Source organism: Prosopis cineraria, unplaced genomic scaffold (genome assembly GCF_029017545.1).
Source record: "Prosopis cineraria cultivar Desert tree isolate PC_DT_omini unplaced genomic scaffold, ASM2901754v1 PC13, whole genome shotgun sequence".
Taxonomy (NCBI): domain Eukaryota; kingdom Viridiplantae; phylum Streptophyta; class Magnoliopsida; order Fabales; family Fabaceae; genus Prosopis; species Prosopis cineraria.
The window spans coordinates 7,016,234-7,088,322 of NW_026555344.1; the positions used below are offsets into that span (position 1 = coordinate 7,016,234).

The 72,089-nt window shown below is 32.1% G+C and overlaps 5 protein-coding genes across 6 annotated transcripts; 2 read left to right on the forward strand and 3 right to left on the reverse strand.

The window, feature by feature from the left end:
- The first annotated feature begins 589 nt into the window (after positions 1 to 589).
- LOC129290721 (mediator of RNA polymerase II transcription subunit 7a-like) lies at positions 590 to 6,665 on the forward strand. 2 transcript variants are annotated; one of them, XM_054927616.1, is made up of 6 exons: positions 590 to 714; positions 2,306 to 2,462; positions 4,319 to 4,388; positions 5,022 to 5,188; positions 5,306 to 5,379; positions 6,384 to 6,665. In XM_054927616.1, exons 2-6 carry the CDS (start codon positions 2,328 to 2,330, stop codon positions 6,442 to 6,444), a joined length of 507 nt encoding a protein of 168 aa, XP_054783591.1. In that variant the 5' UTR covers positions 590 to 714; positions 2,306 to 2,327; the 3' UTR covers positions 6,445 to 6,665. The 2 variants fall into 2 exon arrangements, with proteins under 2 accessions (XP_054783591.1, XP_054783592.1); XM_054927617.1 differs by having other exon boundaries at positions 2,313 to 2,462.
- A 1,431-nt stretch (positions 6,666 to 8,096) lies between these two features.
- LOC129290720 (NADP-dependent malic enzyme-like) lies at positions 8,097 to 13,981 on the reverse strand. The gene is made up of 20 exons (XM_054927615.1): positions 13,703 to 13,981; positions 13,123 to 13,397; positions 12,458 to 12,578; positions 12,278 to 12,352; positions 11,807 to 11,958; positions 11,558 to 11,663; positions 11,413 to 11,478; positions 11,102 to 11,197; positions 10,938 to 11,009; positions 10,756 to 10,839; positions 10,576 to 10,674; positions 10,388 to 10,435; positions 10,246 to 10,299; positions 10,062 to 10,160; positions 9,841 to 9,930; positions 9,667 to 9,744; positions 9,252 to 9,326; positions 9,045 to 9,135; positions 8,587 to 8,715; positions 8,097 to 8,471 (listed from the first exon to the last, which is right to left on the reverse strand). Exons 1-20 carry the CDS (start codon positions 13,730 to 13,732, stop codon positions 8,383 to 8,385), a joined length of 1,929 nt encoding a protein of 642 aa, XP_054783590.1. The 5' UTR covers positions 13,733 to 13,981; the 3' UTR covers positions 8,097 to 8,382.
- Positions 13,982 to 26,065: 12,084 nt separating this feature from the next.
- On the reverse strand, positions 26,066 to 34,633 carry LOC129290723 (ABC transporter G family member 36-like). Its single transcript, XM_054927620.1, has 22 exons — positions 34,437 to 34,633; positions 33,930 to 34,305; positions 33,593 to 33,802; positions 33,354 to 33,438; positions 33,063 to 33,222; positions 32,819 to 32,895; positions 32,658 to 32,711; positions 32,188 to 32,278; positions 31,505 to 31,806; positions 29,982 to 30,580; positions 29,730 to 29,890; positions 29,525 to 29,634; positions 29,280 to 29,430; positions 28,884 to 29,179; positions 28,464 to 28,796; positions 28,074 to 28,364; positions 27,897 to 27,980; positions 27,677 to 27,810; positions 27,369 to 27,596; positions 27,090 to 27,261; positions 26,733 to 26,987; positions 26,066 to 26,622 (listed from the first exon to the last, which is right to left on the reverse strand). Exons 2-22 carry the CDS (start codon positions 34,286 to 34,288, stop codon positions 26,335 to 26,337), a joined length of 4,440 nt encoding a protein of 1,479 aa, XP_054783595.1. The 5' UTR covers positions 34,289 to 34,305; positions 34,437 to 34,633; the 3' UTR covers positions 26,066 to 26,334.
- A 24,122-nt stretch (positions 34,634 to 58,755) lies between these two features.
- LOC129291574 (1-aminocyclopropane-1-carboxylate oxidase 1) lies at positions 58,756 to 61,973 on the forward strand. Its single transcript, XM_054929028.1, has 3 exons — positions 58,756 to 59,569; positions 60,320 to 60,671; positions 61,660 to 61,973. The coding sequence occupies exons 1-3, from the start codon at positions 59,019 to 59,021 to the stop codon at positions 61,882 to 61,884; spliced, it is 1,128 nt and encodes a 375-aa protein (XP_054785003.1). The 5' UTR covers positions 58,756 to 59,018; the 3' UTR covers positions 61,885 to 61,973.
- A 3,314-nt stretch (positions 61,974 to 65,287) lies between these two features.
- LOC129290200 (casein kinase 1-like protein HD16) lies at positions 65,288 to 70,523 on the reverse strand. The gene is made up of 17 exons (XM_054926915.1): positions 70,175 to 70,523; positions 69,661 to 70,094; positions 68,788 to 68,919; positions 68,617 to 68,690; positions 68,416 to 68,485; positions 68,229 to 68,284; positions 68,054 to 68,125; positions 67,741 to 67,835; positions 67,589 to 67,655; positions 67,354 to 67,483; positions 67,059 to 67,277; positions 66,843 to 66,976; positions 66,375 to 66,549; positions 66,123 to 66,213; positions 65,881 to 66,038; positions 65,597 to 65,785; positions 65,288 to 65,500 (listed from the first exon to the last, which is right to left on the reverse strand). Exons 2-17 carry the CDS (start codon positions 70,084 to 70,086, stop codon positions 65,441 to 65,443), a joined length of 2,148 nt encoding a protein of 715 aa, XP_054782890.1. The 5' UTR covers positions 70,087 to 70,094; positions 70,175 to 70,523; the 3' UTR covers positions 65,288 to 65,440.
- Positions 70,524 to 72,089: the final 1,566 nt, after the last annotated feature.

Genomic DNA, 72,089 nt, shown 5'->3' on the forward strand with positions numbered 1-72,089 from the left:
TATTATTGCCACCCCTTATATTTAAAAATAAATAATTTTTTAAAAAACACCTTACATATAAGGACGGAGAGAGCATTCTCCAACTATTATGAAAGTGATTGATAATTTGGTATTACTATAGATTTAAAGTGTTATTAGAAGTGAAAATTTAAAAATGCCTAAATCTACACGGATTGTACAAAGGTGATTAATCTTATTACAAGAAGTGAGACCATTAATCAACCTAGGATGTTCTTTTATTGAGATTGGAACATTAGTTTTAAATTTATGCATGGGGAAGTGAATGTGTGTGCTCATTTGTTAGCAACTCATGTACATAACAACAATGTATGTGATACTATCCATGAACAATTTCTACCTTATTATGTGAAAGTGGTGGATGATGAAAGAGAGCTGTTTGCCTTAGCTTGTAATCTTCTTTGACAAGGTTCAGTGTTTTCATTAAAAAAAAAAAAAAAAAAAAACAGTTGAGTTGAGGGGAGGTCTTTGAGATCGAGCCAGCTGCGACTGCATCTGAACGACGCCGTTTTCATGACTGCTTTATCTGCATTGAATTCTTTTCTATTTTCTTTGTTTTTTTTTTGGGCAGAAAATTATCCTCATTATTCATTAAACGCGAGCACAGCCACCCTGCATCCACCGTTCGTCGGAGTTGCCTGCCAAGCCGAGCGACCTTTACTCCGTCGGAGGAGGCCAATCGTTGACGTCCCGCTGGTGAGTGTGACGATACTTTCTTCCGTGATGTTCTCTTCTTCATTTTCTTCCCTTCATCTGTTTCGTTGAATCTGTAATGCTACGATAGTCTTTCTTTGTAATTTCCGAGAGTGTTGAGAAAGTGCAAAAATACAAATTCATGTGTTCATTGATATCCTCTTTTTCTAAAGAAAATGAACTTCGATTCTTGCATTAATATGTATCCAGGACTCATGTGAAAGCCCTGATTAAAAGTACCCGAAACTGAAATCACTTCCTCCCGAGTCAATTTTTAGGGTCTGTTTGGTTCGAGGGGAGGGAAGGGGAGGGGAGGGGAGGTGAGGGGAGAGGAGGGAAGGGAAGGGGAGGGGGAGGAGGGGGAAGGGAGGGGAGGGGAGCTCCCCCCCAATTTGGAGGGGAGGCTTTGGAGGGGAGGGGAGGGAAAATTTTAAAAATTTTCCCTCCCCTCCTCCTAACCAAATGAGGGGAGGGAAGAGGAGCCCCTCCCCTCCCCTCCCCTCCCCCCGAACCAAACGGAGCCTTAATGCATAAGTATGACCTGAATCTAACTCTTCCACTTATCGATGTCATTCTCATTTTGGCAACCAGCTATGTATTTGTTTCAATTCTAGTCTTTTTCTCTTTTTTATCTTTGATCCATTTTCTCCTTCTCTTGTCTTGCCTCTTTTCTTCACTGCTTTCACAGCGGTGATGTGTTCCCTGCAATGTTGCTGGGAACACATCATCGATGTCATTCACCTTTTCCCAACCAGCTAGGTATTTGTTTCAATTCTAGTCTCTTTCTCTTTTTTAATGACGATCATTTTCCCCTTCTCTTGCCTCTTCTTTCTTTGCAAGAGACAGCCGTCAGAGTTGGTGATGTGTGACCTGCAATGTTACTGCAGGACTCTTTATTGAATGTGTATGATCAAATTAACGTATGTAGAATCCCTATTTCTTTGTAGGAATGAAATGAGCATTGTTTTGAATGACTGATATGCTAATTAAGAACGCCTAATTGTGACCATTTGAAATATTGTCTTGTTAAATGAGGTTGCAACTCTGCAAGTGCTAAGTTCTTTGTGCATGCTGTGAAACTGTTGAATCATCTATCCACTGAGCTTCCTCTTTAGTCTTCACTGGTTGAATTGCCCAACAAACTAGAGAAGCTGCAGTAACTTCAATCCCCTATATATTCTGCTTCTATTTAGTGTATTGATACCGGCAAATCTGTTACTTAAGTACAACTTTTCCTTAGTTGGTCAATGCAAAGAACAGTGTAATGATTCTATCTTTCTCTTTTTTAGCCAAAAATAGAATATATCAGTGCCAATACATATTTTATGTTCATCATGGATAGAGCATGAACTAATAGAACAAACCTGTCAACAAGTAACTAAACTTACAATTGGTTTCCAACTTGTGAAACTTCCCAGTGTTGGGGGTGAGTGCATGACTAGTTAATTTTGTGATCTATATGTTTGTTTCACTTTTGAGGAGTCTTACCTTTAGTTCAGGCATGTGAACTTGTCATTTTTATTTCCTCTAGACTGTAAGCAACGCTATTATGCTTGACTTAATTTGCTTATTACTTTCATTTTCAATGCCCAAGGTTTTAGTAAGAAGACCTTGTTATGGCAACAGCAACATATCCGCCGCCACCGCCCTATTACAAACTCTACAAAGATTATTTGCGAGACCCTAAATCAGCTCCAGAGCCTCCCCCTCCTATAGAAGGGACTTATGTTTGTTTTGGAGGCAATTACACTGTAGGAATTCTCCTTCTTTGTGTGATTTTGATACTTGAAAAGCCTTGTTTTGTCTCTGCAAATTTAATTTGCGTTTTAACTCTTCAGGTTGTAATGGAATGTTAAATTGTCTTATATTTGTCTGCTTATTTCAAAGGTTTTTAAGTTTAAATGCATTCTTTCCCTTATTTGGTGTCTTGGTAGTTAATGTCAGCAAATAAGGTAGTCAAAGGTTGAAGGTGCCATTAAGGGGCTAGCCCCTTGCCATGTGTGTTAAGAGGACCTAAAATATCATATGCCCAACTGAATTAGGGTGGAGAGGGGAAATGATATGAATAAAGAACACAAGTTAGCCATAAAAATTTTTTATAGTATACTTACAAGATGAATATGATAATAATCTGTAAAGTCTGGATAATGTGTAGAACTTATTCTTTTCATTGAATGCTTGTTATAATAATTTTTAGGTTAGAGTTTTAAAAGTTCCTGTTGCTAATTGAGTTATAATCTAAGCATGAACATTAGAAACTTTATAGTATGCTAAATCAGATTGTATAACCTGGTTTATGCTCAACCTTCCTTTCTTATCCCGATAAGATTCCGGATAGAATTCAGACTTATTCAATAAGGAAGCGGCAAAAGATAAATTAGGATTAATTTCATTTGATTTAGTATTTTATTTAGTTTCTAGATATTTCTTCAGATTCTGTTTAATTCTTTAGATTTTATTTAGATTCAGTATTTTATCTATTTAGAATTTATTCAGTATTTTAGATTTGAGGTGATTTTATTTAGTTATCTAGTTATCTAAATTTCATTCATTATCTTAGATAGTTTTCTAGATTTTATTTTAGATTGTATTTAGCATTATAAATATGATCAGTAACCTAGAAGCTAACATATCATTATTAATAAAATAGTTTTTTAAACCTTTTGGAGATTCTGCTAAGCGTGGCTATTAAGAGAGATATAGAACGAGATTCTTGTTTTATATCATCTTAATAGATTTATTCCTCTTATTTCTTTTAAACATTTGAGCACCTATCATATCCCCTATCTCTACCTATATTGCTTTCATTTTATCACAACATTTTGAAGGGCGTTGGAGATGATGTGGCTCATCCAGTTTTGCTTAACATTGGTAGAAGTATAGCATTTGACTTGTAAAATACAAAGCTAATGGGTTGCATCAACTTGATATAAATTCTGAACTTCATTTTTAGCGCATTATCTTGAAGTGGTTGCAAAAATAAATTAAACAAAATGTTTTAGCAAGTTGTTAATGGGGCTTACCTTGCCCCCCTTTAATGGGTATCTAAACACCCAAAAAGTGAGCACATGGAAGGAAAAGGCAGTTTGCCTGAGTTGTCCTGAGGTGAGGATCCCATTTGGCTTCTTGCTTCAGTTCATGAGGCAGGCCTCTTGGTGTCTTTAACTACATATCCAGTGAGTCAATGATATTGATAGATTTGCAATCTGGAAGTTTATTGTTGTAGGTCTGAACTACATTTGTACTTGCTTTTGCTGCTTTTTTTTTTTGGACCTTTTGCCAGAATTGGAATGCAGTTTTTTTGTTCCATTTTTCTTTTCCATTTCTGTGCCTGAATCCCATTTGGCTTCTGGCTTCAGTTCATGAGGCAGGCCTCTTGGTGCCTTTAACTTACATATCCAGTGAGTCAATGATAGGCTTGCAAAATGGAAGTTTATTGTTGTAGGTCTGAACTACATTTGTACTTGCTTTTGCTGCATTGTTTTGATTTTTTGCCAAAATTGGAATACAGTTTTTTGATGTATTCCATTAGTTTTCTTTTACATTTCTGTGCCTGAATTTCATTGGTATGATAACATCTATTAATTTCTTCAATAAATTTTTATAGACTGATGACAATCTACCAAGTTTGGAAGAGCAGGGAGTGCGCCAACTCTATCCTAAGGGTCCTGATGTTGGTAGGCCATATTCTGCCTCATGTTTATTCAGTTTGATTATGTTACCAAACTACCACATATATTATTTGAAATAGATTTAGCTGTATAATAATATTGTTACTTTGGTGTCTGGCAAAAGAAAATTGTTGACTTTGGTGATATGTTTCTATGGGACAGTCCACCATTAAGTATCAATAATTTATTATTTTCTATCTGTGAATTACTGTTGTGAATTTTGATTCTGCACTTCATTTGAGGAGAAATTCTGTCTGTCACTTTTGACAAAGAGTAAAACTAATTCACTAACAGAGCGAATACACTAATAACTTCACGGCTACTTTTGGACTTTTGTCATGAGAAAATCCCTGGCCTGGATACATGATCAGTTGAGCTATTGTTTGTGGTCTTGTTCATTATAAGTCAAGCGCGTTGAATCTTCTGCCAAAATTATTACTAATTTTAGATTAGGAAATGATTTGAGACTTGAACTGGCATGGTAAAGAGATTGGTTTTAATGGGGTTAAATAATTTATGTTTTCTCTTTTGCTGTTTTTTAAATTTGTTTATTGTTATCAGTTCTACTGGGATGTGCATGTGTTTGTCTGTAGTTTGATACCTGATAAAAGTTGATGACCTTCTGTCTGTTCTCTGTAGATTATAAGAAGGAGCTGAGATCACTTAATGGAGACTTGCAGCTACACATTTTGGAGCTTGCTGATATTCTCATTGAGAGACCTTCACAGTATGCTAGAAGAGTAGAAGAAATATCTCTAGTATTCAAGAACCTGCATCATCTTCTAAATTCACTGCGCCCGCATCAGGTTCCAAATATAATTTTCTACATTTGTTCATATATTTTTGCCTGCAGGCATGCTGTTGATAGTTTACCATTAGTTTTGGAATATTGTTCAATTATATTTTTGTATATCAATCTGTAGGCAAGAGCAACATTGATTCACATTTTAGAACTTCAAATACAGCGTCGTAAACAAGCAGTGGAGGACATAAAGAGGTATGTTTGTTCTATAAGTTTTTTTTTTTAAATTGCATACGAGCCTAAGGAAGTTTAATTTCTTATTTTATCATGTTTAATATTGTGTTATTGCAGAATGATATTTGTTTAGACTCTAAATTTGGTTTGAGTAGTTTTTAAAACAAGCGTCTTGAGTTTATTCCTTTGTTTCAGAATTTATGTCCAAAAACAATACTCTCTTTTTGTTTGTTTGAGAGGACAACTGAAGCTACATTAGCAGTATAGTCCATAGCAAAAGCTCTTTTGGTGCTCATTCTGGATTCTGGATGATTTGTTTCATTCTCAGTTATGCGAGGAAGCTCTTCCAAAAGTAGGCCGGTTTCCCTTGTGACTTGACTCACAAATACATCACCTTACGGGTTATGAGTACATAGAGAATATCGAAATGATCTGAATATTATTCACTAGAGATTAAACTGAACTGATACATCTAGATATATAGTCGTTAGCTCATTCTAGCTGTCAGACAATGACTCAACTATATCAGGCCCATTGGCCTAGCCCAATTATCACAACATATATACTAATATCTTGCAATCCATGTAACTGATCCCACCTAGTGGGATAAAGGCTTGTTGTTGTTATTGTTATATTCAAGAGAACTTGTGGTCAGTGGAAATTGCTATGGCTGCTTAAGTACAAGATCTCAAGTTTGAGTCCTTGTGAATATAAAAAATACCTTTGGAAAAGCTATCTTCAATTGGGCCCAATAATGTTCGAATTTGATCCTGTCAGATAGCCATTTTAGAAAGAGAGAGAGAGAGAGAGAGAACTAGTTCTTTTTGGTTTTATTGTTATTACTAGGGAGGCAGACGGGTTAATTTGTGATTAATAATTTACCTTGTTTTTGCTTGGTTTGCCTGGGTGCCGATAGTGGTTTTCCGAGTATAGTAATGCCATCATCGGCATGAACTTTCTGACATTGTCTTGTTATTAATCTTTGCTGATCCAATTTTATAATGTGATATATTTATTTATTCCAGAAGGAGAGAGGAAGCAAGGAGACTTCTTAATGAAGCCCTAGCAACACTAGATGGCAATTAGAGCGTCATTTTATGCTTGCTTCCGAAGATGGCTACTGTGTTTCCATTCTGACCCATTGGAGGCTCTGTAATGCGAGGCCGTGGGAGCCTTAAGGCCCACCACAAGTATTCATGATATCATTTTCATATTTACTAATTTTCTTTTTTGAAGTGAATTTATGGTTTAAATTTTGTGAAAAATTATATAATTCATAGAAAAAAGCCTTTTGATAAAATTTTTAATGATGAGATTGTATACACGTTCAAGTCCCCTAAATCAAGGTTCTTTTCAGTGGAGTTAAATAATTTTTAAAATATAAACTATTTATTTTTTATTTCCAGTAATTAAAAACTTTGTATAATAAGAAATAAAAATAAAATTATATTAATCTTGAAAAGTTTCCATGTTTTAGTGAGTCTTTTGAACTTTTATTACAAAAGATTATATTTTTTTACCAAATGCATGCATTACTTTTGCAGTATGTAAAATGTGACAGATTATTCTTCCAACATTTATCGTGGAATTTGAGGAAAAATATTTTTTTCATTCTTTTGTATTTCACTTTACGCCCAATTATAATATATACACAGAAGGGATAAAATAAATAATAAAGTCTAATCAATATTCGTAAATGCTATGTGCTCGTATCCCAGTTATCAATCCTATCGTGAAGCATATTTACTATTCTCACTTTTTTTCAAGTACTTGCAGATTTTTATATATGCATCATACTGGATCAAATGTTTTTTTTTATTCTTTAAATTAAAGAGTTACGATATCTTCTCTTCCCAAACTATGGCATCTATGCAAGAATTTCTTGTTTTGATTCCCATAGCTCGAATAAAGTTTTAAAGTTATAATTTTTAATTGATAAAATTATTCTTGAAGTGGGGGTTAGAATATTATATTTTTTTATAACAAATGTTATTTTTAATTTGGACAGTTCAAATTATCATGCTTATCATTACTGATGGGCACCGAAATCAATTCCTTCACTAATTGTGATTAAAAAAATTACAAGTGAAAAAGAGTTGATAATTGAATTAAATAGACTTTAAAGTTCTTTTGGGGCCTTATTTGAGAATATTTGTTTGAGAACCATCAAAACTAGAAAATTATGTTGCAGCTGGCATGTCTATGGCTATGGGGCAGGGCTTCCAATAAACAATGTCCACTAGTTTCTTCCTTTGTCCTTGCCGAATCATTATTATCACACATGTAGGAAACAACCTTTAATATTAAATCTAGAATCAGATATCTGGAAACTCAGACCTCGTTCCTTAAAAATTAAAATATTTCCCAAATATAGAAAGTGGCAAGTAAGATTTACGTCAGTGCAGGTAAGTCCCACAAAAGGTGGGGCTCATTTTTCTCCATCTATCACACATTTACTTTATCATTAAATATTTCCGATATTTTTTTCTGATAGTTGAAGCCTGCAATTTAGGGATAGTGATATACAGCCATGTTCAAAATTGTCATCGTCGGTGTGACGCAAGTCACTTGAAAACTGAAACCGTGTGGTCACAGATCGCAAAACAGTCTTCCTGATTGAATCTCTGTCCCTTTTCTCTTCACTTTCCACACAGACTAAATTGAAGCTTTGGTGTTTCTCCATCACATTCACATTATATACCAGACTGAGTGCAAAAAGGATGCTCATAGCACACAAATACTTGAAAGGCTTTTTGATTTTGAGATGTGCTTTACTTTTGAAATTTTGAATATGTAATAGTACAACTACACAACATCTTTGGGCAATTAACTGATTCACTCAAGTCCAACTACAACTACCAGCACCCACCTAGTTAACCCATGATGACCCAATCACTTACCCACAGAACATGAATTAGGGCATTTTCTGAGTGAAGGAAAAAAAAAAAACCAAAAAATGACAGTATAATGATTACATGATCAAACCAAGAAATGATAAAGTCCTTGATGTGTTGTGTCGTGGCTTTACCGGTAGCCACGATATAAAGGGGAATACATACAGCTCTCAGCATAATTCACCAAATCTTTTGGTTGAGGAAGGCGGGTGGCCAGGCCTGACACGTAAAACGAACGGTCAATTTATGTAAATATAGAAAGGCTTCATAGATTTAAACAAGTTGCGTGAGATTTTTAGTTCCAAATCAGCAATAAAAACTGAAAGAGGCTCACCGAGCTCATAAGCCTCGGCAGCAACATTAGCAGCTATATGAGCTGAAATCTTTCTGATGTTAGTGAAGGGTGGGAATATGAGCCCCTTGTCAAAGTTCTCTTGGCTCACTTGTGCAGCTAAAGCTTCCGCTGTTGAAACAAATGTGAATTGTAACCATCAAAATTTATTTTATCAAGCCAACCAAAATTTAAGAGAATTCTGAAGGATCAAGTTCAGCTTTGGATTTTTTGAATTGGAACTTCATGGAATTTCTTTAATTAGAATGAAATTTGCATAAATTCCTTAAAAAGGGAAGTGTCTGAGCGTTTTAAATTATATCACATTTCAGAAAACAATGAAAAGTCATAACAAGGGCTGGGAGAGATTAATATAGAGGAAGAATTGTTGTGGTCCTGAAAATTAACAATGCTTAATGCAATGGACCATTTGTTGTAGTTCAAGTTTCTTGGGCACTTACAGGCTGCCAGAAGCAGGTCTTCATGTACTCGGATTGTCCCAGACATTATTAAGCCAAGACCAAATCCAGGAAAGATGTAAGCATTGTTGGCCTGATAGACACAAAAGAGGACCAAAAGAATCCCAAATTAGTCCTTATTTCTTGTGTCAGTGTCAAGTACATGGTGCATACGTAAATTCTTCAAAGGGTAGGGATAGAATTTAGGACCTGGCCAGGCACAAACACTTTTCCCTCATACTCAACAGGAGGAAATGGGCTTCCACTAGCGAAAACAGCACGCCCCTGATAGCAAATGGATAAGGAACACAAAAAGCAGTCAATAATGGTTGGTATTAGTCATTCATACTGGTCAGGAAAACCGACCCTGGCAATATAATTGCGGAAAAAATTTACGAAAATTTACATGCTTGTTATAGATTTTCAATAAACAATGTTGTTATTTTTTTTCCCAGTTCAGCACAACATGATTGCCTTGTCAAAAAGATTTCATCAAACCTCATTTGTTCACAGGAGAACCTGTAAACATTTGATGAACTTTACTTAAGTGTTTTCCTTTTTGATCATAAGAATGGATAAGGAAAAAAGTTCTCCTGAAAAGATGCTAATTGCATCTTCACATTACCTTGCTCCATTTATATGCTTCTTCAGCAGTACATTCTGATTGAGATGTTGGATTGGAGAGAGCAAAAATGATAGGTCTCTACAAGAATTATAATATGAAGCACATTGTTAGCCAGCTTAACCAGAAATAAAAACCCGTGACAAATAGATTAATGGAATGATTGAGAAATTATACCTTGTTAATGGTGGCCATAGCTTGAACAACCTCTTTCCTGAAGGCTTTCCCTTGTCCAGATGTCCCAATCAACACTGTCGGCTTAATTTTCTGAGACAACAAGATAGGAAATGCAAGGATTTAAACTTTTTTTGCCTGTGCATATTCAGGAGTGTGTATGTGTGATTGGGGGGGGGGGGTGGGGAGCGAGAGACTGAGAAAGGAAGGACTGTGGAGCATACATTCACAGCATCTAATAGATTGTTAACTGGTTCATGGTCATGAGCCCACGGTTTCTTAAAATGTTGGAGCGATTCTTTTCTGGAACTGACAATCAATCCCTGAAGCAGGTTACAGAAGACCATTCAGCCGAACGATAACAAATAAGTTTAAAAAGGAAGAGCTACAGACAGGGTTGTAAACAACCTTTGAGTCAACCAGCCAGATATTCTTGCGTGCTTCCTCAAGTGGGGCATTTGTCTGCACAACCAATGGCAATATCTCAGCAAATATCAACTAATACATGCAATGCTCAAGCCATGATGGCATTCTAAATGTGACTATCAACCTGTTTAGAAATTTCAAGAGCTATGAGTTCTGCTATTCCAGTGCCAGCCTGCAACCACCAACCAACATAATTCAGCCATGAGGACATGATACTTTTTCACTACTCCTTGACATTGAAAAATTACTCAAACTTTTCTTTCCTTGAACCAAATGTGAAAGAAAAGTGATCTTATAATCATATGGACACACCTCTCCAGCACCAAGGAATAAGAATCTGTGGTCAGCTAAATTTCCTCCAACTACTTTCAGGGCAGCAACTAATCCAGCAAGGACCACTGATGCTGTCCCCTGGAATGAAATAAAGATAATATATTATGAGATATTATTATCAAAGTCCCAAATTCATTACTCAAGACAAGAATTTCATACCTGAATGTCATCATTAAATACAAGATGAGTTGAACTATATTTTTCAAGTAGATCAAACGCATTGTGGTTTGCAAAGTCTTCAAACTGAAAGAGAAGGCACAACAGTTTCAGGAATCCTTTACCAAGGAAGTTTTGAAGTCCAAGAGACCACAGAAATAATGCCTTCAGTCATGGAATAATACCTGAATGAGGACCTTCTCCCCATAATTTTGCTTGACAGCTGTCATAAACTCATGGATAAGTTCAGCATATTCCTGCAAGCAGAAAAGTTGAAGCAATCTGAATACTATGGAAAACTAGATAACCTAGGTGCTTGTGATTAAAAATGAATAAACAAATCATGAACCTGCCCAGTTGCTCGTCTTTGCTTAAGCCCAATATATAGTTCATCATTTAACAACGTCTCATTATTTGTACCCACATCAATGGTAATAGGCAGGCACTGAAACAAACAGAATACAAGATGGTATTGTTGTTAAAAGAAATTAAGAAAAATATATATAAGATCAACAAGACAAGCTGACAACACTCTTGGGAGCACAATAAACATTCATGAATTTAAGCTACCCATACAAATAATGCAAAGTATGACAAAACAAATTCACCAATATATTCCCAAAAAATGCTGAATAAGTCAAGTGGACTCAGAATGCTTACAGCAGATGGATGGACTCCTCCAAGTGCCGTATATAAAGAAAGTTTCCCCACTGGTATTCCCATTCCCTGAGAAAGGTTACATTATTAGATTCTATGTTTCACTATATCACAAATTATACATATAAATTATTATAGTAGAAGTTACCTGACAACCAAGATCTCCAAGACCCAAGATCCTCTCTCCATCAGTTACAACAATGACTTGAATGTCTTTCTGAGGCCAATTCCTTAGAACTTCAAGAACCCTCCCCCTTTAACACCCCAAAAGAAGAAGGAATAGTTATTTTGACAGGAAAAAAACTGAGAAAGCATTCTAACTAAGCAAACAGTTTCCTTAGGATATTACTGACAAAGAACACTTGAGGGGAAAGTGAGCAATTTAAGTCAAACTTACTTTTCTTTCAGACTGATATAAAGACCTTGAGGGCGCATAAATATGCTACCGTACTTCTGGCAAGCTTCTCCTACAGTTGGGGTATAGACAACTGGAAGTAACTCCTCAACATGGTCAATAAGAAGTTTGTAAAACAGCCTTTCATTTCGCTCCTGAAACACATATAAAAACTGAAGCTTAGAATCCAATTCCACAACAAATCTAACCACGCAGACACCTTCCGGTGGACGTTACTGTAAAGATGCATTTCAAAAGTGTAAATCTAAGTAGGAAAAGCAATGACAGCAACAATCCTTATAGCCAAAAACCGTTTAAAATTCAGGTGTTAACATCCATATCCATAATTACGTTTTTTGTTTTAGTCAATTTGCAGCTCACAGATAAATTAAAATCCTTCTGGAGATAAAAGAAGGCAATTTCCAGCAACGAAGCAGACAAAAAATATCAATTAATTTCTTTTTACAAGCGCACCTGAAGATCCATCATTGCCATGTACTTCTGCAATGGAACCTGATACTGGCGTATATGTCGGATCATTTTCTTCACCTGACAAACATATAAACAGAAATTATTCAAAAGATGCGCTTTAAAACGAGGCTATAAACAACATATAAACATAAATTATTCCGAATATTTCCTTGTCTTGATCACCTGAGTATCTTGAGCAATAGTTGTTGGGGGAAGTAAACCGCGCAAGTAGTGGGCATCCCTCTCTTTCTCGGTGAAGGCAAGCCCTTTGTTGTGACGTGGATCTCGCAACAAAGTATATCCACTACCAAAACACAAAATAAAGCTGATAAGAATAAGCATCATACTTTAATCTTCACCCTTCATTATGACTCTACTACATAAGGTATTTCAATGAATATGATGATCTCCTACCACTTGGTTTCTACTACTTGATTTATAATTGGTCTGGGACATCATGTTCAACCAACACAAAAGGGGGGGGGGGAACGCATGACATGAAGTCGCAGAGATGTATGACTGTCTGATGAACATAAAAACAACGGAACCTTTCAATCAAAGAATATCTAGCGGAACCCGAAGATGTAAATAGGATAATACACAAATGAAAAACCAGAAAACACGGATCACATGGTTCAAAGACAAAATTTAAAATAATCAATTTGCTAGGAAATTATACCACAGCAAAAAATTTCGTTTTTCTCCTCTTTTTCATCAGATCAAAACCTTCCAATCAAATACCCATCACCAGAATTCAGATGCCACCACATACATGCCTATATTGTATCTGAATTCATATAAATTTGAGTTATACTATAGATACTTATAGAGCTGAGTCAATATGAGACCTAGCAACAGAGACACTCCACGGCGTAACAAACTGATCCTCTGTAGCTATATCCTCGCCATATGCGTCCTGAACGCCGCCGCCTATGGTGGGTTTACCGTTCACGTCGGCCACCACAGAATCGTCATTAATTCCATTTAACTTGGTCTCCACCGCAACACTGGCATTTCGATCATTAGTCCTGCTGCTTTGAGCCATACACACTATCGAAGGACCTGAACGTCTTCTCTGCACATCGGAGAACCCACTGCAAGACCCACCTACTCCTGTGTTGCTCTGCATCGAAATTGCATAGTGAAAGGAAAAATTATCAGTACCCAGATAGACAAATCATGCAATTTAAATTAAAAGAAGGACAAAAATTAGTTCTTGATCGCTGAGCACAGGACCCAGAAACGTTAACTTCATCTACCGACTATATCACTTTGGGTTCTTGTTATACAAAAAAAAGTAGAAAAGGAAACAATTTATTCCTGATTAACCACGAGGAAATGCTAAACCCGGAAATGTAAGATAAAAAACATGCGTGAGCTTCAGATCAAAGAAACGAAATATGATTCAAAATCCTCAGTTCAAATTACCAGGAAACTGCAGCTATTAGAGGAGATCATGATGGCGGCCGAAGAAAAATATGAGACTTATTTACGAGCGCTGTTACAGCACAAAAGGGGAAGGAAGGAGCAGAACGAGAGGAACGCACAAGAGAATGAGTGAAGACAGAGCCTTTATAAGCTTGCTTTGAGTTCTATTTCCCTCTAGTTTTTTTCTGTCTCTCCGTCTCTCTCCCCCTTTGCCCGGCTCTGTGAACGAAGCTTCGTGGAGAGATATGGAAGAGATCAGAAACGGGAAAGATGAGAATGCTGTTTCTCGCCTCTCCACCAACAATAAAAAGGGTGCGACCGTGCGAGTTTTCCTATTTTCTTTATCTTACCAAAATGCCCTGGACATCAAAATCTGTGGGGCCTTGCGCAATGCAGTTGAATCGAAACATAATTTATTTTTTATTCCTTATTTTTATTAATTTTAATTATTAATAAAAAAATTATGCGATTTTCTACTCTCTCTCTTTGTTGCCGCGCGCGATTTTCTTACATCAGGCATTATTATTCCCCCTACCTAAAAATATAAAATATTATTAACTAAATTTTACCTTAATTAAATAATTATTTATTTTAAAATTAATCATATATTTTTATATTTATCATTATTCTATAAAATATTTATTTTAAAATAAATATAAAATAATTTATTTAATAGAGATATTTTTAAAAGAAAGTAATGATTACATTTTAAAAAATTAAAAATATTTTATATTTTTTAATATTTAAATTTTTAAAAAAATATTTTACATTTTTAGTGGAGGGAGTATTAGTTAAAAAAAATATGAACAAATCCATCCATCCATTTCTGTTTGAACGTTGGAATTATCTATTAATTTTTTAAAATATTTGAGTCAAAACATAATACTGCAAATTGAACTATCTTTATAGTTTTATTTATTTTAATCGAATTTATACAGTTAAAATTCAAATTTATTTTCATTATCAAATATTGTTCAAATATCTATATATAATATAAAATTAATTTTATAAAATATTTTTTCAGTTCTTTAACCCTAATTTTATCAGTTTCATCATAAAAAATTTTACATTTAATTTTTAAATATTAAAAAAATATTTTTAAATGTTGACATATTAAGAATTTTTTTAAGATAACAATTATTATCATAAAAAATAATCATATAAAACTAAACCAATACTATTAGGATTAGAAGACTAAATTTTTTTATAAAATTAAAGAAATAAATTGAAATTTTATATAAAATTAAAAGATTAAAATTATACGTTAATTTAAATTCAATAAAAATAGAGAGTCATAGTTAAAACTTAAGATGTTCGACACAAAACCACAATTCTATTTTATATAAATTCTCTCTGCATGAATTTATAATGACTCAGAGATTAACTTAATGTTCTCAAAGTTTCTTTTAAATTGTTCAATATTCTACATACACACACTCCCTTCATTAAAAAATATAAATTACTTTTTCAAAAATTAAATATTAAAAAATATAAAATATTTTTATTTTTAAAAATATAATTATTATCTTGTTTATAACAATGTCCCTATTAAATAAATTATTTTATATTTATTTTAGGATAACCTTATTAAATAAGGGTAACTATGAAAAATATGTTAGTTTGAAGTTAATAAACTATTTTATTAAAGAATGAAATTTAATTAAAAATATTTTATATTTTTTAGTAAAAAGAGTGTATATATATATATATATTAATAAATTGTATTATAAATATATGAAAAGTAGCATTGTTTTCAAATTATGAATAATGGAGCTGGATAACAATGCTTCCTGTAAGTTGGTTGAAAAAAAATGTTTTGCTTAATACAGGAATGCTACCAACTAATTGAAGTAAACGCACTCAAGGCTTTATTGCACTTAAAAATTTATTACTAATAGCGAGTAAATTGAAATAAAAAATAAAATGTGAAAAACGAGGGGTCATTATAAAATTTACATCGATTAATATTAATAACAATAAGAGAAAATATGGCAGGTATAATTTGCATGATTCAATGATTTATTACCTAAAAAAAAAAGTGAGCCAACCAAGTAACGATTAATTGAACTGGTTAAAGGATTGAATTAGTTTATTCTAAAGTTTTAAATTTAAATTTTAAAATATATAATTATATTAAATAAGCATGTCAGATACATCTCAAAAGACCCATAAAATTGTTATTATTAGTAATAATAATTTTACAGAAATTTAAATTAGTGTGAATGAAAGAGTGCAAAAAGGTGTGGCAGCCATAACAAGACACGAGTCAGGGCCAAACAAACCCGAGGGAATGATAGGATGTTGGGAGGCTCGTGGTTAGAACATGAGACCCTATACGTGACCGTTGGATCAAAGCTTTAACGGCGGCTTCGTGATTTACGAAATAGTGATGGTGCGTGTGTGGATTCCAAATGTCTGGAGTTAAGGAGTCTGAGTATTGAGAAAGACTCGCCTCCGCTCGACAAATCACCCCTCTGCCCACATTCTCTGTATTCGCATTATTGTCATTTTTATAATTTATTTATTTTTAATCAATTAATTATTTGATAACTAAATAAGTTGTTGGCCCCTGTCACTAATATCAAGACTAAACTACATACTCTCCCATTTAAAAATATAAAATATTTTTTAAAAAGTTAAATATTAAAAAATATAAGATATTTTTAATCTTTTGAGGTGTAATAATTATAATTTTTTAAAAATACCCTTATTAATGAATGATTTTACATCTATTATAAAGTATTTAATAAGAATGAATATGAAAAGATAAAGTTAGTTTGAAAGTAAGTAACTACTTTATTAAAAGATAAAATTTAATTAAAAATATTTTATATTTTTGAATGAAGAGATTATTTTTTATAAGCAGAATTTTCAATTCATCAAAATGTGTGTTGGGGATGTTTGATGTAGTTTGGCTTTTTCAATAATTAGTTAAAATTCATTTTTATTTGTAAAGGCTTGGACAACAAATTTTTACACTCTCTATTTACATAGACTATTATTTATATGAGAAATGAGAAATATCTATACATATTATTTTGAACTTCATGTAAATATGTGTGTGCGGACTCATTCTACTTTTTTTACTTTTTTTTTTTTCCAAGCATAACAGTCTGATCTCTATTCTGCTTTGTGCTTGGGATTTTATCGAAGAATTGTTTGTATGAATAGATTTGTATTTAAATATTAAATTTTAAAATTTATGTGTTTTAAATTCTTTCTTGAGTAGTATAAAATATTCACATCGATAAGAAAGAATTGTCTTGTATAACTTATCTACATGTTTAGGCAGTACCTAGAAAGGATGATTGAGATTTGAAATAATTAGAGTAAATTAAGTATTTGAAATTCAAAAAATTGTAATAAAAAATTACTTGAATATGATTTAAATACATATATGCACAAATTTTTTTGTGTTCAAATAATGGGGTCCAAATACAAATTTAATCCACCAATCAAAATCAATTAAACATCTCCTATTGGAACTTTTAACCTTTTTCTATTTTTTTCGTTGAATAATTTTTTTATTTTTTTGTTATTGGCCCAAAAAACCCTCCATATTATAAATTTTCGTCAAATAATTTTTTATTTTTGTATCATCAAAAATTAGAAAACTGATAAGATGTTTTCCTCCACAGTATAATTCCTAAATACCAATTAATTTGATTTGAAATGAGGTGTGATTAACGAAGAGCATAATATTTCTGTTGGACAAAACTTGTGGCAACAATTTAGTACTTTTTCGGGGCCCCATATTTAGAAACATTTTATAATAGAGACGTAAATAAAAATCTTCTAAAGCGACATATAATGTATTATTAATCTATTTGATCATTTCCTTTCCTCGTGGGCATTTCAACTTGCATATTACGTATAAAAGTAGAAATATCAAAATGGTCCACGTTAAGCACACCATATGTCAAAATTATTCATAGACGCTTGTAGAAAAAATTATTCATCAATTTTGCACACCAAGTGAGGAATTGTTTAAAAGGACACTTGCAGCTGACAAACTTTATGAGAAGATTAATTATTAATCAATATTTTTGGTGCTGAGTTTGAGAAATTAAGTTATGATAAGATCCTAATTTGATATTAATTTTTTATAAAATTTTAGCCGCCATTCTCCATTGTTTTTTAAATGACAACAAAAAAATCTATAAATAATAATTTTGCAAGAAATACAAAAGATTGGGAAGGGACTGAGAAAAAGAGGAAAAATAGAGGGGTTGGCGTAGGTGAAAACGAGGGTAATTACAATGGTAAGCCAAATTAGGTCACCTCCATTTTTGCGTATAAGCTTCTTCCATTTTGGTTGTCCTTATTTTCTCTATGCTCTTTCGACTCTTAAATATTATAGGATAGTTTTAACTATTTCATCCAAAATAAGACGTTATTAAATCATTAAAATGGTTTTAAAGTAAAATAATGTTTTGATTTTATCCTCATTTAAACTTTAAAGCATGAATTAAAACTTTTTTACAAAATTGTAAATAAGCATAAATTTAAAAAATTAATTAACGCTCCACATTTTATCTAACAAAGTGATTAATTATATAAACGGACAGGCTTGGTTTATATAAGCTTGACTCGTATGGGTTCAAGCTCAAAAACCCAATTATCTTGAAAATGATTAATTTTTAAAACACCCCCTTTATTAATCGGGCTTGTAGTTGGCCTCAGGAATTAATTTTTTATTTATTTTCATTTTTATACTATTTTTACTTCTAAAAATTTAATTTTTTATATTATAATGTTGCATAGTCATCATCTAAAAATAAATTATAATGTTGAAATAACATAAATTCTAATTTAATGTACAATCACATATTCTAATGTCTACATTTTTTTTAATCTAAAAATTTAAAATATTTCATTTTTAAGGATAATAATAAGTAAGGGGCTAGACGGATTGCTTGATAAACCTGGCTCGTATTCGTGACTCTGTTAATACTGGAGGCTAGAGGAAGTAATTTTTTTTTAAATATCTTTTCAGTTATATTGTTTTTAATTAAATTGGAATTGGAATTGTTTATCCCAAACTAGTTGGAATTGGAATTCAATAAACATTTTCCCCCCCCGTGTTTAAGTATTATTTTTATCCGCGTAATTTGACAGGGATGGAAGATTCAGTGTGTTGGACACGTTTTGAGGTTGAATTGTTAATTCTTAATCACGGATTTGTTAATTCTTAATCACGGATTTTATAAAATTAATTAATTAATTGTCCAAGTAATTGACTGTATTGTGTAGTATCATATTATCATAATCCTGATTAAAATAAAGCGTGCACGCTCAGACATGACCAAGCATATCAAGCTCGTGTGACCAGACCATTTACTCCTTAAGATATTCAATGCCTTAAAAATATAAAATACTAATAATGACAACTCATTTTCGTCATGAGCTTGTGCACGTGGGATGGGTGCATGGATTCAATTTCGAGAGGTGGAAAATGTTACTCGTAATTAAACTGATAATATTAATTAAATACTCTTTCTAATTTAAAATACGAGCATCTTTTAATAAAAATATTTATACTAATAAAATTTTTCTAATTAATTATTTTGTTATGAATTCAATTGAAAAAGAAACATTTCTTATACATAAAAAGTACTCCCTCCATATCAAATTATAAAACATTTTTAAAAGAAATTTGACATCTCAAATCATAAGACATTTTAAGTTCATCAAATTATAACACATTTTGAGTATATTTTTTAAGTATAAATTTAAAATTATTAAATGAATGATATTTTTGAAAGTTATATTTTTATTTTAAAAAATAAAATCGTTAAAAGTATTTAATAATATTTATTAATGTATAAAATTTTATATAAAATTATTTTATAATTTAAAATAAAGAGAGTATAATTTTTTGTTCTGTTATGATTAAGGGGAGAGATAGGAAGTGGGAACCACAATGAGACTTGAGACTGGAGAGTACTAAGAAAGGAGGCCATTAAATTGAAAGCTCTATTTTGGAGCATATTTATAGAAAGCCTCTTTTAACCCCCAACCAAAACCATTGGCCTCTTAGATGCCTCAAATCCCAAGATGCGTTCATCACATCCATCGCAAAGACCAATTTAACCCTGCATCGTTTCACAAACAAACTAATTAATTAATATTTTTTGGGAACTAGTAAGTATCTGGGGCAGGCTCTTTCTGGTAGCTTCTTCGTGTGTGCGAAACACTGAGACTGGGCACTCTACTTCTGGGAATCTCCACCCACCTTTACCCTAAACAGTGTCCGTTCCCAACTGGCAAAAAAAATGTACACGCCTAAATCACGCTTTCCAAGCAAGTTCAAAATATAATCTCACTTTATCACCCAATGTGCTTAAATCGCTCATAAACCTTAAAAACCTTGATTCATTTAAAAAAAGTCAATTGGCAACAGTGCGTCAATACCCATGTTTGGGGATAAGTTAAAATAATATTGAAAATTGAGTTGTAAATACTAAAAAGGTTAGTTCCACTTGCTTTTGATTAAACAAATTTTTTATATTCAATCTTCAATTCTTCAAATTTAAAAATGGTAGCAGTTAATTTTTTTAAAAAATGTGTACAAGTTGAGTGATATGAAATAATTGCTTGATTGAAAGTCATTTCATGGAGGAAAACTTTTGTCTCTCTTATCATCTTCCATTTTCTTGCTTTGATATGGGACGTTGGTTTTTGGTCTTTTACACCAGTTGTGATTCCTAGTAGAATCTCAGTTTATTAGTTTTTTTTTAAAAAAAAAACAGACGAAGAAAGTCATTTCAACTTTGGCTTATAGTGTTTCCAATTTGACTTTCAAAATTCACAACATTTTCAACTTATATTACAGGCAATACGATTGATTTCTAAAAACATCAATAAAGGACCAGGGATTTTAATCGACATATTCAAACTTTATGGTCCTGGAATATTATTATTCTTTTTATTTGGTTCCAAAGTTGACATCATAGATTAATTAATGACTAGTTCCTAGGGGTAAAGAAAAACCTCATAATGGTCGCCAAACGCCCATGAGTCACCCGTTGAATTTGACCTTAGCTTTAACCTACTTTGCCCATTTGTCACTCGAATTAGGTATGTATCAGTTTTCTCTAATTAATGTCAAAATTTGATTTTCCATAATTTTTAATAGAATTCATCCTTTTTTCTTATCTATTTTTGAATGCACTATATGCAATTATTTTTTCAGGACGATGAATTCATATTAAGTATTATATTGCTTTTTTTTACCAAAAAATATTATTCTCGAAGTAAATTCTTTTTTATAAGAAAACAAGATACAATCTCAAGCGTACACATGCAAAGATGTTAATAATTGGTTCAAAATCATTACTTCTTATAAAAAAGGGAGGTGACATTGCTATTGGAGAATTTACTATTAACAAAAAATATTATTCTTTTTTTTAATACATGAAGTTTAAAAAATATTTAAGGGTGCAGTTTAATTCATGCAAAGTACTTTAGATTTGAAAAAAAATTAAGAAGAAAGAAGAAAAGAGACAAAAAATTCCATGTAAGCTGGAACTTGTACGGACTCAAAGAGACAGAGTTTAGTAGCGACAAATAAAGCAAGTATTTTAAAGATTTCGGCGGCCATGGTGGAGCATAAACATCTTGTAATAATCTTCAGTTCCTGAGAAAGAACGTCAAGCTGGATTATAGGCATTAAATTGTTGGCAAAGGAAAAAAAATTAGCTGAGAAGAAAGAGACAGAATATAATCTGAACAGGAATTTTGGAATCAAATAACAAGTATCCAAAAAAATGATATAGAAGTTATAGACAAAAGTGGATTTTTCCTTTTTAATAACCTGAAATTATAAGTGATTGGGCAGAGGGGTTTGAAGAGGGAAGGTGAATGAATGTTGGGTTGAAAGTGCAATATTAATATTAGTTCGGGCATATAAAATAAATAAAAAGGAGGGTTATGTGGGCGGAGAAAGACCACGTTGAAACAATGGGAGGTTCATAGAAACCAACGTCAAATAATAGGTGGCTCCTTCGCAAATGCACACCACACATCCCTCTTTTTTCCCCTTCAAGAGTCCTATGTAAGGCCCACTATAAAAATATGATTGTACCCATTAAAATTTGTGTGAATGAGAACACTCTTGACAGCAGTTTGAACCTTTAATTCTTATATACGTAACAATCTGGTTGATAAATTTAATACAAATTCATTTATAATTTTACATTTATTTTATATTTTAATTATTTAAAATTTTAATCACTTTAAACATTTTATTCTCTCAATCATTAAAAAATAAAAAACTTATTATTTTTAATTTTTTTATTTTTGTTTTGGATCTCAACTCATACTTCTTCTTCATTTAAAATTATTTAAGTAAAAAAAATGTGGATGCATAAATTTTTTTAAATGTGAGATTTTAAATTTAAAATTTAAATATAAATATACTAAAAAAACACTATTTTTTCAAAAATTGTGGCCCCTTTGTTTTAGTGGAGAGAAAAATATGAAAAAGAGAATGTTTGAAGGAAAAGAATTTAAAAAATGCTTATTTACTATTTTTTTAAAATTTTCCCACCCAATATTTATTCATTCTTATTTTTACTTCAATCGAAAGTGACAATTAACATTATATTTAGTTTTAAGTTGATCAAAACTAAAATTAGGATAAAATTGATCTTACGAGTTTGTGCATGACAGTATGATATTTCAAAATAATTATATATATTCTTCATCGAAAAAAAAATTATATATATATATATATACACATATATTTCTTCCACTGTTAGGTAGGTGGAATTCCTAGCCTAGGCTTGACTCTGATTTCGTCACGAGGGAATCAGCTTTGCCTTCTGCTGATTTGCAGAGGACGGGCCCCACTACGGATTCACTCATTAATCACTCCCCCCACCCCTTTTTTTCTTCCCATTTACAAATCACTCTTAATATTTTTTATTAAAATTTAAAAAAACCAATTACTTCATCCTATTTTATTTATAATATTTAAAAATTATTTTTATAATTATTTTTTATAAAAGAAAACAAATAACATGATATTACCTTTTAAATTTGTTATATAAGGTTATATTTAAAATTCTATACACTTTTATTTCTTTTATTTTTTTTGTATTAATGTTAATGAGATAGATAAAAATGATTTATAAAAAAGATTGGATGAGTAATAATTAATAAATCCATCTAAAAATTTAAAAAAATCCTTACATTATCAATATTAAATACATTATTAAAAAAAGCTTTACTATTTTTATTCATAGACATTGAATAATGATAAAAAAATTGTAATAAAATAATCAATATGGTAATTGATAAGTGATAACATGTCTTCAGAAAAGGACCACAAAACCTCTACTCCCCGTGCTTTATAAATCAGGCTACAGCGAGCGCATACATTTATATGAGGTTTAAGTGTTTGTTTTGCTTATGGGTGCTACATGAAAAGTTGAGTAAAAACAAAATATATCTATTATCGATTATTTATTTTTAATTTTTTATTTGAGAAATATTTTATAATTTTACTGCTTAAAAATCTACATCGATATTTGACAATTTAACATTGGCATGTAAATTTGGTCATCTCGGAAAGTTGGGTTGTTCACTTCCTTATCCAAAAGCATTCAAGGCTGTGGACTCTGTTATGGTCGGCAAGGCCCAGTATTTCACACGTGTTAGGTCACTCTTCTTTTGGTGACCTGTCCAGGAAGATGAGTTTGTCAATTATTAACCCCTCAAATAAAACATTTTATAAAAAATATATCTCAGACATAGAGTATGTCATGGGCTTGGTACAAGACATGGGCAGTACTAGTACTAGGATTTAATTTAATTTAATTTTACTTAAAATTTTAAACCTTCCCTTGATATTGAAAAAAAAAAAACATAAAGTATGCCATTCTTGTCTTGTAATTGATCAAAACTACGTTTTTTTTTTTTTTTTAATGGTACACAAGTGTCGGTACATTGAAAACAATCTTGCAGGAGATACACTTGTACACTAACTGTGAGGGATTGAAATCTCAATTCACTATGTTATAAGGCATTAACCTTTTTTTCTAAACACAATTATCATTAATTTTTTTTATTTGCATGAGTGTCTTTTTGCCAGAGACAATTTTATCCAAAACACAACTAGGCATTAAATAGAGCACCTACATTTTTATTAAAAGCTACTTTCACATTATTACTTTGTTAACAAGTGGTTTTAATTAATCATATGACGAAGGTAATGGCAAAGACACTGCGCTAGCAAGTTACATGAAAAAGATGGGTTTTGCAGTGCAGGTTTGGAGACGAGCGTTTGAAATTGAAGAGGCTAATAACAAAAGAGGCATCACAATATTGGGCGGATCCAAACACGAGAGAAGGAGCTTTCATGGATGACATCATGACACTGCTCCATACATGAACGAACTATCCCTTCCCGATGTATCAAATGGTTCCAACGCTTTCTGAGATCCCAGAGGCCAGAGGGTACGAACATCGTCCTCAGTCTCTCTCACCATCTGTGTTTCTATCGCCTCATAATTAATTTCTGACCCCACCACCTCCACCATCCCACACTCTCATCCTTATAATTTATTTTCTTCAAGAAAGGGCCAACGAGTGATTAGCTTCATTCTTTCCCACCTATTTGTAATTTTCCTATCTTATTCAAGCATGGAAAATCAAATTAGTTATTGAACAAGATATTAATTTAAAAATTAATAATTAAATTATAATTAAATTATGATTAAATTGATTATAAATAAAATATTTTTTTAAATTAATTAAGATATTAGTTTACTGATTCAATCGAATAAAGTGGCTAAAATTTTTATACCATTAACTTATTTATTCACACTTTATCATTTAAAAATAATTTTTTTTGGATTGCACATAGGTATATCTTCTTGATGAAAATAAAATTGTTCAAATTAAGGTTGAACACTAAATGTAAACATATTTTTCAATAAATATTTAAACCTTAGTTTTTTTATACTACGAGGGACTAACTTTTTGAACATTTAATCTAGCCGAGACCCAACCTTCCTTTGTCAGTTTTCCAAGCTTTGAACCCCTACACCATTTACACCTTATTTTTAACATTTAAGTATGGCTAATTTACTTGTTTCTAGAACAAGCTAGACCCTAGAATACCACCAAAAAAAACCAACGGTTATAATTAAAAAATTGTTGATTATAAATAATCATGATCATAGCTGTTGTTATTATTATTATTATTGTTTTGGGTGCACAAAGGGGACTAGACATATGAATCATCCTACGGAAAACAACGGCCGCACTATCTTCCAAGTTCCAACGTTAGTTGCATGCATTCACGTGGACTATTCATCAGAAATTCAGAACCATAGCACCTTGTTCCTCCATTCCCTTCTCATCCCTCACTAAACATGTTAAAGTAACCCACTACCTATCAATCAAAAATGTTCTTTTTTAGATGTTATAATCAATTCAGAATTTACATATGTAAAGCCAATAAAGGCTGGTTTGGTCAATAAGGATTAATTTAAATCATGTTGTCAATATAATAACTTTATTAGTGGATAATTTATGAGTACTTGTGTTAGTACTTTTCAATTTTAAAAGTATTTCTTAATCCTAACGAGTTTTTAAGACTCAATGCACATAAGTTTTTCTTGTTAATGATGAAATTTTTTCCGGAAATGTAAGGCTCAAAACAGTTTTGGGCCCAAAACTCATCTTATGACTATCTTGTGGGCCATTCTAATTCCAATTACTATAATTTTCAGCTAAATGATATTTATTTTGCAATTTTTTTTTAAAATTTTCCTTGATTAGTGTAACAAATTTAGATTTTCGAAAAGTTTACTGCTAATTCTAAAGTACTTTTTTTTTTTGGGCTAGTAATACTAAGGTCACTTAAACTGTTTTGTCCGACAACCATCAATCTATAGATTTCATAAAATTTAATAATAAGTCTCTTAAATTTTAATAATAATTTTGATTCTTAGAAAATTATAATTTTTTATATATAATTTTTCAAATATAGATCCTTAAAGCTTAAAATGATTAGTCAATTTGTAAGAGGCATTCATAAGTTACTTCCGTTCGCTTAATATTTCAATGTCGTATTTCATTGGCCCAAGTCATACTAAACAAATGTACGAGCCCATTCATAAATTCACAAACCACACCAAAGAGAAAAACCATCCGCTCGAATCTTTGCGAGATCAACATCAGAAGCAGACAAGATTGTGAAGCTAGCAAAATGTTGAATCTATGAAATTCGGATCATACTAACAAAATGATTGAATCTATGAATCGGTTGCATTGGACTGGTATTAATCATTGAACCATAAACATCGTTTCCAGTTGATGAATGCTGAAAGGATCATGATTGGGATTTGGGAAGGCATAAATAATTCAATACTATTAATTTGACCTCATGTAGTATAACTAAATTCCTTCTGTGACCAACGATTTAAATCAACATGGTCATTTACTTTACACTTACTGATTAAACAGACCTCAAAACTTGCTGATATATATATGAAATTATCGCCATCATCTACTATTTGCTACGTAGTTATATACATACGAAAGTCATTCAAGACTTGGCAAGGGATATTAATGCAGAAACAGATCACGGAACTTCTTCTCCAACGGCTCTCTCCCTAGACTTATCTTGTCTGGAAGTTTAGTGTCTTGATGCAGTAGGCGAACATGAAGGCAAAGAACACAGTGAAAGCAATCAAAACTGCAGAAACTGGCCCCATGAAGTCTGTCCTAAATCCAAAATGGTCTTCAATATATGTGTTGAGGGCAACATCACCAATCCCACCGTTGACTCCATACCCAGGTGCAGAAATCGTCTTCGTTACATCTCCATACTGTGAGACGATCAATCCATACACTGTCCATGCAACCGGGCAAATCCAGTAGTACCAGACCCACCACTTTGGAATTCTCTGAAATAAATTCCACACACGAGTTTTATGTTAGTGTTGAAGATAATAATTCTGCAAGAGTGACTTGCATTTTTACCAGATTACAATTTGAATGGACATGCAATGCTTACCGGTCTTGGGATAAAGAAGCCAGAAAAGAGATTGAAGAGTCCATAGAATGCTGCCGCAAAAATTGCAGCCACTTGGTGGTTTGGTGTGATGGACACAGTCATCATCCCATAGTATGTGAAATATAGGAAGGAGAAGAAACAGACAAAGAAGAACCAAAAGAACTTTCCTACTGCCCATTCAAAGCTCACCATAGCATACACCAACAATGAGTAATATACAGTTTGAAAGAGCACATAAGGTATCTCTGTGACAACCTGCACAAATAATGTGGCAATGGGATGAAGTTACTATTAAGCTGGGACATAATAAGAATACACGTAATTTCCCCCAAAAAAGTTCAATTTGTATTCTCTAACCTGTGCAATGGCATAAGGCAATGCTGAGTACATTCCAGCCGCCCTTTCTCTATAGAACACTGTTCTTTCAATGGCTACAATTGGTTGAACAGTTGAGCAATTGTTGATTCCAATAAACAGAACAGAAGCATACATTGCTCCTATGATCATGGTCAGGTCGGTTGAGCTATCTCTGTAGAAGACATATTACGAAAGAATTAAGCTAAAATCCATGAACAATGGTAGGTTAATTTAACTAGACTTAATTTTAGAAAATAGCAAATAGTTAAAAGTCCTGACCTTTTCTCTCCAATTTTCCAAAATATTGTCCCCACCATCAGACCGGCAGCTAAGGTGAAGAAAAATCTGACAAGGTTATAATCTGGACTCCTCCAGTAAGTCCACCACTGCTTCCAAATGCAGGATTTAAACTGCCCCCATATGGACTGAGAGTATTGAGTTGGGAAATAGAGATCTTTTGCACCAGGAGGTGGAGTGCTTAATTCCTTTACTAGAGCTTTGTTTCTCCTGCTCAAAGAAATACACATGTAAGCTCAAACTAACAGAAGTGTACAAACATTAGAAAATGTTGTTGTTTATGGACTTACTGGAACAGAGATGATGACTTGTAGTGTTCAGCAAAATCAATTCCAAGACGAACTTCAGCTGCTATGGAGCTCACTTCAAGCATCCATGTTGCTGGGTTGTACTTATCCTTAATCTTTGGGACTCCTGGAATAGCCTGTTACAATGGAATAAGCACGGAGTCAAATGTTGAAAACTTCTTGTTAAAGTTCTGTACCGAATAATGTCAAGTAGTTGTAGTACCTCATAGAATTCTATAATCTTGTGAGAATTTCGACCCAATGGTCCTGCATAAATCACTTGCCCTCCTCTCTTCATCAATAGAAGCTATTACAAGAAAAATAGAAGAAATTTATTAAGTACCAAGGAGACAAAGAAACCCACAAAGACACATTGTCAACAAGATGATAGGTAAGGTACCTCATCGAAAGCTTCAAAAATGTCAATGCTGGGTTGGTGAATTGTGCAAACAACTGTTCTTCCAGTGTCAACAGTGTTTCTAACAGTCCTCATAACGATAGCTGCAGCTCTAGCATCTAGACCTGAGGTAGGCTCATCCATGAAAATGATTGAAGGATTAGCCACAAGCTCAACTGCAATTGTCAATCTCTTTCTCTGTTCTGTTGACAGCCCTGTCACTCCTGGAAGTCCTACGATAGCATCCTTAAGATTATCTAGTTCCACCAAATCCATGACTTGATCCACAAATTGCTGAGAAGACCAACAATTTTGAAAAAAAAATAAAAATGAATTTCACCTTCATCTAAATATTGTGAAAGAAATCACAAAAATATAATGCTTTAAACTTACCATCTTTTCTGCTTTGCTGACTTCTTTAGGTAACCGAAGGAAGGCAGAGTAAATCAAAGATTCCCTAATTGTAACTTGCGGTGAGTGAATATCAGTTTGTTCACAATATCCTGAAACTCTTGCAAAGGTTTCTTGCTTCTTTGGGAATCCAGAAATTCTAATATCGCCTTCAATGTAGCCTCCAGTCTTTCTTCCAGCTAAAACATCCATTAAAGTTGTCTTACCAGCTCCACTGACTCCCATAAGTGCAGTTAGAACGCCAGGCCTGAAGGCACCAGTCACTTCCTTGAGTAGTTGCAACCTATCTTCCGTCACACCTTGATCTTTCATTTCCTGTCAAAATTTGATCACGTTAACTTAACAGACACCATACATTACTAATGTCACAACAAAAATTGAACAAGAAGATGGAATTCTTACAGGTGGCATGTCCACAAAGTAATTGACACTGTCAAAGGACATTGCGAGTGGTTGAAAAGGTAAAACCATTCCTTTCTTAGGAGCAACTCCAGTGGCTGGCTCTATTGTTGAGTCAGCATTTCTCATTTGACTAGGATTAGTTTTGCTGCTCATTCTCTGCATTGCCACTTCTCTTGTGTTGTTTCCATCTCTGGTTGACATTGGCCTTCGGAGTCTAGGCTCTTCCCTTGAATCTCCTACAACTTCCATTTCACTTGCCGATTCTTCAGATATAATTGCCTGTTTCCCTCCAATTGCTGCAGCATCAAACAAGAGAAGACAGTTTGTTATGATCAAATGACAAATGATAAAAAGTAACTGAATTTGGAAGACTGGTCGAGATCAATTAGTTCTTACGATTAAGGTACATAAGTGCAAAGGTAAATAGAACGTTGTAAAGAACTGTAAAGCCAACGAGTGCTCCTGCAGCAATCCAGTACCATCCATTTTTGGCGAAAACATCAAAGTTTGTCATCACAGCTAGACCTACTGGTTTGCCATCTGGAGTCTGCAGAAAAGGAAGAAAAAAGTTCCTTTTGAAACTAAGTACTATGATCAAATTATTCACCCTTAAGAAGGATCTTGATTCTTATGCTACTTACCATTTCGTTCATCCACCTTGGTGCAAACATTTCATTCACAGCAAGGCCATTGAAGGAATAAGACAATGGTGATACCCAGTAGCCCCATATCCACCAATTTGGAATGTCACCTGTTATCATAAAGCATTCGTGTGAGGACATTCATTAGATAGGTAACTAGGTATCGTTTTGAAGAAATGTTTCAAACTTTAAGTTCCTCACTCACGTTTAGGAAGGATGAAACCTCCAAGTAGGAAAACAAGAAGAAGCATGAGGGCTCCTCCAGTGTTGGCAATTATCATTGTCCTGCAAACTCCAGAAATGAACCTAAACATCCCAGCTGCCATTTGCTGGATCAGAAATACCAACAATAGTTGCTTGAAGAACCTGAGAATGGGATCAAAGGCAAAAATTCTCACCTGGTCTATCACGAAATAAATGTGTTGTTCAATTAGAAACACAATATAACTAAACTAACCTGCTAGCTTCAGGTGCAAAACCTATAGTGTAGTAGGTGATAACCACCCACACTATAGACTCAAATATCGAAATTGGAATGCGAAGAAGGAAATTGGGGAGAGTGTATGTCCAAGCAGGATGGAACAAAAGGTCTCTATGCTTGTAAAACACAGGAAGCCTTGCAATTGTTAGGGATAGCTCAGCAAAACCATTGAACATGTTCATGATCATGGAGAACAGAATTGCCCCAATATAAAGAGCCCCATCATCTTGAGTTTTCTGGTGCATCTCGGTCCTCAAGAAGATAGTGGCAGCAATAATGGCAATGATGATGATCTGGACTGTCTTGAATATATAGACAAAGGAGTTCCTCTTGATCAGTAACCATTCCTTGTCAAAGCATGCTTTTAGAAGATCCATTGTGGGCACTGCATATTTCTTGAAAACAAGAGCAGCTTTGTGTCCTCTTGACCTGTCAAACGGAACTGAGAGTTCATTCTCAAGCCTCATTCCCACATGGAAGCTTTTGAATCGGTTTGCAAACTCAGACACTGTCACATATCTATACGGCCTGCTTCTGTCTGCCCAATATTGTTCTTGGTCTTTCCTTGAAGTAACCTGTTCACATTTTAGACTTAGCTCCAATACTAGAAATGGTATGAGGAAAGTGTAGAGCCGTCAGTTAGGGTTAAGCTTGTTGGGTTGGCCCTTTTTAAAATTATAAATTGGGCTTAAAAGGGTTAGACTGCTTCTTTGAAGTGTAAAATGATAAATCGAACTTAAAAGAGTCGGTCATTTTAAGCTAAAAAATTAAATGGCCAACCCTTTCTGGCCTTCTTATATATATATTTTTAAAATTAAATGTAAAAAATAAACACTACACACTAAAAGTAAAAGAATTAGAAAATTGAAAACCCTAGCTTGTCTTCCTCAGAGTCATTTGATTTTTGTCATTCATGCTCCTTGCTTGTTGAATGGCAATTTATTATTGTTGGTTTACTTTGAATATTTTTGCATATCTTAAATATATTGAAATTATGTTTTTAGTTTTATTATTTGCTGCAAATAATGAATTAATGATGATGAAGAAATAATATATGAAAAGCTTAATATCTTTATCAATGATGAGGCTCTACAAGGAGAAGAATTAAATTATATTGATGTTGATGATAATAAAAATCATTAAGATTTAGCTAATAATATCAGCAAAGTTTAATTATCATTGGTATTGATTTTATGATGTTGTTACTTTTGATTAGACTTAAATTTATTATTGTGTATATTGTCTTAAATTTATATTTGTAAACTTAATGTTATATGTAATAAGTTTTTTAAAATTTTAAACATGTTTTTTAAAATTTTAAATTAAAAATTGAAAAAAATATATAGGGTTGAGGATTAGGGCTAAGCTGGCAAAAAAGGAGCCCTAAAATGTAATGGAACGTAATAGTGCCAGCCTGTTTAGAACCTGATCTTTTAAGGTTAGGTTAGTTCTAATTCAGACTTTAAAGTGCGATGAAACAGTAACGATGTATTGTATACCTCTTGCAAGAAATCAGCTGTTCCTTTTCTTTCGGGACAGCGGAATCCCATTGACTGGAAGAATTCAAGGATGTGCTCTCGTGGGCCCTGGTACACAATCTGACCCTCAGATATGAGAATGATATCATCAAAGAGATCGAACGTCTCTGGGGCAGGTTGGAGGAGGGACATGAAGATGGTTGCTTCAGTGAGGTGTACAATCTGCTGCAAGCACTTCACGATTTGGTATGTCGTGGAACTATCAAGACCTGTCGATATCTCATCCATGAACAATGTCTTTGTGGGTCCCACAATCATCTCCCCTGTACACGAAAAAGTGAAAAACCAAACCCATTTCATTTCAAATTTCCCACAACAATCCACGTACCGTCCGCCAACATGCACGTTAAATTATTTTAACTAGACATAGCTTAAAAAGTAACATGTGAAATTGTGGATTTTGTCAAAAGTGGGTTGGTGAATCCGTGAGAAGCCGGTGAAGGACCAAGTCCAGGTAAGCAAAGTTTGGCCGGCTAACGTATGTTCAGGCCATTTTATTTTAATTTTAGCATTTGGAAACACTTTGACTTGGTATAAAATAAAGCTCATTGCTCAGACATGGGTGATGATGCAAGTAGATATGATCACGTATTGCTTCAGAGAAGAATGGAAAATATACGGAACAAGATCATTGGCTTTCAAACCTGTAGTTACACGTTTCTTTTGGCCTCCTGAGACACCTCTATGCATCTCATCACCCACAATAGTATCTTTACATATGTCCAACCCTAATATCTGTTTCATGTCAACACAGAAATCATATGTAAACAGCCTTAATTAGTGTGTTTGGCAAAATATCAGCAAATTAAAGAGGCAATAATATATCAAAGGGTAATGCAAGGAGCATAAGTTGTTTCTCTCATAATAAATTCAGGTTTTCTATTTGTTTTTCATGTGCTAGGACCCATTTAGCTGCCAAAACTGAAAATGACTCAAGATGGTAGGTGAGGAGAAATTTTTGACGGAAAAGTGATTTGAGAAGAAAATTTAGAGATCTGGGGTTGGTATATTATCAGATTCTGAATGGTGAGAAAGTCATGAACGGTCTTTTCATTATTTGATCAGTGTAACTTGAAATAGAAATGTTGAAAGGAAGCCCTCAATTTTAGACTACCTTAAGAGTATAATCAGTAATGAGACTGCTTTCCGTTCCTTCCATTGCAGTAGCCTGAAAGTTCCATGAAAAATAATACTGAGAAGTTCATACCAAAACAATAATAATTGAGATATTATTTTTTATGAGATATTTAGAATTTTTTTTTATTTGTGAAATACCTTCATGAAAAGGTCAAGTTCTGCCTCAGGGAATATGCCGGCTTCTTTTTCTCTTCTAGCAAGCTCAGTCAAAAGGTCTAAAACATTATCAGGGGAAATTAAACATCGTTAACCACTGATAATTTATGTCATAATTAGTTCTCGTTTGAGGTTCAAAAAGATAAAACTGTTATTTATTTGTGCCTTTGAGCCTCTTTCCTTTACCCCCCCCAAAAAAAAAAGATAAAACTGTTAGCTAAATTACCGTATCTAGTCCCAACCCCTTGACATCTGGCAGAAAAATCCAAGGTTTCTTTCACAGTCATTTCTCCGACATGAACATCATTTTGACTAATGTAAGCCGATGTCTTTCTGGGGACAAACTCATCAAGCTTGTATCCATTGTAAGTGATTTCTCCTTTCACCTGTTTCATCCATAAATTTCTTTAAGTTGTTTGTTTCTAGTGACAACATTGATTCTACTGTACTTCATTAACAGTAAACTTTTTCACAATTATTTTTTCTTGGGATTTTCAACAGAATTAATCTGATCTACCTTCAAGTTTGGGTCCAATTTTCCAGCTAAAGCCAACAAGAGAGTCGTTTTCCCCGAAGATGGGGGACCTAGCAAGAGGGCCATCCTGCAGAAAACAACAAGATAACTTATTATTCAAATTAAAGCAAAGTGCATGAACAAAAATGTCAACTTGCTTGAAGATTACATCTTTAGACTATTTTGAGTTGATATTTATAAGAAAGACAGGAACGTGGATGGGACTTGATTGGTAACGGTACCTTGAAGGTTTAATAATGCCAGAGGCATTTTTAAGAATAGTCAGCTTTGTCCTCTTAGCTGTACTAATCCCACAAACGCTAAGAGCAGACTCCAGAAGATTCAATGCAACATTTGGCAACGTCGGGAGAGCTCTGCTCCCAATGTATGAATCAGCCTCCACTGTCAGATTCTGAAACCTCACTTCCACCGTTGGAAGTCTGATCCCAACCCTGAAATTATCAACGAAAACAACAACAACAACAAAAAAAACAATTCAATCAAATCTCAGAAACATGATATGATGAGCAATAAGCTAGAGATTTGGAGGACGATATCGAAGGTCATCGTGGGACTGACTTTTCAATTCTGCTTCTGAATTTTCTGAGGTACTTCTCGTTGTCTTCCTCGGCGACTTTGAAGATTCTGTCAATGATTTGCTGTCTCTCGTTAATGTCGAGCTTTCGAACATCGACTTCCTTGTGCATGACCGGAGCACCACCTTGATGATCTTGGTCGCCGTAAGTTTGGAAGATGCTTGTTCTTAGCCTGTCGTAGGTGGGAAGCTTCTCTATGGCGGCCCACTTGAGAGCCTCTTCGTCTTCGTCGATCCGAGTGCTCCGGCGAGAGTACCGGCCACTCGCAAACACCTCTTCCATCCTCCAACTCGACCTGCTAAAGCTCTTACTTATGTTCCTCGTTAAATTATTACCCTCCATTGTCGCTCACTCTCGTTCTGCACAACGCTTCAGACGTAAATGAAACAATTGAGCAAGAGGAGGAGGAGGAGAAGAGGCACTGGTTCTCTTTTCTTCCCGGTTTGCATGCAACCGAACAGAAAAATCAAAATTGACTGTGCACACTTACTTGCTTGTTCTTAATGTATATTAAATTCGGTTCCTTTCTTGGTTAACCGAACAGGAAAAGATCGCTATAACAACCCCAGGAGAAAAGAAAATTGCTCTCTCTCTCTCTCTCTCTCTCAGTCTTCTTATGCTTCTTGTGTTATTTTCCACATGAGAGAGACTTGGAATGAAGAAGAAGAAGAAGAAGAGAAAGGAAACTGAGTTTAGTCCGTTGGCTCTGAAATGGTGAGTTTTATAATATATGTGCGCGCTCGCGAGTGAAGGGGAGAACAGAGTGGCCGCCAAAACAGGGAGACTGGGTTAGGTGGCAGAATGGTCAAAATGCTTGGCTCTAAATGTGAAGCTTTAGTGAAATGCGAAGACCAAAAATAATATTAAAAAATTAATTTAAAAAAAAAAAAAAAGCTATTCTCCGTCAAGTTGCGTTGTGTCGTGGAGCTCTTCTGTGTTACTCGTTCAAACATGATCTGCCGCACCAACTTGGCTCCGGCTTCCTGGAAAAATCGCCTTCCTCATTTTTTAAATTTAAATAAAATAATATATACTATATCTCTCGACTTTATAATAAAAATAATGCATGATTATTTTTCTAAGCACTTTTGCTTCATTCAGTGTATCCATTATGTGACTCGAAGGGGGAAAAAGATCTTAACTAAACATAACAATAAATACAGAATCTTGCCAAAATATAAATATAAATATAAATATATATATATATATATATCAAAAAAGGAAAGGAACAAAAATGAAATCTCCATGTATTTTTTTTAAATCAGGTATTAAAATAAGTTAATTATAAAGAACGTAAACGAGTTCTAAAATATACAGTACTATTTATACCACTTCTTTCAATAATATTTTGAACTTACTGATGAATCCATTATCATAAATAATATATATATATTGAAGGTGAAATTTATAATTCATTTTTAGATTCATTAATTTAATTTCTAATTTTTTAATCTGTTTTAGTTCATTGATAAATGTAATGCTGTAGTGTTGGTCAAGTTTATTCCCGTAAATACAGTAAGAATCTATCTCCAAGACCAGTTTCATTGACAACTAGAAAGAAGCATGATAATAACAATAACAATAAAAATAAAGAAACTGTGGCGAAATAGTGAATCATGTGAACAAATGTGTGTGTGTGTGTGTGTGTGGGGGTTAACCACCGCTTAATTAAAATGATGAATTGGTATAGGAAAGACTTGGTCAACTATGGGCGGTGAAGTGATTACAAGACACAAGCAAAGAGACGAGTCTATAGTAATTGGGGTCATTGAATGATAGAACTGTCGTTTTGAACTAGTAGTCATGAATTTAAAAGCCATAGTTTATGTCATCTGTGACATTGTTTCTCGATCGATCTCTGAGTGCATTACGATATATCTTAGACAAGAAACCTTGTCTAGAAGCAACCTTCCATTATTGGCTTGATCATTTTTACTGCATTCATATAGGATCAAAATTGGTGCTAGAATTTTATTTTGAAGTGGTTGAGATTGAAAAATATATCTATTGTGGTAGGTTTTGATTTTTGTAAACTTGGTAACTTTTTTTTTTCCCGACTTAATATTGAAATGTCTGCTCTCCATAATAGACAAATAGTGGAAATCCAAGAACAATGTTAAGTTTCAACCTTTTTATCCCTCTTTGAGCCAAACGTTTTGGCTTCGACGTAATGAGTTTTTGTGCACTCTCTCCGTCGCTATAATGAATGTATATTGACTTATTTTTTCTACGAGAGAGTCACTTTGTGTTGACCTTTTTTTAAAAAAGAATAGAATAATGTATATTTTGGTAATTGTAAATAAAATTTATTTACAAAAAAGGAATTTGGGAGATATAAAAATAGTTTATACATTTGGGAGAATCTCACTTAGGACGCCCATAATCTAAAAATTTGCATTTAGGGCTTGATAGAATCTGAAAATGCACTGCAGACTTAAAAGCCCTTCTTGCAATTCTTGTTGTAGACAAAAAGATGCATTTTTCCTTGTTTTAATAGAATGTCTATGCATGTACAGTACGATATTTATGAATCTTTAACACAATATTTATAAATATACAACACATTTGGTGGACATAATTTAATTTAAGTGAAATGTATAAACAAGCAAATAATGAACAATACAATATTTATGAATGTACAATACGATATCCATCAATTATCAATACAGTGACCCATAAACATATGCAAACCTGTAACATTTGTACAACATAAGGTCTATAATGAATAACAAATTTTCATTTTGAAATAACATATTTTAAATTGATGTCCATTATATGCATTGTATATTCATAAATATTGTGTTGAGAATTCGTGGATATCGTATTGTGCATACATGAATTTTCTATCTAGACAAGGACAAATGCATGTATCTTTTTGTCCACAATAAAATTTGTAAGGAGAGCCCTTAAGCTTACAGTGCGTTTTCAAATTTTATCAAGCCTTAAATACAAAATTTTATATTTTGAAGGCTCTAAGTGAGATTCTCTCTATACATTTTATGAGACACTGTGATAATTAGAATAGAATTTCTATAGGAGACGTTATAGTCATTTTTCCTTTTTTATTTAAGAATACTATAATTTCTTTGTATTAGATATGCTTACTTTATCAAATTAGTTTAAGACGCCTGATTAAATACTCCTTTCATCTCTATATATAAAATATTTTTAATTAAATCACACAAATTAATAAAAGTTGGTTAGCTAATTAAAAGCATATCAATATTTTAATTTGGCCCCTAATTAATGTAAATAAAAAATGAGTCTCTTTTTCTAATGTAAATTAATGAAAATACTTATCTTTTTCTCTTTTCAATTTAATAAGAGTATAATGATCAATTCATTGAAAAAATGCTAACAACCTCTTATATTTAGGAACAAAAAAGTTTTAGAAAATCTCTTATATATACAAACGAAAGGAGTATGTTTCAATCTTTATATATTCATAATCTATTTTTTTTATTATTATTAGATGTAGGTGGAACTTTTTTCTAAATAAAGAATACACTGACTTCATTTTTCTCTAACAAACAACATGATGTTGGACAAGCCGATTAAAATACCAAATTTCTTACTTCAAATTATTTTTATCAAAACCAAAACGTGCTGCACATGTTCGATTAATTACCATTAGACCAAGATTAATAAAAAAACCTTAAGGTCCAAGTGAAGCACCGCAAACAAACAGAATCAAGTCGTACATACGTCGCATACCTCTAAAGTATATGTTAATTTGTAGACTATAAATATGCACGCTATGAAGATCGTTGTTTCCCACCAGAAATTTCTTTTTTAAGATGATACATATTTGATCATGTGGTATATGAGAAGAACGATGAATTGATAGAGGTAAATTAGAAATTTTTAAAAGTGGATTATACATAATCATTTTCCAAACAAGCGTAGATAGCTATACATATATAGATATAAGAAAACAATTTCTCGGTCAACCATTCTTATTCATCATACATGACTGTGAAGTACAAGTGCGAAGCTGAACTTTCAGTGTTTGAATAAGGAGACTCTGAGAGATGATGATGAAAATGAGACATGGAGTTGTGGACCTTGGTTGATTCAAAACAAGTTATCAATATTTATTTGAGTGCACTTAACGGTATCCTCACGCTGTTTGCTTTTTCTTCATGAAAAAAGAAATCGGGGGCTTCCAAAATTTGTAATTTTCAGAGTAGTGCCAGTATTTCACAAGGCATCTAGAAGTACACTTTATTTTCTTCCGTGGTGAACACAAATTTATAATCTACTTCCCCAAAATATATGCACTTGCCCACCCTCAAGCTCTCAACGTTCCAACTACAACTAGTATTCCACATTTGAACTCTCTTCATTTTTACAAACAGTTTTTAATTAGAGATAAAAAAAAGTCCCACATCCATAATTGGAAGATAAATTATCAATATATAAAGCTTGAATGTGTCTAATTGTATGGTTTAAGTTACTCTAACAAAGTATAAACGATCCTTAAGCATATTTGATATAAAGAATTTAACATTCTTCAATTTTTTTTCAAAAGAACAACATATTAGAATTATAATTCTAAATGTGTGTGTGTCCCTGTTGGTCAAAAGAAAAAATAAATTAAACGTATATAACTTTCAGCTTCCATATGATGTCAATTAAATTGTCTAACAGAAATTCAGTTCAAGTAAACAGTAGTGCTATGCTATTCTCTCTAATAAATTATCCAACATAATTAAAGACATGTATGTCTTAATTTAATTAGAAATAATCAATTTAAACATATATATCTAAGTATATAATTTTTTTCCTGAATACATTACTCTCTCCATCTACATGTTATAATTGACATTTTATTAAAAATAATTATTTGATTATTTGATTAGATCATATTCGAGCATTATTGAGTCCAATTGATGCGTAGAAATTTTTTTTGTATTCATTCAGATTAAGTCTACTCATTTAATGAATACTTTAATTATTGTCATTGGATCTTATCAAAATTTGTAAACCATCAAGATACAATATTTTTCTCCAAAAATTTAAAACAATTCTCATGATTAAAATACTCCTCACATATGCTATCATCTCCATATATAAGTTTGAGATTTGGTACTAATTAAGTATTATATAACAAATCTCTTATAACTGTTCGATTAAATCAAACGATTGTTATCGTACTATATAAGGTACTAATTGAAAGCAGTTTAAATATACAGAATTTGAACACTATGGCTGATTAATTTAAAAGATAAAATAATCCTAAAAGCGTCAACACATATAATACTTTTAAGAATATAGTTTAAAGAGTTTGAAATTATATAAGCATATATAAGTGGTTTGGATGTAGTTAAAGGATATTTTGTGTCAAGTTCAACTAGAGATTGCGGTAGTTACAGAAATTGATACATGAATGGAGTCTAATCCATTTGAATATCGATCCAATTAAGTGTGTGGGTAGAATTAGGTGGTTGGTCAAGTTGACAAACTCAGACATGAAAGACAACAACCATTGGAATGACTGTGAATGTTCCTTCATGTGGTATGCTTTTGTCTTTGTGATGGTTGGTCGTGAAACCAACCCCGCATAGAAGTTAATCTAGAAAGTAACAGAGTCCTGAAAACTAACAAAAAATTTGAAATGTTATTAGTTGGTGTTGTTGGAACCATCCACACAATCTTTTAAATTTTATTTATAAATTATTTTCAACATATTTTGTTAGAATTAAGGCAAAATTTTCAACTCTGGCTCTATTTATTTATATTAATAATATATTTTCTTTAATCAACAATTAAGGAGGATAAAAAAAAATTGTGAAAGTCAATAATATAGAGTATCTTATAAATAAGACAAAAACAAACTCTCTTTTGTCTTATAAAAAGAATTGGAGGAAGTAATTTTTTTAAATATAAGACCAACAGTAATGTGTAAAATCTTCTAATGTGAAATTAATTAGGATTATTAATATAATGTGAAATTTTGACTATTAGTCGGAAGGTACGAGGGATGGAGGGTTTCAATTTTCAACCCCTTGTTGCTTTCTAATTGAATGCTCTATTAGGGCGATGAGAGGTACTCTAATCTTTCATGCAACGTTGAACCGTTAGATGTTAACCGAATGGGACTCCTATTGTTACTTGAACGGTTAGATGTTGCTGACATTAATTTCATTTCATGGGCACATCTAGTAGTTAGCAATTAATTACTTAATTAATTAACAGGGGATATAAAATATGATGTCATGATCACCGGATATAAAATACTTTGATGTCATATTTTTAACCATAAGATAGGTTCTCCCATCATTTACGTCATATCAGTTATCACAATCAATCGTAATGATGAGGATTGTATAAAAAGATTAAGAAGTTTAATTCTTGCGGTTCATATGATTTGATTGTGGATTATTATCCCATAAAAAAACTTACTGGCATGATTTGACCGGGCTTGAATTATAATCTCTTTTTACAAAAAAAAAAAGCGTTATATTTCACACATGTATAAAGTTGAATATTGATGGTCCGCAAAAATTATTTGACATCCATGAATGCAAAAATATATCGTTTCTATGAAGGAATGAAATTCATCATGAATAAGTGTATAAATAAATGTATTTTTGAGTTAAATGGTATAAATAACTATAGATCGTCTTTTACCCCATATTTGTAAAGTTATTTAATTTAAAAATTAAATCCCCATTTCTTTCTCAGGTAATAACAGAACCAGTCTCAAAAGGTTATGTAGTTTTAAAATACAAGTGAGGCCATATGTTATATATGTGTATGTTCAATGGGGACTCGATTCGATCCTTTTAACTATTTTAATTCATGTTCAGAAAGTTCAGAGACAAGCGGACAAGTTCACATTCACGTACGGTTCGTCTTTAATTTCTCAGAGCTGCAAAACAAAGTAAAGAAAAGAAGAAGTCAATGTATACTCGGGAAAGGTTGATCAAGAAAAGGTCTCCCGAGGAAGATTGATGAAGAACCAGTCTAACGTCTTAATTAAGTTAAATATAGAAAGCAGACGGCAAAGGATCCGTAAAACTAAAAACCACATTAAGGAACAAATTAATTAGTTACATACGTTGAATCAAATAGGGATGACCATTTTAACTTGTCTTATTTATTATATGTAATGAAATATTAATTGTTGTTGATGGTGTTATCTTGGGAACAGACACACACGCAAGCATATAAAATCATATTCACGGTGCTTGGCCAGGGACGATATATCCGTAAGTAGCGTGTGAAAGGCTATGAAGTAGTCAAGATTCGTTACAGAACTAGACGCTGGAATGCTAATTAATTATAGGAAAAGACTTGGGACAACCTATTCTAGAATGTTTACGTACGCGTATTTAGTGCATGTCTGATATATCAAAAAAGTCTTTTTTAAAAAGAAAAAGAAAAATATATTTAGAAGAAAAATGAAGTAGATGTATTTCCATCTTTTATTTTTTTAAAATACTTTTCTATTTATTAAATAGTGCATAATAGCATGCCAACCAACTCTCTACTATGGATGTATGATTATTATGAATTTATTTATAAGTTATTTTAATTAAAGTTGGACAAACAAGCTTTGTCAAGTTAGGTTCGTAGTAACTTACGGAATAAACAGATTAAAAAAATTCAACCCAACCAGCACATTAATGAGCCAACTCACAAAACATATTATTTTTTTTATGTAGTGGTTTAAAATTTATAATTAACATATCATATATTTATATTCAAATCAAATCACTCCTTTAAGTCAACAAAAAAAATGTAAATAAAATTTTCTAGCATATTCCAAGATGATCGATGGCAAATTGGGAAAAAAAAATATTTGAACAGGAAGCCTCATTAATATCACTATAAATTATAAAATTAAATTTAAGAGTTTAGGCTGAAATTAATTTTACACATAAAAGAAATATTTGGGCACAAGACAGAAATTAATTGTCAAGTATCACGGCACTTTTCAAGCTAAAAGCTCACATACACTTAAAAAATTAAAGTGGGAGTTATTTACTTATTATTATTATTATTATTTTGAAAAATGAGGCTATGTGCGCAGGCGTGTGATGACATCCATCGTTATCGATATATAACCACAGCACAAGAAACCAACTAAAGTAGTTAAGAAAGAAACTAAAGGAAAATATGATCAACCTTCACTTTTTATACTTTTAAAGTTATTTATATGAAAAGATATGCACGATCTCAAATAAATTTCTAATTTAAAAACTATATATAAGTTAAGACTTTTGAAAATATTTTAAATTAGAGTAAAGAAAGTTGCAAAAACATTGAAAAAAAAAAATAGTATGAGCATTGAAAACCAATCAAACATGGGTAAAAGAATCATTTTGCTAAAACTGAGCAATGCGTTGTGACCCAGCTTGCAACCCGTCGAGACTAATAGTAAGACCACTCGTCAACTATATAGTGACCTCTACCATGGCCAATGCTCCTATTTGCCATGGCCAATAGGCTGTATTAGAATAGAATTACAACAATTAAAATTTAATTTTTAGAATAGATAACTTTCAGCTCATACCTCCTATTAAAGTAATCCAAGTGTGAACACGTAGATAATTAAATCCTCTAACTAATGACTCCATTTTCATCTCAATTTAGTATCAAACGAGGATCTTGAAACACTTGAAGTTATAACACACTGGTCACACAACTTATCAATTAAATGTCTCCTCTCCATAACCAACCACTAACCATCACAACTAGATTCAACATAATCACAGTTAAACTTTACATGCTTAACTCTTTAAATATGCTTATTCATATGACAATCATAACTTAACCACACATCTACACATTTGGCCTCAACTCAAAAATATAAGAGGCTACCACAAAAAATGGCAAGGTCTACCAATAGGGCCACATGCAAGTGATAAATATATTTTAACAGTATAATCCCTTAATGTTGACAATAATAATATTTAAAACACAAACAAAATAACTAGAGGTTTTATTTAAGAAGCTACACGTCTCTACTTTCTACTATTTCCCCTTAGTTGTGCTCTTAGCATCACTTAGAAAAGTATTAACAAATAAAAGTGAGATTATACAATCTTAGTAGCCAATACACATAAATTTAAGTTACATAAAAGTATGACAAATACAATTATGTAAGGCAAAGATTTAAATATAACCTACCATTACTCAACATATATTATAATACTATTATGCATGATTATATGCATTCCATCTTTATTTTTCTCCTTATATCTTTTAATTAAATTCATGGGCAATCAAATCATATAGCATTAACCTGTGTGATCGAATTAAGCTCGCTCTCTAATTGTAAGGAGTTACCCAATCAAGGTACTTACTCCCCACTCTTGAACATGGATTCCATCTTTTTGAATTACCAGGGTATCATAGTTACCCATCCCCTACTGTCCCTTGTAGGAAATTGATGATCTAAGGTGGCAACATGTTCACATATGCCATTCCCAAGGGCTGAAATAACCTTTACTCATAAATACGATTAACTCCATAATCCATGATAATTAAGGAATTAACTCATAAATAGATTACTAAGTTTATAATTTGAAATAATGGGATCCCAACTTTTCATAGTTTAAAATGAGTCAAATCCATTCATTAAATCTTTAATCAAAGTAAAATCAAGTTAAAGAAGCATGTGATACCTCAAAGAAGTGAAAAGAGTTGAAAATAGTTGAAAAATCTCATAATGCTAAAAACAAAACAATGCACCACGGCTCATCACTCTCTATGCAACGCGTCATAGTGTGTTGCACGCATATGATAGCAATTCTACAGTCATTTAATAACATAATTTGGGAAAATTTTGATGTGTCTTATTTCTCAATCCAACGTCTAAATAAGATGATCTAAATATTTACAAAAAGCTCTTTTCATAAATTAGTTAATGGCATGGGTTTCACTTTCAAAAAAAGTCATACTAAAAAGTTAGACAAATCAATTTTTACCACTTTTCTTAACTTTCACAACAAAAAAGGTGTTCAAAACCCTATACAAGTGCCTAAAGGCATTCCTAACACCCAAATCATATTCATTGGACTTGTACAACACACCATAAGCACACATACATGGATTCCTAAGCCTCCAGAGCTTTGTCCCTCTCTGTACCAAAGCTATAGCCTATAAAATATTAAATAAGATGGGTAAATCTAGCCATTCAGTAATCAAGATAAATCTACTTTATACAGTTGTATATCAATTGAAATAAACATATGGGTTTGGAATAGATTTTCTCAAAACACACATTAACACATGAATTATAATTTCTCAATTTCTCCATTATCTTATTTCCATTTCAGTCACGAGGTATATAACTATAAGACATTCAAACATGTGATCATGACTCAATATATTAACACGACTTGCCTGACAAGTTATATAGACTCACATATGCATGATCATACCATCTTTATATATTCCTTATTTCCTTCGACTATAACCATGGGCTATAACATCAAATAGGATTTCGTTTGTGTGACTGGACTACCCAAACTCACCAGTTGTGAAGTGTGACCCAGCCAAGGAACACAGGACTCACTCTAGGATAATGGCTTCCCCCACTCTTGAATCTCTGGAATATTGTATATAATAAGCTAATCTCCTTAAAAATTAATGGAGATAGTCTATCGATAAATTATAGGACAGTCCCTCAACAGATTATAAGACAAGGCTATATCCTCATATACCAGAAGGCAGTTGAAAATACCATATGGATTTTAACTATTTCTCTCCCTAAATGAACTCTCGCCAACTGATCATACAATTTACAATGCCCACTCATTTTACATAATATCATTTTCAATATCAACACATTGGGTTCATGACTATACACTGCCTAAGTGAGTATCAATTCTCATTTTCTCAATTATCACATAAATCTATCATTTTCAATTTCAACATAGTTTTCTTTATCATACCCATCATCAACTACTCCTTTCAGTATCATATTACAAGCTTGAAACTTATTTCAATATCAATTTTACATTGTTAGTTCAAATCAAGCAAAATATACAATAACAAGTTTCATAACATGTGTATCCATTCACAAATCACAATGATACATGCTAAAACACACATTTCACATCATAATGCAATTAATAAACAACTACCCAAGATAGAATTCTCATGGTTACTTCAAACTTTTAAGAAGTCACAGGTTTGCCCCTTAATATTTAGCTTCCGAGCATGCTTTCTAAGTTGAATATGGTATCCGAACGCTTAATTTACAATTAATCAATTCTAAATTTCATCAACAATGTAAAACTCACATTTTCAACTCTCACACTTACACTTCTACAACACTCAGTACCCTTACTTCTCACCTTTAGGCTTACCCATTGAGTTTATTAACTATATTTAGCTCTTAATATCATTAATAAGCTATTAAATTCTCATTAATGCATTACAACTCTTCTAACAATCCTCATTAATGTTATTTTCGGATATTAATGAAATTTACCAACCAAAGATATCACAACTCATCATCTCTAAATTTAAATACTTCAAACAACTCACATTAACTCTATTTGAGTTAATGGGTTTGAACCCATAACCTATACGAATAAAAAATCATCTCCCATTATCAAATCTTAACTAAAAACTTCAAGAAAATGGAAGAGAAAGAGAGGAAAGGAGTTTAGGGCACTTACAATGTTCTCGAACATTAATGTTCCCAAACATTATCAAATCATCTCCCTTAAGTGTTTCCATCTTCAAAATGTTCCCAAACATCCAAGGCAAAAGGCCCTAGCAGAGAAAAAGTCATCCTCTTGGTTTCCTCCCTTTTCTCTTCTTCTATTTTCTGTGTGTTGCAGCAGATGTGCTACGTGCTACGACATGTGGCATAAAAATACTTTCTCTTTGTTTTCTCCTCCTTTTGATGCCTAGGTGGCCCAACTTTACTTCAAACCTATAATTAGAGTTGAAATACAATCAAATACATTTATTAAACCTCCCTAACTACACATCATATCAAAACATTCAATTTCCATAATTAAACTTAATTAATTTCTTAGTAATCAAAGGATTAAAAATTGGGATGTTATAAGGGACAATAGACATAAATGCACTTTAATCAAATATGTTATCCATCATGCACATAGCTTGGTGGAGGCTACGCCATGTAGAATTTTTATATCACTCTCACTCAGTTCGGTGAACTCTCATCCATCCATAATCATGCAAACTACTCATGTTATTTAATGATATGTCATAAATGCCAACTTGACTAAGCTATCTCATAATCAAGCGTATGCTGTCAAGTCAATAATATATGACCAATATTTCATCTCATGTCATAAACATTTGCTCATGCTTATCATAATATCAAACATGTACTTAAGTATCCCCTTCCCTCCCAACCAAACAATACCTAAGAGTATACTTTGGATTCTAATGGAGCTCCCCAACAAACACAACAAGCTCTAAAGTTGTTAGTCTACAATTAATAATTAACAAATAACATTAATGACTAATAATTATTAATTAAGTCTAATCATAGTTAGGGCATTAATAATGATTAAGCAAAAATAACCCCAAAAGTTACTTCCACTATCTTACATAACCTTCACTAAGCTTGATAAACAAGGTTAGCTAACTAACTTAGTTAGCTTAAACTTAATTAATTAATATTAGAGATAATTCTGAAGCCATCATTAATGTCATTAAATGCTGTCCACCACCAAAACTCAAGATTAGAAAGGTAAAAAACCACCGTTAGATTCCAAAGAAGTTATATGAATGACTATAACTTGGTCCTAGATTCGACCTTCCCTTCTCAATCCATAAACTTGTAGAAAAATGCACAAATGAGGTAGGAAAAGAGTGGAAAAAATTTGCCCAGTGATTTGAAGGCTTTAAAATAATCCATATAGGCACAAAATGGAACCCTAACAGAGCACCGTCGTCTTCTCTAATTCACACTCTCAAACTGTACTATTTTATGCATTTTTGAACTACATACTTGAGATTTAAAATCCCATCAAGTTTGTCATTGTGCAAAGCACTTACTATAACGAATGATCTAAAATAAGCAACGTCACTTAAGCTCAATAATTTGAGCCCAATATAGTCCAATAGCTTCTTAAGCCCTATTTTAAACCTCACATAAGGTCAAATAATGGCCATGCAAATTCTCTAATTAATCTCAAATTTTCATGATTAATTAATTAAACATCATAATTAATTAATTTAATCTTAACATTAAATTTTGATGTATCACATGGCCCATTAAGCTCGCCATTTAGTGGATTAGGCTAGTTAGGATATTTTAAAAAGAGGATTATTTTTGTCGGCCTAACCAACTGACTTTGGCAAGTTAGCTTTTTTTCTCAACTTTATTTATAATTTATTTTATTAAAATAAAATAAAATATTAAAATTTATTAAATTTAATATTATATCTATTAAATATATATTTTAATAATATATATTTTATTAATATTTAATTAAGAATAAAAAAATTGTGATAAAAATTAATGATTTGATTTATAAATTAGATAAAAAATATTTTTTTATCTGGTTGGCATTGATAAGCCACGTCATTAATGAGATTGAATGAAGCAGACAAAGAAGCAGCGTTCTTCGATGCGAATTCGTGACTTGACAAGGCAAGAGCAACGTGCTCTGACAAGCAAACCCCCGGGTCCCATAGCATAAGTCACGTCATTGATAAGAGAACATTTTAAAATTATTCAATCCATTGATAAGAGTATGTCAAGTTAACACATATAAAAAGAATCAAAAATATTATTTTTTATTTACTTTGAGCATGAGACTGGAGGATACATTTTCTTCTTTTTTTTTTGACCGAAAAGTACAATCATGAAATTAAGGGTTTGCAAAGTATCATGACCCATGAGAGGATATTTTTCATCAGCCACCGTCTTTTGTAGAGGATATATTTTCTGTCTCTTTATTATTCTTACTGTTTAAAATATAAAATATTTTTTTAAAAATTAAATATTTAAAAATATAACATATTTTAATATTTTAAAATATAATAATTACTTTTTTAAAAATATTTTTATTAAATGAATTATTTTATATTTATTTTAAAATCTAACATCTTATTAAAAAAATAAATATAAAAAATAATTATTTTATTAAGAGTTAACTTTAATTAAAAATATTTTATATTTTTTAACCGGAGAGTAACCACTAACATTATATTGCGTAAGCATGCTTTGTCCTGCTAGCTTGGTGCCATAATTATTCTAGTCCCACGTGTAAGCTACCTTTTTAAAAAATTTACGACTCTTTTTATTAATCTTTTTATATATAAAAAATAATGGAATACATTAATTATTTTTTTAAAAAAATTAATCTTTTCACAATTTCCCACAAAGCAGAATAGAGGTTGCATGTGATTGTGTGAGAGAAAGTGTTAATTTATAAAGATAATGCATTTAATAAAAATAAATTCAAATTCTTTATTTTCTAGAAATATAATTTGAAGTTACTTGAATATATATAGGACTAGATGATGAAGTATTATTCAAAATTACCATGCTTGTGTATTCATTCTGTGTCCTTTTGATTTAGTGCATGACACATATATGCACTCCATAATTAACACACCGAGTCCATTTTGTTAAAGAAAAAAAAAAAAATCATTTGTCGTCCCTAGCCTCTTCATTCCCTTTAGGTAAGATTTCTTAGCAATAAAATCTATTTTGTAAGGTATATGTTTGATTCTTCATCTCGTTAACATGATAGTCATACACATATAAATACAAAACGTATACACTACCTCAATCATGCTCATATGGAAGAGAAACAAACATAATAGTATTTTCTTTTTCTTAGATAGTGCCATAACTGTGTACCAATTATACAGATATATAAAAGATTAATATTTAACATATATAATTGAATAAAAGTAATTAGTGGTTAATAATAAATCATAGTGATAACATTCTTCAAAAAAATCATAATAAATGTATTTTAACTGCTGAAAATGAATAGTAAATAGTACTACATATCTACAAAATATATTTCTGGTTGGAAAACTACAAAGGAAAAATGAAACAAAATCACATACGCAAATCATTCTTATTTGGTCTCATTTATGAAGTAATCAACTATTAATAGTTAACATCATCATGTGTTGTCTTTCAGTCTTGTTTATAATGCTTATCTCAACTATTCTAAAGATTATAAGCACTAGAAGAAGTGTCTTCAATCAGACAGGGACACTCACAATTCAAAAAACAAAGGAAAAGTAGCTAATGTATTTTTCTCAGATAGTGTTATAATTGTGTACCAATTGAAAGCTTGGAAGAGAACGACGTATTTTCCCAAAAAATGGTGCGAGAAACTTAGGAGAAGGAACTCCCCAGAATTAAGGTGAGTTATAACTTACAATTACAAAGAAAGGAAAGGACAAAAAATCAATAAATGTGGCAGTAGCTAATGGAGGTATAGGTCAGATTTAATTTTGTGGACACTGCACAATTCTTTGAATTGAAAGTCTTCGTCATAGAAAGTCTTCGTCAGATTTAATCAGAGGAGAAGTAGCTAACGAATAAAACAAAGGAAATCGAATCTCAGTTAACAAATAACAATATCTCAAATAAAATGAAGAATAACAAACAAAGACAAGACTAGCTGGAAAAATGAAAAATAAATTAGAGCCAGAGGCATCAATAGCTAACTAAGCAAAAAAGATGAAGAAACAAAAATATGAAAAAGGAAAAGCCAAATACAAAGAAGATGGAAGAAGAAGATTGACGAAGGGACATGATGGAGCAACAGTACCGGAAGGCACGATGAAGGAGATGGTGACAGGGTAAATCGATGGAGGAGTCTCTTGCAACGGTGATGGAGATGTGTTCTGACTTGAGGTTTGCGATGCTGATAACTTTTATCAAGGCAAAAACTCAATAAGGGTACTCTTGTCCAAAAAGTATTATAACCATGGATAATATTGTCATAAAATATTGCAAACTCAGATTTAATTTTTCAGTACCAGGTAGGAAGTGGGTTTGTGTAATCCTATCTAAGTGGATTTCAGCAAACTCAAGTAAGAGTTAATGCTTTGTACCAAACACATGGGTTTTATTCAATGTCAATGTCAAATCCAACCCTTTAATACTGCAGATCAAACATGGCCTATGTCTCTAACCTCTCTCTGTCCTTTCTAACATTGGACACACACACATACATTGATTGAATTATATGTTATGGAAATATATAACTATAATAAGAATGACAACAAAAATGATCGGATGGGCTTTCGTAACACGAACAACAGTTACGTAATTTAAAACTAATTTACAGACATTTCTTTTGGGGAAAAGATTAAAAGGTCCAGAGAGGCCCACTCAATTAAGGATCTATTTAAATAATGTTTAAAAACACATTGAAGCCATATTTAAATTGTGTTTTTATTAAATTTAATAAATAATTGGATCACTCAAATATATTTTTATCATATGTAAATTAAAAACCAAATATACACTAATTATATACGGAGACAGGTTAGTTCTAAAATAAGTAAAATGAAATATTAAATAAAAAAATTCGGTTGGTATGCATGTGCCATTTTGGTATATATCTATTTTACTATTTGTTACTACCATTGGGGTTGGGTTGGAGCAAGATCGGACAATATACTCATTGTACTTAGACCAGCGACAAAAAGGAACTAAACAGAAAAAAAGATCCCCGGATGCTCTGAATTATGACGCATGGATTCCTTAATCCTTAATTAAAAATGGGATTAAAATAAAATGGAAATATCTATAAGAGTTTGCTTTTTTTAGGGTATAAAAGCACATTGACCTCCAAATTATAAGTTAAATAAAAATGTTTCAAACTCTAAACTTATTTTCTTATATAATATTTTCTTTTAATTTTTTAAAAAATGTGCAAGCCAGTCAATAAAAGTTAATTTCAACCGTTAATTAATTATAAAATAAAATAAAAAAATTATTAAAAAATAAAAAATTATAATAAATGATCCAAAAAATATAAAGAAATACATAAAAATTACAGAAAACAATAAAGAATATTTTATTAGTTTTTTTGTATAACTTTTGATGTCACATTTTCTCATTTTTTGATTAAGCAACAGTTAAAATTAATTTTTATTATTAATAAAAGTTAGATTACATTATTTTTAAAAATTTTAAAAATATTATATTAAAAATGGGTTTAAAATATGGTACCTTTGAACGCATAATTTATGAGCTAATTAATTAACTAATTTATTTATTTATTGTTAGGGGAGAGGCAAATGAATGATTAATGATAGAAGGGCCAAGTCAAAAGGTGAGGGAAAAGTAAGTCAAATGGAATGGTCCTAATTGTCGTCTTTTTGTAGGTACAGTCTATGGTTTTGAAATATATGCTCTCTCTTTTGACTTATGTGTGCGTGCGTGTATCAAGTATATTGTACAAACATATTGGTGTATGTACACATGAGTGGTACTTCTGAATGAGAATACATAATTTACAGATGAACGAACTTAAAGTTTTATATAATTAATTTATGAACAATGTGATTTATCTTAAATTGTATATAAATGTAAATGAGACTCCTACTCTATTTATTTGATTTTACATAAATGTATGTTAAAGTGATGATATGAATATATTGGGCCTTTTTTGGGTGGGTGGGTGGTAGTGGCTGCATTATATATGGGAAAGTAAATGCGATAAACATGGGGGAATATAATTCTTTCAATAATTCAAAGTTCAATCAATCAATCAATTACCAACATCAAAAGAAAATTAGAGTGCTCCGTTGAATTTCACAGTTGAACCATTTTATAATATTAAATAACTTCGAATTTAAATTATTTTCACATATTTAATTTTTCTTTTACACAAAGCTTCGGAGATTGTTTGGGTTTTGAAGACAAGATTCATCGTAGTTACAAAGATGATAGCATCCCGGTTACTCTCTCTGCAAATCAGAATTAATTAGCCAATCTGCTTATAAGTTTTTTTTTTTTCCCCGTGTGATTTGGTGTTCCATGTATGATATACCCTTCTCAATCTTATGGCTAAGTCAATTCTAATATATTTTGTAGAAATAAAGGAAACTTTAAAATTTATTAACCATGTTTAAAAGTTAAATAAGTCTTTGATTTTAACCTTTTAAAATATATAATACTTTATCTTTTTTATTTTAAAATCTTATCACCTCTTATTTATATTAATCCAAAATTTTATTGTATGAAATCGTTATTATTAATGACAGCTATTTAGGTACCTCAAAAGTATTTTTAACATATTTATTTAAAGACTTGAATTCAAAATTTTGAGATAAATAGTTTCAACCTCCTCATCAGTTGAGCCAAACGCCCTTGGTAAAATACACAATGCTTTAATAGCATATTATCTTTTACCAATATTTAATGGAAGTGAAAGGAGAAAAACATGTGATAAAAAAATTAATTAAATAATTTATAAATAGGATCAAATTAAATGTTTTGAAAGAAAAATATTCAGATAAAGTTTATTTTAAAATTATCTTTCATATTTTACTTCATAAATATCTTCATTTCTTTGTCACGGTTATGGAACAAAGTAATTTTTTTAATATATATATATATATATATATATTTAAAAAATAAAGGTCCAAGGGTCAAGGTGTGGTACTGTTCGTGATAGCTGGCAGCCGCCCTCCTTTGAAAATGAAAATTGAGAGCAAGGAGTAATTGTATGTGGCCAGTCTCATTTGACGACATGGTAACAGTGGAAATAAAATAAATAGTTATATAGCCACGCATACATGAAACCAATTTCAATTTTCATCGTACAAATTTAAGTAATCTAAATTTATAACCTTTTCTTTTATTCTTTTAAAATGTTTTAACAGATAAAAATTTAAAATTAAGATAATCTCTTAATTGTTAGTCTTTTTAAAAAATAATTTTTTATTTAAAAAATATAATTAAAAAATTATAAAAGTGAATCATTTAAATTAAATTTAAATAAAGAAGAGATGAGTTATCAGTGCTTGTCACACTCATCTGTATAATCAGCACAAATACTGGATCCCATGCACATGGCTCGCGGCTCCATTTCTCCTCCCTACTAAGTAATCATTCTTTAATTAATCGCATGATTACATTGAAAAGTGTCCTTCCTTAATCCTCACCATAATTTTTGTTTGCCAAATCAGAGTCAACTATAATCCTCTCATCATTCACCCATACTATAATTGGTGTCTCTATTATATACTCCACTCATGTCTGTATATAAAATATTTTTAATTAAATTATGTAAATTAATAAAAATTATTATTTAATTAAAAATACATCAACATTTTAATTTTTTCCTAATTATTTTACATAAAAATAATTTTTTTTATAAATTAAATTAATGATAGTACTTATATTTTTTTTTTAATTTAATAAGAGTATAATGGTATATTCATTAAAAAAATATTATAATAATATTTTATATTTAGAGATAAAAAAATTATTGAAGACCTTTTATATGTAATGAGGGAGGGAGCAATAAGTAATCTATGAACCCATTTTAACGCCACTTTTTTGTTTTTCCACCGACATTTTAACGCCACTTTAAATGAAGAAGATTTTTTTTAAAGTACTTTTGATTGTTTGGGTTTTTAGGGACGTAGAAACACCTGGCTAGATTTGCATGGACAATTCTAACTGTATTCTTTAAATATGACGTTGAAAATGTATCATATAATTGGTTTTTATCCCATGTGTTTACCAAAACTAGACTTATGTCCCTGTGAAATACACGGAAATATTTATATTTTAATACTGTTTGAAAGATGGAGATAAACAACAATTTGTTTATATACCTAAACCACAAACAATTTGTTTTATTTTCTCCCATAAATTATTTTAGAATTTGTTATATCATTTATGTGAAAAATTGTAAACTTCAATTTATTATTCAAGGATATGTTATCTTCACATAAATTAAAATTTAAACAATAATTTGTTCTAAGGATGACTCCTTCACACAATCAATCAAATATAATTTCAAGGGGTAACAAATAATGATGTTAAAAAAAAGATAATAAAACTTTTAATCTTTTAAATTTATCTTAATTTTTAATTTAATCCTTCAAGTTTAACTTTTCTAATTGATTTGGTCCCTTATTTTTCTTAAATTATTATGTTAGTTTTTTAAGTTTTAAAATATAAATTTACTCCCAAATTGATCTAATATGTAAAGTGTCTTGATAATTTGACATGCATATATAACTAAATAAGAATAAATTAGCACTCAAATCAATTTAACCTTTATTAATCGAGTCCATTGTGGTGTGTTTTGTTCTTTTTTCTCTCAAAATTTCAAGGTCCTTTTTTTTCTCCATAAATAGTTGTACTTCTTTTCATTAATCTATATGATTGCCATCAATATTTGGTTATTTATGTCAACAGATTTTAATGGCATTACATCTCATTTAAATTTGATAATTAACTATTTTGTTATAAAGAAAACGTGGTCATGCTCTTTTATAGAGTATAGAAAAGCATAACTTAATCAAAAGCCACCAAGAAAGACCCCCGAAAGAAGTTACTCTGTACTGCATAGGATTTATTTTAATTCGTTTAGGCCTAAAATATTATATAGATTGAGTTGAACATAAGGCGTACATCATGCAGAAACTTAATCAGATGAACCTGTCACATTAAACGAGCTTAGTTGGATAATTTGTTATTTAGATGTGACATGAAATAAAACGGGTCAATGATTGGGGGCGCTGATGCGGAAATAATAATTCAAATTACTTTATTTTCTTAATAAAATGGTTGTTTGAGGATTATTAAGAGATATCCATTTTTCTACGGTTTGTTGTGTCTGTTGACTTTTGCAACAATCACTATTCACGAATTCAGTGTATTCACTTACTGCCATCTTTACTGTGAATGTGACTTTTTGGAGAAAAATATAGATGCTATATTTTTTTTATTTAAAACCGTGTTACTCTTTTAATTTTATTAATAATAATAATTACTTCTTTTATTAAAAAATATAAAATATTTTTAATTACATTTTATTTTTAATAAAATAATTATTTATTTTTAAATTAATCTCATCTTTTCATTTTTATTTTTATTTAATTGATAAATTATTTTACTCTAAAATAAATATAAAATGATTTATTCAATAAGAACACTTTTAAAAAATATAATTATATTTTAAAAAATTAAAAAAATTTACATATTTTGACAGAGAGAGTACTTTTAACATATTTTATCTGAATCTAAAAAAAAATCTTAACAGAGAGTTAATGAAAAAATTATGATAATAATTTTATTTAAAAATTTAATAATTTCTCATCTTTATCTTTATATTAAATAAATATATTTTAATAATATATTTTAAAAATATTGTTAATATCTTTAAATTTTTTTAAAAATTACATGACTTTTTAATAATTAAATGACAAAGTAAAATATATTTACGGCTTAAAAGTTTTGTCAATAACTCAATGTAATAAAAAAGAACAATATTAAAAAAATAAATCAACTATATTTACTCTATATTTAAAATTTAAAGTTTTATAATTTTGTGTTAAGCTTAAAATAAAAGGTTTTAGTTACATAAAATGAATAGACCTAACTGTAACTCGTCTCATTTATTCATAAGTTAATATGTAATTTAAATTTAGAACTATAAATGTAAGGAATTTAAACTTTATATTCTTATTTGGTATACTTTAAAACCTGAACAATTAAATTTAAAATGATCTAACAATAACTGTTAGTTTGGAATTAACGTTTAACGTCTATTAGCAGGGTCCACATCTTCTCTCACCCACTTCGTTTCTCAATCCTGCCAATGACCACAAGAGCTCCTCCACTTGAAACACTGTCGACAAGTAATGGACCGAGCAAAGGAACTTGGTACACCATTGGCGTTCAGGATTTAAATATAACGAAGGCAAAGGAAAGCTTGTTTCTTGCCATAGAGAGCGGCTCGGAAGAGGGGCAGAGGTGTCTTGCATTGCCATTACTGTAATATTTTCCTTGACATTATTAAAATACACCATATGCTCTATCATGGTAATTAGATTAGTCAAATCCTTAGATTATATTATCACAATAAAAAATGGTTAAATATAAAATTATAATTTGAAAAATAGTTATAAAGATCAGCAATCATAATAAACTCTTTTTCAAATATTATTTAAACTCAAATATAGAATAAAACAAAATAAAAACTTTATCAAAGCATGGCAAAATATTAAACAAGCAAAAGATAGCATCAAAAGGGAAAAATGAGCATTTCACCCATCCTAGCCAATTCACTACGGCACATGTATTCTCCACCACAGTGAATGATACAAAGAGGAAAGCTTCCTTTTTATACTATGTGTTACAGCACATGTCCTATGCATTGTGGTGTGTATCACAATAGCTGTTATGACAGTAACCTAGAACCGATTTCTAAGGTGATCCTAGCCAAAAAAAAATACTCTAAAGTGATCTTTTTCATCATTTAATGTTCAATTTGAACAATTCAAATATTTACATATAGTTAATTGAATTACCTAACTATTGACATTGGTTTCGTAACAAAATAATGAAATATTATATCATTAAAAAGTTGGACACTGAAATACAAAAAGATTACTTTTCAAATTAAAATGTTTATTTTGTTGTTCATAAAAAAAGTTTATTTTGTTTCCAATCGACCCCTCATTTTCTCATTTACTTTGGGTACACCAACACTAAACAGTCATATTCAACCATCCTGCTATCAAAATTCGTTTCTTCCTCTCCATTTTTCAGACTTTCCACCAGAAAACAGCTATGGTCATGGCTGCTTCTTCTTCTAAAGGATATAAATAAAAATTTTTAAAAGCTAAAAAGAAGAAGAAGGTGCAAATATAAAATTCCTGTAACTTTTTGCTAGCATGACATCCTATTCGCAAAGAAGAGAAGCTGTCTCATTGTAGTAAATTATAATGGTGTTCTCGTTTTGCAATGAAAAATTTAATTTTCTTGGCAACAATATATTTTTACTTTTCAAATTTCATTAGAATTTTACTTTTATTGATTAACTTCATTTAGTTTCAATTTCATTTCTTAATTTTATCCTTTTTATTTCTATCACTCAACTTCAATTAGTTTTCAATTCCTTTCTTTTTTCTTTTTAACTTTATCTCAAGTTTTACTTCCACCCAATACCTCGAATTACATCCCACATATATTTTATTGAAAACAATATTTTGGGTGGGGGGAGATGGAGGGAGTTGGGCTAGATTCGATATTGAAGGCAAGGCCCATTAACTGGACTCCTAAGCTTGATTGTCTTGACGTGCTTGCTTTTGCAAGGAAATTAGGAAGGATTAAGCCTCTCAACAACTATGGTTTAAAAAAAAAAAAAGTCCTCTCAAGTCTCTACAATGTGTGTGTGTGTCTATATATATCTATATGTAGCCGCATATCAATCTACAAATGTGAAATAATAGTTAGGTGTTACTTGTTAATTAGAAAGGAAAAAAAAATGAATAAGGATCTTATATCTATGGCAAAGTTTAATCAAGTTTATTCCTTCTTTTCAGCGTCTAAGTTATATATTACTTGTAGATATTAAGAATAATTTTATTATACTTATAATATTACTTATTAAAATCATATGTAAATTGCATAATTAGACTTTGAGCTGTACTAAGATGTAAGCTATACTATGTACGAGTAACGTACTTCTGCAATGGCATGAAATGCGCTCGAGTCCACACGCGCGCGCTTATTGGGCCTCGTGATAAAGTTCGCGAAGCGTAGTCCTTTTCTCAAATGCGACTGAAACTCAGGCAAGACTATTGACATGGATTGGGTATTTTCGGGACTAATCATATCCTGTATCCCAGCCCAGTTATGATAGGACAAAACCAGAAAATATTGATAGAGTGAAAGAGAGTTGAAGAAATAAAAATTAACTAACAAACATTTACAACCATATCTGTATTTTAAAATTCTAAATAATTAGGCACACATTTTTTTTTACTTGAAACTAACATAAGACCACAAGTGATAATAAACTAACAGAACAAATCAGCCAAAGAGACTAAAAAATATAACCTAATTGTAACACAACATTTATCAAATTATATAATTTTTAAATGCAAAAAACATAAGTGAATGATTATAAAGCACAATTAGCCAACTAAATTTAATTATTAAGTTACAATAACCATAAATTTAAAGTGAATAACACATTTTTTTTCAAAAATAATATATAGACTTATTCGGGACAGAGCGTCCTTGCATTAAACTTGAAGCCATTCCCGTCCTGAGTGTAGTTTTGTTTGGCTTTTTGATGTTTCGTCCCAACAGTGTAGGAATAGAGAAACGCCAATCAGGACGGTACTCCGGTCGACACCCCTAACTACTATGTACGACGTAAGACTTAGGGCAGGTTTGTATTATCCATTAAAGCTAGAGGAAGCTCAAAATCAGGATTTGCAAAAGTTCGATTCATCAACCTCACATGTTGAAAGAAGAAACTAGAAGGAGAAAAGACATAGGTAGAATGGGGTAGGTCCCACCTATGTCATTGTTGCCTACCTCGCTGATTCCACCTGCGCAGATCTGTCCAGGCGAGTTTATAAATCATATAACATAGCAGCGCACCCGTTTCGATCTTTAACATGCTATATGACTGTATGGATTTAATCCATAGTAGTGTAGTACTGTGTTATCCGTGGAATGTTTATGTTTAAAAGTAAAGAAATCTAAGACTCATGCTTTATCGAAAGGTGGCAGTGGCACTTTGCTGCTTCCATGTGGCCTGGGCCAAAGTTTGGCCCCTCTCTCTGATGACGATGATGATCATGATCATGAGCTTCAGCTTCACTTTCACTACACCATGGTTGCAAAGGATCAGAATTCAGAACCAGAGACAGCAACTGTGGAGGGAAAAGCAAACGACGTCGTCATCTTTCGTACCCTGTCTAGGATTCCCTCCACACGCCATCATTACTTCTTCTTCCTACTTTTTCCCTCTTCTTTACAAACCCAACACCTTCCTTTCCATCTTCACAAATCATTCACACTCTCACTCCTTCTCCTGAATCCTAAACGACATTCGTTTTCACCTCTTATTTTACATTCCTTCGTCTTCCTTCCACTTCTTCCATGGCAGCAACAACACCTCGATCCATCCCCGACATTCCCATTGATTTCCGAGCTCCTCCGCCCTCTCCCATCGCCTCCGGCCGCCGTTCCTCCTTCGCTAACGACGACGTTCTCACCGAGTTTCTCGAGACCTCGCTCCGTGTACCTGACCTTATCCTTCCCGACAAGATCTTCCCCAAACAAAATTGCCTCGAGACGCCTCCCAAGGTTGATTTTAGATCCTTGTGCTCTGATCATGACGACGCTGCGTCATTGTCCGACGTCGTTTCCGACTCTCTGGCGAGAATCGGATGTTTTCAGCTGGTGAATCATGGAGTCCCGCGGGAATTAATGACCTCGACTAGGGAGGTTGCTGCGCGGGCGATATTTCAGGTCTCGCCGGAGAAGCGAGCGACGGTGACGAGATCGCCGCCGGAGAAACCGTGGGGGTTCGAAGAGTATCATTCGGATGAGGACGGAAGTGAGTTGAGCGAGGAGTTCGTATGGTGCAGAGATCATGACTTAAAGTTGAAAATGGAGGGAATTTCGCAAATCGGATATTCAAAATTCAGGTAACACCAAATCATGTTACTGTATTTTCACAATACTAAACCGATCCGACCCTCAAAATCTCGTCCATTCAACCATATTGAAGGATTGATTGATACGAAATAAAACAAATTTAAACACTCAAATACAAGGAAGAACCAGTAAACTATTGAATGAATATATTGACACTTTAATAAAATATTTTGTTCATATCACAGCCTTGCTATACAATTTTGATTATTAATCTCTGAATCAATATCTTAACAGATTCACCAATCCAGTTTTAAGTACGTAGGCACTTAAATTGAAGTATTATTCTCTCTCTCTCTCTAATATATATATATATATATTAAATTATTCATGTAACTGGATTCTTTAGTTGAGGTTCTATCCCTGCATATGAAACTTCTTTGTTCTCTGGACATCCCTGAAAATTTAACTGTTGCAGCAAAAAATCTTGTAGTGCAGATGGTGTGTACAGTATAGAAAGTGAAAAACAAACACATTATAAGCTTATGTGACACGCAAAGCAAGGGAGAGAAAAAGTAAAGAGATAGTGAAATATAGCAAGTAAAGGTGGGGCATAATGATTTTAAGTGCCTGCAGATAAGCTGTAATTTCACCTTTGGTGTGCAAATCACTTTACTACTCTACTGTTGAAAAGCACATGTCATCATGAAAGTTCTGCTCTACATATTAATTATGTCCCAAAACAGTGAATAACATGCACGCTTGGAAATGTGATTGATAGATCTCTCTCCTTTTACTTGCAGCAAGGAGATGGAAGCTCTGATGTCAGGCATAGAAAAGGTGGCCGAGAAAATTCTGCCGGTGATGTTGAAGAATTTTCCCGGAGAATTAGTTACAGGTGGCACTGATGATGAAGAATTTGGGACAGTATGTTGTGTTTATAAGCACAGCCAGGATAGTATGGCAGAGGGATGGGCTAATTCTTTGAAATATGATGTGATCAGAATGCTGATAAGAGGAACAGATTACTCTCACGCCTTGTGCTTGCATGTATGTGATGGGTGTTCAGAGTTTCACGTTTACTCTAAGAAAGGCTGGCTCTCTTTCTGCCCTGAACAAGGCGCACTTATAATCACCGTTGGAGACCAAATCCAGGTTCATTTTCACTTCTTCTCTACTCTGTACTTACCTGTTTTTCAATCTGCTTGAAAAACATGGCTTTCATCAACTTAACTCAAAATTTATATCCTTACTCACCGTTATCACCACTTTATTCATTCGTCATTATTATCACATTGTTACGTTAGAAACCTATTATTCCCACAAACCTTGACTAAAGTTGACAATAATTTTCTTAGTGGAAATAAAAATCTAAAAAAATTCACTAGCAGTCCCATGCAAGCAATCTTAACAAGAAAAGTTCCATGAAATCACAATTATTTTAAAATCACAGCACGTTATTTACTGAAGTTATCAACAACTATTAAATAGTTGTTAATTATTACTACTTAATTGTTAATTGAATAACTTTACTACCAACTATTCAATAGTAAATGGTAACTTTAATATGATAAATTGACAATTTCAATAAAAGACATGAGATTTCGAGATAATTTTATCATTTCTTGAGATATTTTTGTATTTAGACTTTTTGTGTGAGATTTGAAGGTGTTTTTCAAAAAAAAAAAAAAAAAGAATCTACACAAACCTTGATTCAAATTGACTAAAATTCTAGAAACTACAAACTATAATTTTTTCCATGGATTTTAATATAATTCTCTTCAGTAATGGAATAAAGGGGTGGAATGGAACATGGTAGTATCCCCTTGATTAGCGAGAAAAAGAAGTAAATAAGTTTGTCCTCGTGCATATAATTAGATTTCACCTTTAATTGAAATACAAACATAATGCTTTAAGCTGCTTTTATGTCGACTTTATTACATGGTACATGATCATTAGGATCTTTTTGTTCATTATTTTAATATATAATGACAGCTAATTGGGGTAGCGTCATAATGTGATATAGTAAACACGAGGGACCCCAATTCATGAGTAAACAAAATGGTGACAAATCACACTGTTCTATCTCTTAATTAACAAATTTTTTTTTTTTTTTTTCGTGGGGGTGGTTTTCTCGTTACAGGCAACAAGTGGTGGGCTCTACAAGCAGGTGATTGGAAGGCCAATCTTGAAAGGAGAGAAAGATCATGACAGTATTTCAATAGCTTTCCTTTATTCTCCTCCAAGCAACAGAAACAGTTCTCCATCCAAAAAGGAAAGAACTATATCATTTGGCCAGCAAGCTTTGTTAGCTATAATTCTGACCCTAATCTTCCAATTCTTCATTTTTGTCTACAAGAAATGTTGATCACAATCTTGTTTTGGAGAATTGTTGTGCACAGTTCAGTACAAATTACACGAGTCATATCTATTTATATGTGGTGATTACAAAGATTATTGAGAGTCTTCTTCATATATAGAGCATAATAAATATTAATTTTAATAAAGAATTGCTCGGACGGGGAATCAATATGGCGCTCTCCAAGGCATAGAACGTAGAAGAAGAAAAAAGTTGCTTCCATATCTAAGTGCTTTGAAAATTCTATTGAAAAAAAAAAAGTTGTGGGATTACTAACATCATTCCAAACACTTTATAATTACAAGCTTATTGAAATTATTATTTTTTATATGGTTATTTGGTTGGATCATATTCGAGTTTTGTTAAATCTAATTATAGGTACCTCTTCTAAATATATTTTCTGCTTTTACACATATTTGAACTCAAAATTTCATGTTTAAGAGGCTATAATCCGTTTGACCCAATTGATTATGTTTAAATAACTTTACTTCCAAGTAACTGCAGTTTAGTGAAGTAACGCTTAACCTGGTTGATCATATTGAGTAGATTAGCATGACCTGGCTGTTTCGTGTTTGAATTCATCTTGCTTTTAACGACCCAAACACACACACACAATCTGTCCAATTAAAATGTTATAAATAATCTAAATAAAATTTTGTGTGGCATTTTTTTAATTGATTTTTTTTATAACAGCATCCACATTTAATTTATTATTTTTTCTCTCTCTCTTATTATTAATATCATAATGAATTTATATTTAATGACATCTAAATGACATATTTTTATTGAATAAAATACAAATGACGTGGTACATTCAATCTATCTAAAATTTTTTCTAATAATAAGTAATTAAGAGGTTGTTTAGTTAGTTAATGAATGTAGAATAAAATCTATTTGGGCGTAAAATTTTATGACACTTATAAAATGCCTCATAATAAAGACCATGAAAAATAGATGTTACAAGAAAGATGAGGGAAAGTTTTATCAAATAAAAAAAACAAAGAGAGAGAAAGTAACATGTGGGTTTCACAGATGAAGTGTTCCAATTTCAAACAACCTAATTACCTAAATAAGCTGAACAGTTGAAATATATGAGAATTTGGATTTAACGACTGTATGTGCCTGTAAGATTTGAACTTTTAAAATTTAAATCAATGATCACGGACTTAGACTTCATTTGAGATTAATGAATAAGTGAGTTTATTTAAATTATTGACCTGGATTCTAATAGCTCAGATGATATAAATATTCATTACCCATATTAAATATAGTCACTGGATTCCAATTCAATATGTGATGGCATTTATAAGGACAGGGCACAAAATCACAAATGCTACAGCTCCAATTTAAAACAACCAAAATAAATCATTGACGGGAAACGCTTTGTTGCTAATTGATAAATCATGTCATTTTCGCTGTTTTTGATATTACTCAAACAGAATGACACCAAATCAGCTCATAATTTGGCGCCCAATTAGGGTGGCCAGCCCAATACCCAATATGACAAGCTGTGTAGCACTATTTGCAATGGATAAAAGGCATATTTTGCATATAAATACGTATAAATTTTGGATTATATTTATTAATTTTATATACTTTTTCCTTGTCACTTAATTATAAACTAAATAAAAAACTTTATTCTAAAATTTACTTGTATCTTCTTGTTTTTGTATCATGCAACCAAAAAAAAATAATTGAAGAAGAAAAATAAAAGAAGACAATCAGGGGAATTAGATATTGGATATATTAAAGAATGAGATAAAATTTAGGCATGATCTATCCAGATTCTAAGCCAAAGAGAGATGAAATAATTATAACTAAACATTTCAAAAACCTCTCAAATTATCCAATCTCATATCCTAAGGCTAAAATGTATATTACAAATATTGGAAGGGTTTTTTTAAAAAAAAAATTGACAGTTTCCCTCTTTTCCTGTAGATTTTGTTTATGTCCTTTATTTATAATTTTAATTTGAACTCTATGAGTTGTTTCTAAGCTCTCAATTAAGATAGGATGTAACCTAATTAAGATGGATTTTGCTGGTTTATTTTGTTTTATTTATTTTTCCTATTGAACTTAATTTTTTGTCTATGAAAATTTATTGTCTATATTTATATTTATCTTTCTTGTCTTAATTACTTTTTTATATAAAACGGCCACTATATAATCTATCTATGGGTTGAATTGAGAGGTGAAGAATTAATTTAGACATAGAGAGATAGATATGGATAACTAAATTAGAGATAATTTAAGATGTATGGTGACTTAAATTGCAGTTTCATGGTTTATTCATTGTCTTAATAGGATTAATAAGAACTAATTTAACCTTAGATAAATATACCCTAACATACTGAGAGGTAATTAGAATATTTTAGTAATAATTGTAACTACAAATAAAGAGAAACTAATTAACTAAATTAGAGTAAACTATCACAATAGGTGAATCCTAATCTTTGGTGCTTGTTTGATTGGCTAATTCATAATTTTTATCATTGTTATTTGCATTCTTTTTTTAATTGTTAAATCTCCTTATTACTTATTGGTTCTTTGAAAATAATAGAGTGTTATTGTTTTCCCTTGTGTTCCACTTTTGGAATACTCCAAAAATTATTACTATATAGACACAGAAGCAATCAGCAATTTATAAATAAATAATGCAGTTTTGATTTTCTAACTTTACATAAAATTTCAGTTTAGTTTTTCAATTCTATGAAGTATTTTTTTTTGTCATTTAATTTTAGCACTGTTTATCTTATCAATGAAAAATAAATGTTATACTTTTAAATACTACTGTCTTAGTCCCTATTATAATGTGCTTTTTATAAGAATTTTTTGATCATTAATGTAAAGTATCCGGTGAAATATTAATTATATTTTGTTAATATTATTCTTATTTCAATTTATTAATTATGAAAAAAATGTAATACAAATTTAATTTTTTTTTTCATTTAAATAAAAATAAAATAAAAAATTTATATTTTCAATCAAAATTAATGACTCAACCACTCTCCTTGCTTTTGGTGAGGTAACTAGGCAAGCCTTATAATAAGAAACAGAAAGAGTAATGGATTAAGTTTAATTTTTAAAAACATAAAATTATTGGAACAAAAGTGCTAATAATTATTCAAATTATTATTTATTTTTTCAAACATAGGTGGATTGTAGTTGGCAATTACATATATCTAGTTGACCTTTTGAAAATTCGACAAAATTTCAAAGCATGCGTAGATTCATTAACATCTTTTAATCACGTTAACTAACTAAACTGCAGACGTCACAATTTTGGTCAAAAAAGAAGCCTAAAACGGTCAGGTTTAACTACTAGTTTCCCGCCTCACCTCCGCCCGGCCTGGTTTTATTATGAACCCTAATGAAGAAGAAGAAGGGGTGAGGGTAAGAAATTCCTTGTCCATATGGCCATGAAACTAATCATTGACATCAAAACAGAACTTCACACGATTGGCATAGTAAGGTTTTTGATGAAGCTTTTCTACATCGCAATGATTACAAGCTTAGTCAACAAAATTTCTTGGAGCCTCTGACCAAGCCACTTCACATTTAGTCATCAAGAAACAGTTCGCCCATAGCAAACTGATGCAATGTAAAGGTTCTTTGCCCATTTCTCCTGCAAAAACCCATCATAACACGTTCTCACACACCATACCTCAAAAACCTACAAACAAAAGATTAAACGCAAACTAGGAAATAACAAACGATCCACCTTAACATGCGTACTAGGAAAAACCGTAGTCCTGAGGGTTTCCTGTGTTTCATCGGCAGGCTTCCTCCTCGGCACACTGAGCACAAAGGCGGCCTGGTCCCAAGTTGCAGCAGTCGCTGTTATGCGGTATCCATGATCCCAACGCTTGTGAATCCCTTCGCTGGGATAAAGGAAATCCAGTTCAACCACCTGAAATTAATAGGGCATCAATAATTGGTTATTTTTGCAACGAAGCTTAGCTTTGTAAGTATAACCCGTAGGATAAAGGCTGAGTCAAGCATGACCTGGTCAGAAAATCCGGCACCCCGTGACATAACTACTCCCCATCTGACCCCTGAGGTGGCCATTGCAGTAACATAAAAGCCTTCCCTCCATTTTTTGTTAATCCACTTGAAAGGAAATGAATCACTAACTTTATAAGATTGCTGTACAAATGATGTGCCTGGAATACACAAACTTATGTCATCAGCTGAAACTAATGTTAGTCTTTGCTGATGCACAACAGGATGATACTAGAGTAACTAACCCTTGGACATGATTACTAATGAGCTCCCGTTTGTAGCTCCAGCAACTGAACTGATGTAGTAATTTTTTTCCCACTGCTCCATTATCCATTCCTTCAACCATAAAAGAACAGTACACTACCAATTACTACTAATTAATAACCTCAAAGGGATGCTTCAGCAGTTCACGTTTCAAAAGCTTCACACCAACAAAAAATTAGCAAGTTATGAGCCATGCACTAAAAATTAAAAGCTCAGCCAGCAGATTAGATCACCTTATGGAGAAACTGAGGAGAAAGTTCATATACTTGGTCGCTGAAACCAGTGCCTGCATCCATGATTATGGCCCACAGGTTTGAACAAGAAGCGACACTGCTTATATACAAGCCATCCTCATTTCCCTTTTCAATGTGCTGGGAAAGCCTTACATCTGACACATTGTAGTGATATCTGCAATGCAAAAACAAGCAATCCTCAGGCACAAACAATTCTTTATATTAAATAATTTAAATAAATAGAGAATTGTAATGAAAACAACAACATCCGACAAATAAACAAACAAGCAGCGCAGTCTTGCAGAACAAAGTTCACACACTGTCAAACCAGTAAAACAATAATTCACAGAGACTACAATTAGATAAATAAACGCAGAATGTCTCATTGTATCAATTTATAAGTGCCACAATGCCAGAAAGTAGTGCATGCATACTGCATAGCATGGCCTACGACTTATAGGCACATACCTTTGTTTCATAGGTCTGCGAGCATTGTATATACTTATCCATTGTGTTGCTGGGAGACCCATTCGGAACTTCTTTTTTGGTTGCTCATCGTCCTCTTCTTCCATAGCCAACCGACCTCTCTTATGACCAATTAGCTTCACACAGAATAATGATAGCTTAGAATTCAATGTTAACCTCATAAAATTCAAACTAGAAATAGTGAAGGATCATCAGTACCTTTTGTGCACCTTCTGTATTTATGGGTCTAATGTCAGGATTTGGACCAACAATCCCATCAAACAGAGAAATATATTTTGCATAGTTAGGATCTTCGTCAAACTTCAAATTTACTACATGTTCAACAAAAAGCCTAAAAGGCTGAGGGCAGAAGCAACACAGGCACTCTGGAGTTGTTCCCATCTTCTTCTTGCAAACAAAAAACCCTTTGTTTTCTCCCTGAGAAAAACATGCTAAAGACTGAGGATCTGAATGGAGGCATAAGAACATGGAAACTAATTTAAAAATGTCCAACCTGGAACCCCTGCCAAGGAAGACGACCTCGAAGAAGGAAAATCAACGTATAAGCAAGGGATTCCAGATCATCCCTCCTGCTGGCAGTTCTCCCTAAATGTGCATGCACACTAGCATAGCGGACAGTGCCCCTAACAAATGGAATATCATGAGCCAAGAAACAATAAGTTAATATGAATATAGAAAAGTCAAGTTACGTTAAATATCTTAAATGGTTCAAGTTCAATCAATTCTACCTAAAAACATCTGGCCTTTGGTCATATTCCACATGTACACCTGTTGAATTATCCCGCCATCTAGAAGCTATTGGCCAAAAACATTTATTAAATGCTCCATTAAAATGGGAAAGAGACAAAACACTAATTGATAGATAATACTTAAAAAATACCTAATCCAAGATCAACAAGAAACAATCTTTTCTCGTCTGGGGTCCCTGGAGAACCGAGCAGAAAATTTTCAGGCTTCACATCCCCATGCACATACCTACAGTATTTGAATAGATATCGATCCATCAAAAAGCTGAAAGAATAGGAAATACTGCATCTATTTTAAAACACACACACACATTGAGCCACCGATAGTCTGATACAGAGAGATAAGCAAGCAGAACCACCCCTAACCACAGGAAATAAAAACAAAACTCCATATGGTAGACATTAAGAGAGTGAAAATGTCTCAGAAGGTAAAATAGAGGGAATTACCCGCGCGAGTGCATCTTCTCCAATATGGATATTGCTTCAATGGCAATACACGCAACCATTTCAGTGGACATTCTGAAATTGAATAACCAAATAAACTTAGCAACTGAAAATATAAAAAAACAGTACAGAGCATACAATTTGTACATATATGCCAGCTAATATTCAATAAACTCACGAATGAGAGTTATTATTCCAGACATCCCACAAGCTAGGTCCCAGCATATCCATAACCTGTAAGCGTAAAGGTCTTAAGTACAGGCATTTTTCAAACAAGGAGAAAGGTGAAACCAGATAGAAGAAAACTAAATTAGCCATCCAAAACTTTAGAATCAGCTAATAAACAAGATGGCCAAGTCACATACCATGATATAATAGTCACCTTGCCTGCCCTTGTAGTGTACTCTTGGCACACCATGACTACCACCTAGAGTGCTGAACAAATTGAAAAATATTCTTATTATAAAATCAATCATAAACATCAATCCACTCCACAAATAACTAGAGAAACAAAGAATTAAGAATCAACAAAGGGGAGCCATGAAAGAATCAATCATGTCACTCACTTGTATACTTGCCATTCATGTGGTGGCCCATAGTTACATCCTTTACTACTTCTATGCTCAAATTTCAATGCAACCTGAGGAAGAAGATAAAATCTGAGGTCTTCAGACATTAAACAAACAGAAAAACGCAAAGATATCACTTCTCATTCAATAATGGCAGGACAACTATACCTCCACAGCTCCAGGTCCAGTTCTCTCATTCATATTTACACCATTAACACGGTGACCAACATATACTTGTCCAAATCCACCCTTCCCCAGTTTTTTCTCTATCTTATACCAAGGGGAACCACCGACTTGAACCTGTCACCATAACAAGTAAAACAGACACACATCATAATTAAAACAGTCAGAAAAAGGGAAATTACAGAGAAGGTAACTCCCAGAAAAAAGGGTAATTATAAACCAGAAAACAATTCATGACCTTTAATCCTGCAACTAATATATATATATATATATATGAGAAAAGAGACTGCTCAATATAAATGCTTTCAATGTCAGAAAGTTCACTATTAATTCCCCCACGTACAGACCCACAGCATGTTTAGACTTTAGACATGTGCTACAAAACCCCAGACGTAATTTTCGAGCCCCAAAAGTAACTTGACTTTCACTTATAGGCAGTTGCAATTTGTAAATCATAATTACATGTGAGCAAACGGCCTCTTGTCCCTTCAACCCAATGGGAAAATAACAAACCGAAATTGAGTGTTCATAAGTGTTTGACTTTTAGTCTTTCTCGGTCATTGGAAACACTGCAGTTAAAGAAAACACAACTTCTGGTTTACGCCTAAAACTAGAGACAAATCGCGGCATCCATTTAATCATAAGGCATGGATGGATGAATCGGGTATTTGATCATGAGACAAAAGTAACACTCAGTAGTCAGAAGCAATCGCATTTACACAACAGGAACGCTAACATGCATTGTATGAACACTGAAAAATCCAAAATCTGCCTATCTAATTCAAATTATCGCTTTAAAGGGGCTCCTCTTTTAAAAGTGTCCACAACAAAGTGCTTATAATGCGTTAGACCTCATACCCTCTCAGGGACAGGAGCGGTGTTCCCCTCATCTTCACCAACATTGGCCTTATCGTTGCTCCGAGCTCCACTATCCTGATCACCCATTTTCTTCTCCTCTATCTCTTCCTTCTCCTCTCCGCAGTCGCCAACCACACCACCACTGGCCCCACCACCTGTGGTGCCAATACGGAGAAGAGCTTCGTCCAAACCCCTTTTCGCCTCCTCCTCCTTGGCCGGGACAACTACGTTGTCATTGACCGCATCCACCACTACCTGCTTCTGTTGCTGTTTCAGTTGCTTGTTATCCTTCGCCGCCGCCGCCGCCCTTCTCCTCCTTGTCCTCGTTGCAATCGCTTCGCCTTCTTCGATCGGATTAGGCTGCTTCTCTTGCTGTTGCTTCGCTGCTATTCGGCCCCTGCGCACTCCACTACGCAGCACCGGCATCGTTCATCCTTCAAATCTCATCCCACTCTCAGGAATACCAAATAAAATATTAAAAAAATAGAAATTTTGCGGCGCCAAGTTACTATACCTCCTTCCGACGACACCCGCCAAATCCAGCACCAAAAACTCGAACAAAAACTTTCAGATATTCGATTCAGACCCTGTCAATTCCGGCCAAAACCAAAATGCAGCACTGCAATGAAGGAAATTCGACCAGTCCAACTAATGCATCAAACAGGTTCCGGTGTTTTTCCTCTAGAATATCTGGAACCCCACAATCTGCAAACAGCGGATCGTGGCATCCAAATTAGGGTTTTCGAAACGATTACACTGAAAATGAAGGAATCAAGGCGTGGAAGGGTAACGAGATAGAGATGGACTGGGGGAAATGCTTGATTACTTCCAGGGAACGAGAACACAGCAAATTAATTTTTATATAATATACTCTGTGCCAGGGGGCGAAAAAAAAAAAAAAGCATGAATGAATGTAGTTATGTGTGTAATGTGCTTGTGTATTTCCCTGACGTTCGCTCGAGACCGTTGATGGTCTTAATCATACGGCTAGAAAAGGGCTTAAAAAAACTATCATTTGAAAGGGAAACTCATTCGGACCAGTTTGGGTGCTCTAGCTCTGATAAGATTTGAATTATTTAAATTTTTTTGATAATCCAAATTTAATTTATTATTATATATTATATTTTAAAAATAAAAATTTAATATGATATTCAATTTAATTTAAAGGATCCAATTTAATATTAAATTTTTTATAATTAATATATATTGGCTATTTAGATGTAGAGTTAGGAAAACAGGTTGAACTCACAGGCTAGCCCGTTTAACTCTCAAAATTTGACGGATTGAATTAAATAAATTAGCTCATTTTTTAAATTGGTCTGGGCTAGCCCAACTCATAAAATAGCTAGTTTGGCCTGTAGACTAGCATTTTTTTAAAAAATAATTTTTTATTTTTTAATCACATTATATCTTTTTATAAATCTATAATAATGATATTATTTTTCAAATATATAATTTATGACTCCTAAATGTTCTTTACATTTGAAATATAGTGTAAATTCTTTTTACAATATGCAAATAAAAATTTTGTTGTAGTTTGTAAATTGATGATTTATTAGTTTTTATAGAAATATTTTGAATATATATTATTTATTAATCTTATAAGATCTATTAATTGAAATCATAAATATAAATTCATGAAAAAAAATAATGTGAATTTATATTCAAATTTTCTTTCTTAGTGCAAAAGATAACACACCTAAGCGAGAAGATGATTAATAATAAAAATCTAGCAAAATAAATTTTTTTGGTTGAATTCTATGTTTATTTTATTTATTTACAAGTTCTTTAATTTCTAATTTACTTTAAAATGTAAAATAAATATATATATTTATATTTTATAAATTTTAAATTATTAAAAAAATTTGATAATTTTTTGCAAGCTAGCCCACTAAAAAATGAGTTAGTTTAGGTTTTTCAACTTGCTTTATCTAGTAAGCTGGCTCAGTCCAACTCACAAAAATGCCAGCCCACACAGGCTAGCTTGAAGGTTGGCCCATAATCCATTTGTCCAGTGCTATTTAGATGTACTTTGCACAGTGTAGATTTAATGTAGTGTTAATCTAAAATGTACCGAGTATATCTAGAGAGTCAATATATAGTAATTATAAAAAAAAATTTAATATTAAATTGGACCCTTCAAATTAAATCTAAATCATATTAAAAATGAAAAAATTATTAAAATTATTTTATAATTTTTATAAATTTTTATATTAAAAATATAAAATATAATAACGGGTTAAATCTGGACTATCCAAATCAAAATTTAGATGGTTCAGACCTTATTATAGTGATGAGCACTCAAACCAAACTCACTCCATTCACTTTTATCAAGAATCAAGAAATTAAATTAAAATTTATAGTAATGTTTTTATGAGAGAATGAAAAAAATGTATGTAAAGAACAATTAAGTAATGCGAGTTGTGATA

Coding starts and splice junctions, on each gene's coding strand:
- LOC129290720 (XM_054927615.1), bottom strand. CDS start 13,732: ATGATCTCCTCTAATAGCTGCAGTTTCCTG. Junction 11,010..11,101: donor AAAGACGAGCAACTGGGCAG/GTTCATGATTTG, acceptor TTCTGCTTGCAG/GAATATGCTGAACTTATCCA. Junction 8,472..8,586: donor TGCCGAGGCTTATGAGCTCG/GTGAGCCTCTTT, acceptor TTTACGTGTCAG/GCCTGGCCACCCGCCTTCCT.
- LOC129290200 (XM_054926915.1), bottom strand. CDS start 70,086: ATGCCGGTGCTGCGTAGTGGAGTGCGCAGGGGCCGAATAGCAGCGAAG. Junction 68,691..68,787: donor CTGGACCTGGAGCTGTGGAG/GTATAGTTGTCC, acceptor CTTCTTCCTCAG/GTTGCATTGAAATTTGAGCA. Junction 67,656..67,740: donor TCTTGTTGATCTTGGATTAG/GTATTTTTTAAG, acceptor TTTGGCCAATAG/CTTCTAGATGGCGGGATAAT.
- LOC129290723 (XM_054927620.1), bottom strand. CDS start 34,288: ATGGAGGGTAATAATTTAACGAGGAACATAAGTAAGAGCTTTAGCAGG. Junction 29,180..29,279: donor TGCACTTATGTACCTTAATC/GTAAGAACTAAT, acceptor TTGATGCTGCAG/CAATTGGAGGGAAACAGGCA. Junction 28,365..28,463: donor TCAGCAAAGCAGAAAAGATG/GTAAGTTTAAAG, acceptor TGGTCTTCTCAG/CAATTTGTGGATCAAGTCAT.
- LOC129290721 (XM_054927616.1), top strand. CDS start 2,328: ATGGCAACAGCAACATATCCGCCGCCACCGCCCTATTACAAACTCTAC. Junction 2,463..4,318: donor GTTTTGGAGGCAATTACACT/GTAGGAATTCTC, acceptor AAATTTTTATAG/ACTGATGACAATCTACCAAG. Junction 5,380..6,383: donor GCAGTGGAGGACATAAAGAG/GTATGTTTGTTC, acceptor TATTTATTCCAG/AAGGAGAGAGGAAGCAAGGA.
- LOC129291574 (XM_054929028.1), top strand. CDS start 59,019: ATGGCAGCAACAACACCTCGATCCATCCCCGACATTCCCATTGATTTC. Junction 59,570..60,319: donor ATCGGATATTCAAAATTCAG/GTAACACCAAAT, acceptor TTTTACTTGCAG/CAAGGAGATGGAAGCTCTGA. Junction 60,672..61,659: donor CCGTTGGAGACCAAATCCAG/GTTCATTTTCAC, acceptor TTCTCGTTACAG/GCAACAAGTGGTGGGCTCTA.